A 72089-nucleotide genomic window follows, 5' to 3' on the forward strand; every position below is an offset into this window, starting at 1 on the left:
ATGTCACCTGCCACACATGACATCATAACTAACAAATCTATACATCATTATATTTTTTCTTAGTAAAATATTCTCTAAAAAATTATTCTATCCATCCCACTTAATTTGTCAACTATTTTTATTTTCGTTCATCCCATTTAAATTTGTCATTTATTTTATTTGGAAAATACAATTATACACTTTAATCACATTTTAAAACTATTTAGTTATCTTAATCTCAGAGGTGTATTCATTTAAGATTTTATAAGATTTTATTGGATTTTAAGAAGTTTATGGATTTGTGTGAATTTTCTAAATTTACAGAGTCCATGCATAATTTAGTGGATTTTATTAATTGATTTAGATGGATTTTCATTGATTTTCATTAATAACTTATGGATTTATATGAATTTGATAGGATTGTAAAATATTGTTTTTAATAATTTATATAATTATATAAATTTAGATAAAACACACTTGTAGATAATTTTTTTTATTCAAATTATTAAATAAAAATATAAATAAATATTTTTAATTTTAAAAAATTCATTATTATTATTATTATTATTATTATTATTATTATTATTTTCATTATATTACGGTCTCATTTTCCACATAGTAGTAGCAATATTCATTTTTCTTGCATTAGCTATCGTTGTTTGTGAATTTTCATATTTCTTGTAGAGATGTGAGAAATCTTAAGCTTCGTATTCGATTGAAAATTCATCTGATATTATTTAATAAATATTTTTTTTAAAATTATTAATGATGTAGAAATATTTTAACATGATACTATTTTTGTATATTAATATTATTATATTATTATAATTCAGTATATCAATTTATTTTAATTTATATTTGGTATTATGATTTATATATTTATTACATAAAATAAACATATATATAAAATCAAGATCCAAATTTACGATTTTTGCAGAAAATATTTGAAATTTAAAAAGTAAAATTATAAAAAAAAAAAGAGTAAACATAAATTAACGATTCAACGAAGAATGACACAATAATAATGTATTTGATAATTGAAAATATATGATAATTGTAATACATATTTATTATAATAAAATATTTTTATTTTTTAAATATTATATTTATAATATAAAAACACATATTTTAATAAAAAATGATAATAATTTGCTAGTATATTTTAATTTTAAATTATTATTTTTTATTAAAATATTTTAATAATATTATAATATTTATTACTCATACATTAATAATAATAATAATAATAATAATAATAATAATAATATATTTTCAAGAATCCATCAAAATCTCTACTTACCCGGAGAGATTTTGTACAATATAAATTTTTTATAATTATTCATTAAAATCCAATAAAATTCATAAATTTTAAAAGACTTTTAAAAATTTGGATTGAATATCTCCAGATTACTTTTAAAAGTTTACATTGAATACCTCAAGATTTTGAAAGACTTTTAAAAATTTGGATTGAATACATCCACATTTTAAAAGTTTGTCAAAATCCTATAAAATCTATGTTGAATACACCCCTTTAATTTAAAATTATTTTTATTAAATCATAATTATTTTTACTAATATATTTCTTAATTACTCACTAATTACACAATATCTAAAACTCTGTGCCTAATCTAAATGTGACAAATTAGTCAGGACTATTATCACGTTTAATCGGGGTGAAAAATCAAAATCAAAATTGATTTTATCATATAAGGCAATGGGTATCAAATTATATCAAAATTTAGAAGTATTGACTTACTAACAATTCATTCTTCTTTTCCCTTAAAACAGGAACAATATCCAAAATAAAAAAAAAAAAAAAAAATTGGAGAATTGATACGGGTTTTAAATAAAATCATATTCCACTTATTTTTTTATTATTTTAGTATCAAAATATCGTATAGAATAAATTAGTATTTACTTACACAATATTTATGCTGAAGTGACATCATACTCTCGTATTACATAAAGCAATTTATAGTACCATATGTAGCATAATTTATAAAGTAATGCATCATTTACTTCTCCAGGAGGCGGCGTAGCTGGGATTGGCACGGAGAGATTTCTCATCGACGGGATTAGGGCTAGGGTGATTTGAATGGATGACGGGAGGCAAACGACAGCGGCGAGTGTGTGGTCGACAGAGGGAAAGGAAAGACGACGGCGGCGTGGTTGGGAATCATGCGGGAAGAGATCGCTCTGACGAGATTAGGGCTGAGTGATTTTTTTGCAGTGGGGGAAACTTACTGCATTGAGAGTTAATTAAATTAACCTTTGTATATTGCTACCTTAATAAAAATATTGCTGCAACATCATATTCTAACATTGTAAATATTATATCATATATTTATATTTAATAAATGGTTTATGGCAGCAATGTAAAAAGACGATGACTTGTTGTGAGCTCGTTTGACAAGATAGAATATTTTGAATTTATATTTGTAGGTCATGATGAAGCATATATTATGAAAAACAAATGCATCAACAAAAGAATAAGAATATAAGTCTTATTGTGCAATTGATTGCAATTTTGAAAAATGAATTACAAGAATTCAACGCCAGTGGCTGTGGGGAATTTTTTGAACAAATAACTAAGTTTTGTTCGGATCGTGAAATTATTGTCCCCAATATGAATGATGTCATCTTTGGACGATTGATCATACTTGTTGATGCCCAAAGAAAAAAAAAATGCATTTTTATTATTTTCGAGTAGATATTTTTTATACAAATATTGTATTTTATTTTTCTTAATTTATTATGAATATTATTGGGGTATTAGTTTAAATTATGAAATATCATTATTTTTTACAATGTTAGATTATCGATATTATTTTTAAAGATATAAATATTCGGTTTATTAAATCAAATTCGGAGATTTTGGTGAGACTAACATGTCTTAAATCTAGAAATTTATTTGTCACTTTTGATTAAGAACTGATTATTCATCTTGTTGAGTTATATTCAAATAATTATGATCAATCAGATTTATTACAATTTTAAACATTCTTTCGTTATGTGAGATCAGAACCAACTTTTAGTGACTTTTGTGATATTGAAGATCTTGTACAGAAAATTGCTCAAATGAATTGTAATAGTACTTCTATTTGATTTATGGACAAATTGAGTTGACATTGATTTCACCTCCGATAATAGCCACATTTAAAAGATTTTTCACAGTAACGAAGATTAACAAAAATAATTTGCGAAATAAAGATGAATATCTTAATGATTGTTTAGTATATTACATTAACAAAGAAATATTTGTAACTTTCTATTTAGTTTAATACATATTCCGTTTTAAAATCAAATATATTTTAATTAATGTATTTTTTATACTATCTTCGTCCCGCAAAAAGGGCAACATTCGTTTTTTGCACGTAAATTTTTCAATATTAGTATTATATTGATTTATAGTGAAAATGATAAAAAAAAAAAATCTCTATTAGATTGTATGATATAAAAGTAACGATATTTATATATTGTATTAGAAGTTTTAAGGGTATTAATTATATTGATAGATAGTACAATTATTAAATTAAAAAATTGTATCTTTTTTTTTGGATGACAAAAATGAATGGAATCATTCTCATGGGATTGAGGTAGTATTTAAATTATTTTTTTATACTATAATCTTTTATTTTATTTTTTTATCATTTTAGTCTTCCATTCCGCGAGGCAATAGTTCTCGTTTTACCATTGAATGTATATTGAACAATTATTTTTTTTTTGGTATACTTAGAGTGTGTTTATTGGGAGGATTCTCTCCAAATTTCAATATTGATCATTTTTTTTTTAAAAAAAAAATATCAAATTAAACATATAATTTTTATTTTTTATATTATATTAAAACTATATTTTATATTTAAAGTATCACATCATATAACTATTCAAATTTAAAATTTTTCATGTTCAAATATCAATTCAAACCCTAAACAAACACACCCACCCATATATGTATATTGAACTATTTTTTTTTTTTTGGATTAATTATGTCATTTTGTTGCACATGAAAACTAAATAAATAATGATATTTTAATATAATATATGGTAAATAAAAAGTAAAGTATAATATTATAAAAAATTAATTAAAATGATATGATAAATAGAAAAAATAGTGATAAATTTAATAATTTGTTAATGAATGAATAATATAATTATGAGTGAATAAAATTATTTATTATAAATAAATTATGTATAAATTTAACTAATAAAAAATACTATAACATAATTATAACTAATCGAAAAAGTTTTCTTTGAAAATAATATTAACTAAAAAATATATTTGTTCGTTCTAAGTTAAAATATTATTTTTACTATTTTCATTTGTCTACTCAAAAGTACCCACTTTTTATTTTAAAAAAAAGTAATTATATACTACTATCATCAAAGTACCATTTAATTTTTACTTAAATTATAAATATACTATTACAATTATTTTATACTTTCTCCGTCTAAAATAAAAGGGGTCCAATAATAATATTTATTTAATAAAAGTGTGTAAAATCTTTTGATATTTTTACCCTTAAAATGAGATATGCAAAAATAATAAAATAAATATTTTAAATTGAAATGAAGAAAGTAAATCAAATAAAAATATTATCAAAACTTCTCGAGTCACATTAATTAATAACATATTACTTTTTTTTCATACGCCAAATTTAAACATGTTTCCATCTTATCATATACTTCCTCGATCTCTTAACAATATATCTATATATTTATTTTGGTCTGTCTAGACCTGTCAAAACTTATTAACGGGGCGGATTGACCCACAATCCACCATAACCCGCAAATAGGCAGGTTGTTTGCGGGTCAACCCGTGGCGGGGTGAATCAAAATTTCATCAACCCAACCCAACCCACCGGCGGGTGGTAAGCTAAGTGGGCTAGCCCACAAACTTTTTTTTAAAAAATAATATTATAAATATTTTCGTAATTAATATTTAAAAATATCTAAAAATAGTTTTATTGTAAAATCTAAATAATAAATATTTTAAAATAAAAAAAATATAAAAAAAATTCAATTTCTAAATAGTACTCCCTTCGTCCCTTAACAATCTATCAATTTTTTTTCATTTTGGTCCGTCCCATAACAAAGTATTCATTTACTTTTTTAGTAATTGTATTGTCTACCTAACATTACAAATATCCTTCAAATTTACAATATATTACACAAATTTATTATCTTTATATCATACAATTAATTTAGTCTTTTTACATTTATTTCTACTTATCCTAATATAATACTAATATTTCTAAAACTCCGTGCAAAAAACAAATGAATATATACATATGAAACGGAGGGAGTATTAGTTAGTGAGTTTTAAAAAATTAATAATAAGAAATATTTTACAAATAAATCATAATTAATTTTATGAAACTGTATATTCTAAAATAAAAAATATTATAAAACAATAAAATGGAAGACGAACAAAACAAATGATAAAAAATCGAAATAAATAAAAGTGACATTGAGAGTTAGAAAATAAAAGCAACGTGTAGACAATATTGATTAATTTATTTAAGCTAATTTTATTCATCTTAATTAAAAATATATCTTTTTAGTAGATTAAAAATAATAATATATTATTTATTAAATAAAATGTACATGATGATTTTGATATTTTTTTCTCTTTGTAGGTTATTTATAAATTAATTGTATTTATAATGGTATATTTATAATTTACATAAAATTAAAATATATTCTGATATTAATATTTGATTACTTTTATTATAATTTTTTAATACGAAAGTAATTAAAAAATATTTAGTTGATACAGGTGAGTACTAATAATTGTATTTACTTAGCTCACGGATTAATCCCATTGCGGGCTAACCCACTTTCAACCTAAGAACCACGTGGGTTGGGCTGTTTAGGCCTGCATTTTAACGGGCTTACAAAATTACAATTCAACTCTCTTAAAAAGTGAGGCGGGATGGGCCAACCATACGGGCTCTCAGCCCATTTTGATGGCTCTGTAATAAAATATATATTTTTTTAGTAACGGTGCTATTTGTTATTGTTATAAATACTTTTCAAATTTATAATATATTACACAAATAATGTTAATTTTATATCATATCATATTAATAAATATATTTTAATATTTTTATCTTTATTTTTACTATATTTTAATAAATATTAATATTTTTAAAATTTTCATAAAAAATAAATTGATTGATAGATACGAGTACGAGAGGGAGAGGGAGAGGGAGAGAGAGAAATATTTTAAAATGTTAAATTAAAAACGGGGAATTCTTTGAGCAGAGGATTTAGGTCAGTACCATGAAGTGAGGTGAAGCTTTCTTTCAATGCCGCCTTGTCCGCAGCAATCTCTGCAATTCTCAGCTGACTCATCTGCCTCCACATGGCCGACGCACTACCCTACGCTTTTCCCCCAATTTATTGCTCCTTATTCAGTTACTCTAACGGCTAAATTAAAACCCTAATTTCACCCTCCCTCACCTCTCATCAATGGCGTCTCCCCCTTTTCTGTTCCTGCTGCTCCTCCTATGGATCCCCCTCTTTGCAGCCGCTCCCGATCCGACGGCTAAAACCTACATCATCAGAATCGACGCCTCATCCAAGCCATCCATTTTCCCCACCCACTACCACTGGTACACTTCCGAATTCGCTCAACCCACCGCCATTCTCCACGTCTACGACACCGTCTTCCATGGCTTCTCCGCCTTATTAACGCCGGACGCCGCCGCGTCCCTGGCCGGCCACCCCGCCGTCCTCGCCACATTCGAGGACCGCCGCCGGCGCCTCCACACCACGCGCTCGCCGCAGTTCATCGGCCTCCGGAATCAGCACGGCCTCTGGTCGGAATCCGACTACGGCTCCGACGTCATAGTCGGAGTCTTCGATACCGGGATTTGGCCTGAGCGCCGGAGCTTTTCCGATCTGAATCTCGGTCCCGTCCCGGCGCGGTGGCGAGGAATTTGCCAGACCGGCGTCCGGTTCACGGCGAATAACTGTAACCGGAAAGTCATCGGCGCCAGGTTTTTCTCGAAAGGTCACGAAGCCGGCGCCGGCGCCGGATTCGGAGCCATTTTTGGGGGAATTAACGAGACGATTGAGTTCAAATCGCCGCGAGACGCCGACGGGCACGGCACGCACACGGCGTCGACCGCCGCCGGAAGACACGTGTTCAAGGCGAGCCTCGGCGGCTACGCCGCCGGAATCGCGAAAGGCGTCGCGCCGAAGGCGCGACTCGCGATTTACAAAGTTTGCTGGAGAATCGCCGGCTGCTTCGATTCCGATATTCTGGCGGCGTTCGACGCCGCCGTGAACGACGGCGTTGACGTCATCTCCATCTCCATCGGCGGCGGCGAGGGCGTCTCGTCCCCTTACTACCTCGACCCCATCGCCATCGGAGCATACGGCGCCGTTTCGAGGGGCATTTTCGTCTCTTCATCTGCTGGAAACGAGGGCCCTAACGGAATGTCGGTAACCAATCTCGCTCCATGGATCACCACCGTCGGCGCCGCCACAATTGACCGGAATTTCCCGGCGGAAGTGGTCCTCGGCGACGGGACTAAACTTTCCGGCGTGTCGCTGTACTCCGGCCCGCCGCTGAACGGCAAAATGTACCCTTTAGTTTACCCGGGGAAATCCGGCGTCCTCTCCGTCTCCCTGTGTATGGAAAACTCGCTTGATCCAGCCACGGTGAGGGGCAAAATCGTAATTTGCGATCGCGGAAGCAATCCACGTGTTGCAAAAGGATTGGTCGTCAAGAAAGCCGGCGGCGTCGGGATGATCCTCGCCAATGGCGTATCAAACGGTGCCGGTTTGGTCGGGGACGCACATTTGCTTCCGGCTTGCGCCGTTGGATCCGACGAAGGAGATCGTATCAAGGCCTATTCGGCGGCAAATCCAACGGCCGCCACGGCAACGTTGAATTTCCATGGCACCGTCATCGGAACGAAGCCGGCTCCGGTGGTCGCTTCGTTTTCCGCAAGGGGCCCGAACAGCTTGAACCCGGAAATTCCGAAGCCCGATTTGATCGCCCCGGGAGTGAACATCCTCGCGGCGTGGTCCGACGCAGTTGGCCCGTCCAGCCTCGAGTCGGACACCCGAAAAACCGAGTTCAATATATTATCCGGGACGTCAATGGCGTGCCCGCACGTTAGCGGCGCAGCCGCCTTGCTTAAGTCGGCGCACCCCGACTGGAGCCCGGCGGCGATCCGGTCGGCGATGATGACGACCGCAAGTTTAGTCGACAACACAATGAATCCAATTCTCGACGAGTCGAACGAAAATCGCGCGACATCGTACGACTACGGCGCCGGCAATTTAAAGCTCGACTTAGCCATGGATCCGGGGCTCGTTTACGACGTAACCGACGCAGACTACATTAACTTCCTATGCGCAATCGGGTACGGCCCAAAGCCAATCGAGGTTATTACAAGATCCCCGGTGAACTGCCCGACGAAAAAGGCGTCGCCGGAGAATTTCAACTACCCATCGATCGCTGCCCTATTCCCAACCCGGGGCGGGGTCACGACAAAGACATTTATTAGGGTGGCGACGAATGTAGGCGAGGAGGCGAGCGCCGTGTATAGAGCGACGATCGAGGGGCCAAAGGGGGTCGCAATTACGGTGATGCCGGGAAAGCTGATGTTCTCGGAGGGTGTAAGAAAGCAACCGTACTATGTAACGGTAAGAATCGACGAGAAGAATGCGACGATCGGCGAGTCGGGGTCGGCGTTCGGAGCGGTGACGTGGACGGACGGGAAACATGTGGTAAGAAGCCCCGTTGTGATAACGCAAATAAACCAGATGTGATTGTGAAGTGAAAATCGAATTGTCTTAAGGAAATAAATAATTTGATATCATGTAAGTTTTTTTTTTTTTTTATATATTTATTTATTTAATTTGATGATGATCGTCGTCTTCGTCTTCGTCTTCGTCTTCGTCTTCTTTAAAGCTTGTTCTTGAAATGGAAGAAGTTGTTGGTTGTTAGCACTTAGCAGATGTAGTAGTAGTAGTAGAGTATGTATGTCTGTATTATCCTGGGATATGAGATGGCTATATTATATTTCTGCAGCTACTTGTGATATAATATTAATTAATTAATTAATTAATTAATTAATTAATATTTAGTTTGAAATAAATAAATAAGTGCAGTAGTGTGTGGTTGGTGGTTGTCTGGTGAGAACAACAGTCTACGGACTGGTGTGATTACAGATTTTTTGTCCTATATTTTCTTTCGAGGAGTAACGGTAACCCCTACAGTATAGTACTTGTATTTTTTTATTTACTCTCATTCAAAAAAATATATATACATATTCCCTCTTCCATCAAGGATGTTTTATTCGAAGTTGACGCCGAAATTAAAGAGTAATATTCCTTTCGTTTTAATACAATCGTCTTATTTACTATTTTTATTCATCCTAAAACAATAATTTTATTTCCATAAATAACCATATCACTATATAACTATCCTTACTTTTTCATTATTATTACACAATTGCCACTACTTTTTACACTAATACACTCACAATGGACAAAAATGTCTTTTAAATATACATTTTGCATATTATTAATATAATATCAATATTTCTTAAATCTCATGTCCAACACAGCCGAGACTATAATTCTGGGACGAAGGAAGTAGTATTTAAATGACAGTAGATATAAAGTATAAGATAAAAGACTAAAATACCTTACTTTTTGAATGATTTTAAAAAGTATGTTAGAGTAATAATTATAGATAATTTGAAAAAGTAGAAATAATTTTGTTATAAAGTGGGGACTGGTTACTAAATAAAGAAACAAGACAATTATTTTGGAACAGACGAAAATGGGAATGGAGGGAGTATATTCTTTTTATACTCCCTCGGTCTTGCAAATGTGTGTTCATTTGATCGGATATTGATTTTAATAAAAGTGAATAATAATTGTTATTTTTTTATAGTAAAAAAAATATAAAAGTGAATAATAATTGTTAATTTTTTATAGTAAAAAAATATAAAAGTGTAATAATTTTTTACTTAAAAATGAAACATAAATATTTTTTTATAATAATCCAAAAAGGAAAGTGAACATAGATATTTCAATGACCGAGGAAATATAAGTAATAATACATTAATATCAAAATACATTTCCTTTTTATTTAAATTGCATATATATTATATACATACAATTATGTTTTACATAAAGTTAAAAAAAGACAAAAATAATATCTTATACATTTTTACTACCAATAAATTAATATTATTTTTAATTTACTGCAAAACTCCAAAGAGAATGATTATGAGACGGAGGGAGTATTATTTTACCTATTTCTTATAAAAGTGTTCAGATTTATGTAAATACAAAATTTTATAAAAATTATAATTAAAAAGTAATTAAAGAGTATATCAATAAAAATAATATAATATAATAATAATTATTATAAATTAAATTAAAATAATTTAATAATTTAATTAATATTAAAAATTTTAAAATGTGATTAGAATTTATAATAATTTTTTTAAAAAAAAACAATTATGTGAAACAAACCAAAATAAAAATATTGAATATTTTATGAGGAACGGAAAGAGTAAAATATAAGTATAAAATTATTTCAGTTTATTATATTAAAAAAATAATATTTTCTCCATTCCAATACAATATTCTTGTTTCTCATTTGTATCCGTCTTAAAACAGTAATGTTATTTTTATAAATAATCATATCTTCATAAATATATTTTTATTTTATTTTATTATTTTTACAAACTATCAATATTTTTAAAATCTCGTATCCAATGCAAACAAGTCTATTATTTTGAAATGAAGAAAATGTGTTTTTTTTAATTTGAGAACTATTTAATTAATTTTTAAGATAAAATTATTTATAATCAATATATGATTGAAAAGGTTTGCATCATATTGTCTTAAAAAATAAAAATCATTAAATACATATATTAATATAAATTCATACTATTATTAATTTTAAAAATTTAAATTTAATATATAAATATTACTTCCTCTGTCCCAAACAAGGTGCAATATTTGTTTTTGGCACAGATTTTTAGGTGGGTAATATTAAGTAGAATAATTTAGAAATTAGGTGATGTGATGGAGAGAAAAATATATATTTTATTATTTTATTTGGATAATGTGAGGGGATAAAGTGTGTGGTAGAAATTATGTATAATTAATTATTTCCTATTTTAGAAATGTTGTATGGTGTTTGGGACATACCAAAAAGAAAATATTGCAGAGTGTTTGGGACGGAGGAAATATTATATTTACTATCCATCAAATTAAAAATATCAAAACTCCTCAAACTTAAATCAAACTTATACAAAATAACATATAAATTCATTCAAATGCACATAAAAATTCAAATAAAACCTAAAGTCAAATCCAATTTTTCCCGAACCACATAAACACACCCTAAAAATACATTGCTTCCTCCGTCCATTGAAAGTTTACCATTTTCTATTTTCATCCGTCCCAAAACAAGGTTACTATTCCTTAATTTAGTAATTGTACTACCTACCTAATATAATAAATACTCTTTCAATTTATAATATATTACACAAATACTATTACTTTTATATTACACCGTACTAATAGAAGTATTTTTATTTTTTTTACTTTAATTTAATATAATACTAATATTAGAAAATTTATGTGAAAAAAATAAATGTGACTAGGACAGGGGAGTATATAATGCACATGTTGTGGGTTCAGGAGCTTTAAAAAATATTAAATGCACAGGCCCCATATAAAAATGAAATGATAGGAGAAATAGCTTTTTGTTTGGATTATTATTTGGATTTGGTTTGAAAGTTTGATAATAATAAAAGTTAGATTGATTTTTCCTTTTTTTAATATAATGTGTGCTTGTTTTTGTAGTTCTACTATTAGATTATATATATATATATATATACACACACGTATATATAAAAGAATTGATATAAAAATAATATTGTATTTTACATTATTAATTTTTCAAATATGTAATGTATATATTTTATGTTAATATCTACATATGTAGGGAAAAAATCAACTCTGATTCCAATATAATTAAAATTATTAATTTTGGTTTTAATATAAAAAACTTCATTAATTTTGGTCTTAATATAACCAAAACTCATCAATTTTGGTCTCAATATAAAAAACTCATTAATTTTGGTCCCAATATAACCAAAACTCATCAATTTTGGCCTCAATATAAAAAAATTCATCAATTTTAGTCCCAATATAAAGAATTTCAATCAATTTTAGTCCCATTATAAACAATTTTAATCAATTTTGGTCCCACCGTTAAAAAACTAACGGAAATTGCTGACGTGGACATGACGGAGGTGACGTGGTAGTTGACCTCGAAAGTACACGGCCATGTTGTTACATGGCCATGTATATTTCAGTGTATAATTATACATGGCCATGTTGTTACACGACCATGTACAATTATACACAGCCATGTTGTTACAGGGCCATGCATATTTCAGTGTATAATTATACATTGTCATGTTGTTACACGGTCATATACAATTATACACGGCCGTGTACCTTTCTGTTTCGGTCTAAAAGTTTAATTTTTTGTTATATTTTTTAATTTTTTTTTTAAATTTAGAATAGTTGATATAGTTAAAATGGAAAAAAAAATCAAGAATAATCATAATATAATTAAAATATATCAATTTTAGTTCAAGTACAGGTATTTATCGAGTATGTTCTTTTGGAAGATTTTGTCTAAAATTCTACTATTTAGCAAAAAAATTTCTCTTACAAACATTCAATTAATGTATTGAAATAATAAATTAATTTTGAATACTACTATAATATATAAAATTAAAAAATAGTTGTGTAATTGGATGTTTGTAAGAGAATTTTTTTTTTTTTTTTTTTTTTATGAATAATAAAATTTTAGACAAAACCTTTCAAAAAAAATATATTTTATAAATTTTTATATTTGAATTAAAGTTGATAAATTTTAATTATATTATAGTCACTATTGATTTGTCCATTTTAACTATATCAACTATTTTAAATTCAAAATAAATTTTTTTAAAAAAAAATATATAAAAAAACAAAATTTTAAACTAAAATAGAAATGTACATGGCCATGTATAATTGTACATGGTCGTGTAACAACATGACCATGTATAATTATACACTGAAATATACATGGCCCTGTAACAACATGACCGTGTATAATTGTACATGGTCGTGTAACAACATGGCCATGTATAATTATACACTGAAATATACATAGCCATGTAACAACATGGCCGTGTATAATTGTACATGGCCGTGTACTTTCCAGGTCAACTGCCACGTCACCTCCGTCATGTCCACGTCAGCAATTTCCGTTAGTTTTTTAATGGTGGGACTAAAATTGATTAAAATTGTTTATAATGAGACCAAAATTGATTGAAATTGTTTATATTGGGACTAAAATTGATGAGTTTTTTTTATATTTGAACTAAAATTGATGAGTTTTGGTTATATTGGGACCAAAATTGATGAGTTTTTTATATTGGGACCAAAATTGATAAATTTTGGTTATATTGGGACCAAAATTGATTTTTTCTCTTATATGGATTATATTTTAGGGTAAACTGTTTTTTTAGTCCCGTAACTGGACCCCTTTATCATTTTAGTCCCGTAAGTGGAGCCTATCGCAAACTAGTCCCATAAGTGAGAAATTTTCGCTATTTTAGCCCTCCGGCGCCGAAGACGCCCACGTGGCTCGCTGGAGGTGACGTGCCTGCTAGGTGTCCCGTTAGGTTAACGACACCTGGCGGACATGTGGATTTATTTATTTTTTCATTTTTTTAATTTGTTTTTAATTGGACCAAATAAAAAAATAAAAAAATACAAATAAAAATAAAAATAAGTTTTTAAAAAAAATTAAAAAAATAAAAAAATCCACGTGTCCGCTGATTCAGCGAGACCTGGCGGACACGTCACCTCCGGCGAGCCACGCGGGCATCTCTGGCGCCGGAGGACTAAAACAGCGAAATTTTTTCAGTTATGGAACTAGTTTGCGACAGGCTCCACTTACGAGACTAAAATGATAAGGGGGTCCAGTTACGGGACTAAAAAAAACAGTTTACCCTATATTATATTCGTTCTAATTCAATGTATTTTTTTACTATTTTTTTTTGTCTCACTTAAAAATATTATTTTTTATTATACTAAAAATAATTTATATATAAACATCAAATATTTCTAATTTTTATAAAAATATTTATTTTCTTTGTACTTTTTTTTTTTGTTTGAAACAAAACGAATTTTATTTATCGTAAATTTTTCAAGCCAACGCATGACTTAAGCCTGATTTATTACCAGTAGTGATCAAATTATGCTCACATTTTACTACTGAAACAATATTATGATCCCTAACTTGCTATTATATCCATACTTCAAAGTCTGAGATTCCTTTTGTGTCGCGTTTTGCTAGATAATTCGCCATATAATTGCCTTCTCTAACAATATGTTTAACCTCAAATGCCTTGACATGGTTCAAAATCTCCCATGCCTATTGAAACTCTCGGTGTTTAGTCTCCAAGGATGCGTCGATTTTCCAGAACACCAAGTCACGACCGATAATGAATCACTCTCTATCACCGATTTTGGAAAAGAATATCAAATATGAATTTTCAGCCACACCAGCATTTTTCCGTAAGACTTCTAACTCTTCCGAGCAAGAGTCAATCACTCCTATGAATTTTGAGAGCATAAAGAAGATAATTCCTTTACCATCTCCGATGACTGCACCAACCCCAAAATTACCGGGACACCCAAACATTTAATTATCAATATTAATCTTCCAACATCCCTTTTCATAAGATTCCCAATAAACATTTCTGCATTAGGGATTTTTGTTTCTCCAATTAGATAAATTAATTAGAGATGGATTCCCGTAAAGCACAACTGACGCTGATCCAACTGAAGATTTTTTTCACCTTGACCCATTTTCATATGTTTCATTTGCTTCGCTCCAGCATACCAATTGTCGATGCCAATTTTCCTTGAAATATTAACTCATTGCAAGATGTTCAAATACTCCAAATTGTTGACACCATGACCAACTCCCAAACATCTAGAGCATTCTTTTAAAGGAATCTACATGGGAAAATTAGCTTTTAAATATTTTTTGGTATCACTCAATGCACTTCATATTATTGTATGATTTCAGGCCAAATATTTGACGCCATGACACAGTGTAAGAACAAATGATCAATAGTTTCAACTGAAGAATTACCGAAAGGATAGCTAGTTTGACTTGCGTCTAAAATCTCTTTTCTTCTTAAGGCTTCCCAAACCGGTATTCCTCCATGCATAATCCTCCACACCATGCATATAAATTTAGAAGAAGCATCGATTTTCCATCATTTTTCATAAACAGGATCAGTTGTTGCAACCCCCGCTGGAATTTTGAAAATAGATAGAAAATATAAAGGGATCATATTCATCACTGATCAGATTAAGCATAGCTCTCTACTTGCGAAAGAGATCTTTTTTTCAAGTGGCACAATTGACTATCAATTTTTTCAAGTATCGGCCTCCAAATCAGTTTATCATTATTTCTTCCTCCAATTAGAACTCCTAAGTATGAACACAACCACCTTCTTCCAAAACATCCCAATAGCTCTTTAGTACTATCAAGTTTTACTTTTGTCACCCCAATGCCAAATACTTGGGATTTAGAAAAGTTTACTTTGAGACCAGTGCAAACCCAAAAAATCCGAAGTATTCTCTTCAAAGCTAACAAATTGCCAATACGAAAAAAAATAGAAGCATCGGAATATTGAAGGTGACTTACTTGGACCCCAAGACGTCCTACTAAGAAGCTCTTTAATCAATCACTAGAACAAGTTTTTTTTATTAAAGCATTCAATACTTCTGCCACCAGTAAGAAAAGATACGGAGATAAAGAGTATCAGTGGCGAATACCTCTATGAAATGGGAAGATCCGTTGGAAAGCCATTGATGAGCACTACATCCGTTGAGGATGTGATACATTTCATACTCTAATATCTTCAATTATTGCCAAAATTCATGGCTGACATAATATTTTCCAGTGCCTTCTAAGAAACACTATCATATGCTTTAGATACGTCCACCTTTATGACAAAACCCTTTATTTATGCCGTCTTGTTGCTTGAATAGTTTCTGATGCTATTAAAATCTCACCTAAAATTTGTCGTCATTTAAAGAATGCGGATTGTTCTTGACCGATGACATCTTCCAAAACTTGTTGAATCCGGATACTCATCAACTTTTCTATTATTTTATATCCACACAAAAGTAAAACTAATAGGACGAAAGTCCTCAAAAGACTCCGACCTATTTTTTTTGGAGTTGAAGTAATGAAAGCTGCCCCAAAACCATTTGACAAATTCAGAAGTTGAAAGTTCTTGATAAGGTCAAACACATCGTCTTTCACCACATGCCAACACTCTGGGATTTATTTCACTTAACAAGAGGCGAATTACTCCTACTTGTGGATCACTTGGTTGCTCATCTATTTTTTGCTGTAACCGAAGAGTTTTTCTTGTGCTTATGCCTTTATTCGACGGTTTTGGATTCATTGACAAATTTTTTACAACTCCAAGGATAGCAAAGTTCATACTTGAATGCATGGTAATTCCGGGCCTCATCTACCTTTTTATTCCACTTGAGCATGCAAAAATAAAATTCATCCATCTCATGCTTCAGTTTGTATATGTGATAATGACTTCAAATATGAGCATATTCTTCGCTTGACAAAACTATGTATTACTTGAATTTCTGTATAACAACCATCACAATATTTGATTTATGGCATACTTTATTGATATATCTCGCTTGGCATGATCCAGAATAGTTTGTTGAGATTATTAACAATTTTTGCCCTTTTTAAACGGTGATATGGGTCCAGAAAAGCTAAGGCAGATGAGACAAGCAATATTTCCGGTCACAAACGATGACTCCATCACTTAGAAAAGCTAAGGTAAGAAAGGCAAGCGATAGCTCCTACCGCTCGCAAGCGATAGCCGCCTCCGCTCGCAAGCGATGCTCCATCGCTCAGGCCTGCGACCAGACACCCACCGCAGCGAAGCGACGGCAACTCAGTGCAAATATCGCCTAAGTGTCCAACCCGCAGCGGTACAACCATTCCACTACCAGCCAGCACAGACAAACCTGCTCAATTACGCTGATGCCCTCCAGTCATTCGGCAAGCGAAGAAGATCTGCGCCCTTACAAGCCCAAGCAAGCGGAGCGAACACAATGGGAGTTATGGCCAACAACTGCTTCAACAGAATAACCGCCACCAACTGCCTAACTACCTAGTGGTTGGAACTACTTTGTAACTACTTGCAACTGCTACGTCCACTAGCTATAAATAAGGCCATATATTTGTATGTAAAGATATACTTCAAGGGCAGGGTTCCTTTTGGGTTTATCTTAATTAATAACAAACAGGCTTAAGATTTATGATGTTTTGGGGTACTTATAAATAGATAGCTATGGTTCATAGTCGTATGACATGGCTGTAACTCTGAATCAGTATAATAAAATCTCTCCGGTTCCTGCCCGTGGACGTTGGTTGACACACCGTCACGAACCACGTAAAACATCTGTGTTTTTTTTTTCTTTCTTTCTCGTTTTCTCATAACAATTTTCTTTTTTAGTAACATTGTTATCTACCTAATATTAAAAATATTTTTATAACTTACAGTATATTATACAAATTATCATTATATTCATATCATACGATATTAATAAAATTATTTTGATCACTTTCTTTTAATTTTTACATATCAATATTATACTAATATTTAAGAATTTATGTGCAAAAAGTAACAAGATATTTAAGGGACGGAGGAAAAGAGTATAATTAAAATATATAATTTTTTTCTAAAAAAATGAGACATGAGATGTTAGACCGATTAAACGACAACATGGACATGAGATGTAAAAGTGATGTAGTGTTAAAATTTTAAAAATAATACCTTTTCTAAAAATATGGCTATTTTCTATTTTTTTTATCTTAAAATATTTTTATTTTTTTAAAAAACGTATAACTATTTTTTATATTTTTCTTATTACAATAGACAAAAAAAAATCTCATATATTAAAAACTGGTCAAAAGTTTTTAAGCATATTTTCCTAAGGCAAAAATAGAAAATATATTTGATAGGATATTTATCTAAACAATATCAAAATGCTTAAAATATTGTATTAACATTTAATAGAGCCACTATGTTATTTATACACAAAATAATTTATGAAGCTTGACCAGGGCAATACAAATATTCAATACAAATTACTCTACGGTTACCTTTTCTGCAGTTCGTACAGTCCACGGCGTCTACGCGGCCTCTCCACCAATTGCTTCGTGGCGCCGATATACGCCGCCACCGCTGCTGCTCTTTCATCTTCATCTTCATCCACCGACACGCCTGCCCACCGTTTCCTTCTTCCCTAAGTTTCTTCCAATAAAAATCATCTGATCGAACAATCCTGCAAATTTAAGGGAAGAAATCAGATCTCAATCAATCGAATCGACCATGGCTTCCAAAACCCCCAATTCTCTGTATCCAGAAGTCGTGCAGACCAATCCTGATTCGAATTCGCCATTTCTGTCAAACCCTAGAAAAAGCCCCTCCCAATCTTCGGCGCTCTATCCGACGATTGAAATGAACGAATTGGCGAAGAATCTGTTCCCAGACGCCGAAGAAGAAGCGGAGACGACGAAAGGCGGTGGAGGAAATGGCCAGAAGTCGACGTTCGAGTCGTCGGAGGAAGTGATTGTGAGAATCTCCGGCGCGATTGTGCATCTGATCGACAAAGAGCAGAGCGTCGAGCTCGCGCACGGCGAGTTAATGGTGGTTCAATTGAAGCAGGGGGATAACATCGTGGCGGCTCTGGTTCGGATCGGGGATGAAATCCAGTGGCCATTGGCGAAGGACGAGGCCGCCGTGAAACTCGACGATTCGCACTATTTCTTCACTCTTAGGGTTCCGGCGGAAGGTTCCGGCGAAATTAACAGCGACAGTATTTTGAATTACGGATTGACGGTCGCCGCGAAGGGGCAGGAAGGATTGGTGGAGAAATTGGATGCGGCGCTGGAGAAATTCAGTGCGTTTAGGGTTGAGAAGGCGTCGGCGGCGGCGGCGGCGGCGGAGTGGGGAGAAGTATCTCCGGCGGAGATGGATGCGAAGAAGGAGGTGGTGGAGAAAGGCGCGGCGGCGTACTGGACGACGCTGGCGCCGAACGTGGAGGAGTACAGCAGCGGAATTGCGAAGATGATTGCGGCGGGGTCGGGGCAGATGATCAGAGGGATTCTGTGGTGCGGCGACGTGACGGTGGATCGCCTGAACTGGGGACATGAATTCTTCAGGAGCAGGTTGGGGAAGACGACCAAACCTTCACAACTTAGTCCCCAGGCACTGCGCCGGATGCGAAGGTATGATTAATTATATTTAATATAAATAAATAATAATATTGGGATTTAGTATATACAGTATATATACATTTATTTTTATTTTTATTATTTAGATTTTTTCGTGCAAATTTAATTTATGATATTTAGCTCATTTGTGTAGCAGATTAGGGTGGGTTTGTTTGAAGAATTTTGGTGGACTGCAACTATTCATTCCATTTTTTTTTTCAATAAAAATCAAATTAAAAATCTATTTTTTATTTTTTATATTATATTAAAAATTAATTTTACATTCAAAATATCACATCAACTCTATTTATATCACATTATACAACTATTTAAATTTAAAATTTTTACTATTCAAATCCCAACTCAAAATCCAAACCCGCAGACAAACACACCCAATTTGATGCTTAAAACTTTGAACTTAAGAATATTTTTGTTAATACAATTGAAATCTAGGAATGTAGACATTTAGGAAAATATATAAAACATCACTTACAGAATTTTTATTTTTATGTTTTCAAAATTTATATATGTAAATAGAGCCATCTTTTTATTTTTGTTTTGAGCCTGGGTTTTCTGTTTGTGTTTTTAGTTAATTGTATTTTAATTTGATATTTTAATTAAATATTTTGTTTCATTAAAAATATAGAAGTTGTGTAATAAAAATTTAATTCAAAGTACAAACCTAACAAGTTCGTGTTCTAAAATAAATTTATGTGAACTAAACTATTTTAATGCATGTGTACGTAGCTAAGTAAAATAACGAAGAACTACATTGCTAAAACCAAATTTTAAAAAATTTATATATATATAGTTGATGTTCTAATGCAAATATTATTTATTTATTTTTTCAGTGGAAGAATTATTATGTGATTTTAAATTTTGTGCACATATGGATAAATTTTATAAGCTGCATTTATTGGCACTAAAATGAACTAATCAGTAAAATTTTCAATTAAAAATCTTAGGATGTATTTGGTAAAAACTGTAATTAGATATGTGTTTTGAGGATTTGATCTTTATATTTTTGTATAAAATATTAATTTTAAAATTGTTCAAATTTGATAGGGTAAAGAGGTTGACAAAGATGTCCGAGAATGTTGCAACTGGGATACTCTCCGGTGTGGTGAAAGTATCCGGATTCTTCACAAGTTCGGTTGCTAATTCTAAAGTAGGACAAAAGTTCTTCAACCTTTTGCCGGGAGAGATCATTCTTGCCTCGCTCGATGGATTTAGTGCGTACTTATCACTTCTACTAAAACACAATCCATTCAATCTCAAACGTCATTTTTATAGTGTCAAATAAAATTTCTAACCCGATTAATACTTATATGTGTTTAATTTGTAGACAAGGTTTGTGATGCAGTGGAAGTCTCCGGAAAGAATGTGATGACGACAACTTCAGTCGTGACAACGGGGCTCGTGTCCCACAGGTATGCACCATATATAAGTTTTGGAATTTTGTAAAATTATTGGTATAAATTTGATATTACTTCGGTCCGGCTCTAAAAATCTCATTTACTTTTTGCATGTTGATATTTGAATATTAATTATTATATCAAAAGGTAGTACAAATTAAGAAAAAATTCTAAAGATACTTCAATAGAAGGACATTAAGTACAATGACACAAAATGTAAATGTGACCTTAGAGGTGCTCGGGGAGTATTTGATATGAGGTGTGTGTTTGTAGATTCGAATTTTAATTTTGAATTTTTAATAGCAGAAGTTTGAATTTTAATAGTTGTTTGATGTCATATTTTAAATTTTAAATTTATTTTTGAAATAATATAAAAAATAAAAGAAGTGTTTGATCGGGGATATTTGGCGTGGCGGCGGTTGCAGATATGGAGAAGATGCGGGCAAAGCGACGGAGGACGGGCTGGGGGCAGCCGGGCACGCGATCGGGACGGCGTGGGCAGTTTTCAAGATAAGGAAAGCGTTGAATCCGAAAGGGGTGCTGAAGCCGACAACGCTAGTGAAAGCAGCTGCTGCACAGTCGAGCAAGGGTAAATCCAAATAGAAGAGTGTTAATTTGATTTACTGTTGTATTTTTATTACACAAAAGATGCGAATATGAATGTGTAGTAATTTTGTTGTGCGAGTTTTAGTTGAGAGTGTTGCAAGGGTCATGTTCATTCTGGGAAACCCAAAAAATACTATGCTGAACTGAAGTTCTGTTTGGTTGTGGTGGCTCATGTGGATTTGATTTCAATCTAGAAGATATTCAGGTGTGTTTGTTTTGGAGGATTGAATTTTAAATATATTATTTATTATATTTTTTTTTAAAAAAAATATCAAATAGAATATTTATTTTTTATTTTTTATATTATATTAAAAATTAATTATATTTAAAATATTATATCAACACTTATTTATATCACATCATACAACTATTCAAATTTAAAATTTTTATTGTTTAAATCTCCCCTCAAAATTGGAACCTTCAAACAAACACACCCTCAGGGTGTATTTTTGGAATTTTGAGTTGAAATTTGAATAGTAAAATTTTTGAATTAAAATAATTGTATGGTGTGATATATATATAGGTTTTGATGTGATATTTTAAATGTAAAATTGATTTGTATGATAAAATAAAAGAATAAATAGTTTCTTTGATGTTTTGAATGAAATTTTTTTTAGTGAAATAGTAGAAATTCTAACAAATTTGCCGCACACACACTAACAATTCAACAAACAAGGATCATAAACTATTTTTTTTTATTTTTTTCTACAATTTTGGATGACAATCCATAAAATTTAAGGATAACAAACCATTTTTCCTCCATAAAAAATTAGGGATTAAATTACCGTTTAAATTTTAGCAAATCATCAGTTTAAGTGAGAGTAAATAGATATAAATTAATCTTAAATTTGGGTGTGTTGTTTATGTGCCAATTGCACCACCTCAACTCACGAAAATGGAACCTCAAAGAAGGTTGGGTATATATGTCGGGTATGAATCACCCTCGATTGCGAAATATCTTGAACCAACAACGGGTGATTTATTTACCGCAAGGTTTGAAGACTGTCATTTTGATGAATCTCATTTCCCGACATTAGGGGGAGACAGTAATCAACTGAAAAAAGAAATTTCGTGGAAAATACCACTTGAATTTGATCATCGTACGAAACATAGTGAACTTGAAGTTCAAAAAATTGTGCATTTGCATAAAATTACAAATCAATTACCTGATGCTTTTAATGATGCTGCCAAGAGTTACCAAATCATATATTGCAGCAGCAAATGCACCAGCTAAAATAAATATCCCAGAAGGGAAGGTGCCGAGTGCTAATGAGCATACTACCCGCGTAAAACGTGGCAGACCGTTGGGTTCCAAGGATAAGAATCCACGAAAGAAGAAATTATTAAATACTGGTGAAGATATCAACAATGATCAAATAACTGAAAAGGTCAGTACAACCCCTGAAGAGGTTGATACTAAAAATTCTGATAAAAATGATGATGAAGTTATTGAAAATTCTGTTAATTATACCACCAGTGGAAAATATTGAAACATAAAGAAAACAAATATTGATAATGTATTTGTATATTCTGTAGCACTCGATATAATGAAAGATGACGAGGATTATGAACCAAAATCAGTTGATGAATGTCGGAAAAGAGATGATTGGGAAAAATGGAAATACGCAATTAAGTCTGAATTGGACTCATTGAAAAAACGGCAAATATTCGGCTCTATAGTCCAAACACCGAAAAATGTGAAACCTGTTGGTTATAGATGGGTGTTTGTGAGAAAAAGAAATGAAAATAATGATATCATAAGATATAAAGCAAGGCTTGTAGCCCAGGGTTTTTCCCAGAGACCGGGTATTAATTTTGAAGAAACATATTCGCCGGTCATGCATGGAATAACATTCAGGTATCTGGTGAGCCTGGCAGTACACAATAATTTTGATATCCGATTAATGGATGTGGTGACTGCCTATCTTTACGGCTCTTTAGACAATGACGTCTACATGAAAATTCCAGAAGGGATCAACATACCTGAATCATTCAAATCAAAGCCAAAAGAATTATATTCCATCAAATTGCAAAAATCTTTGTATGGGCTCAAGCAATCGGGCCGAATGTGGTACAATCGTCTCAGCGAAAGCTTAACAAAGGAAGGTTACATAAATGACCATATATGTCCATGTGTTTTCATAAAGAAAAATGGGTCAAGATTCGCAATCATCATTGTATATGTCGATAATCTCAATTTAATTGGAACTCCTGATGAAATTCATAAAGCTGTTGAATATCTGAAAAATGGAGTTTGAGATCAAAGATTTTGGAAAAATCAAGATTTGTCTTGGTTTGCAAATTGAGCACTTGGAAAGTGGAATCTTTATCCACCAATCAAATTATACCAAAAGGGTACTGAAACAATTCCTGATGGATAAATCACATCCGTTAAGTACCTCAATGATCGTCAGAGGACTCAATCCAACAAAGAATCCATTTAGACCAAAATAAGAAAATGAAGAAACACTTGGCCCAGAAGTGCCATATATAAGTGCTATAGGCGCATTAATGTATCTTGCCAACAGCACCCGACCTAATATATCATTTACTGTAAATTTATTGGCAAGATTCAGTACATCGCCTACTCGACGACATTGGAACGGGATTGAGCACATTTTTCGCTATCTCCAAGGAACAATTGATCTCGGGTTATTTTACTCGAAAGATTCTCGACATGAATTGATTGGTTTTGCCGATACAGGATATTTATCGGATCCCCATAAAGCCAAGTTGCAAACTGGCTATATATTTACTTGTGGCGAAACAGTGATCTCTTGGAGATCGATGAAACAAACTTTAACTGCCACTTCTTCAAATCATGCTGAAATATTGGCAATATATGAAGCTAGTCGAGAATGTGTTTGGTTGAGGTCAATGACTAAACATATTCTGAAAAATTGTGGGTTAATACCTGACGATAAAATTCCCCCAACTACATTGTATGAAGATAATACGGTTTGTATAGCCCAATTGAAAGGGGGTTACATTAAAAGAGATAGAACGAAACATATTTCACCAAAATTCTTTTTTACTCATGATCTGCAACAAAATGGTGAAATTAATGTGCAACAAATTCGATCAGATAATAATTTGGCGGATATATTAACCAAGGCATTGCCGACGGCAACATTTGAAAAACTGGTGAAGAAAATTGGGATGCGTCGGTTAAGGGATCTCAAATAATGCTCAGATCAGGGAGAGCGAATCTGATACAAGAATGTTGTACTATTTTTCCTTCACTAGAATTTTTTGTCCTACAGGGTTTCTTCCTAGTAAGATTTTAACGAGGCACATTCTCTGTATAAAAGCATCCAAGGGGGAGTGTTATATACGTAGCACCCACGAATGTGCTACGTAATCGATATGTATGTTTTACTTTCCTTCATGTTGGGGTTTGTTTGCCTATAAATATGTCCGTGAATAAAATCGAATGAATACACTTTCATTTACTCCACCAAATGAACAACCCCTTCGTTCTCCTCATATCTCTCTCGTCAACAATATCATACATACATAAATTTATATATATATACATACATACATTATATAATATAATATATATACAGTAGCCTACATACTACATACATATATATACACACTCACGCACACACATCTATTTATATATTTACTTATATATATTATATACAATATATAATATAATACAAAACATAAAATAGTGATTAGCGGTAGAAGTAATTAATATTTCTATTGTCTAATCCTATAATAATATTACAACACCGTTTAAATTTTAGCAAATTATCAATTTAAGTGAGAGTAAACAAGTATAATTTGATCTTATTTTCATATTGAAACTTCATTTCCTCTTTTTTTATGAGTTTCAAATTGTTTCAATATTTTCTTTAAAGCATATAATCCTCCATCCATCCCATATAATATGGGCATATTACTGTAGATACAAAAATTTAGGTAAAGTGTAATTAGTAAATAACTAAGAAGTGTATTAGTAAAAATAATTATCATATAATAAAAATAATTGTAGATTAAGATTAAGATAACTAAATAGTTTAATTAAACTTAAAGAAATTATAAAATTTAAGTTTTAAAATGGAATTAAAATGTATAATTATATTTCCAAAAACTGAAATGACAGATTATGTGGAAACAAGTCGGAGTAAGCAGCAGACCTGGTCCAGAAGTAATGGAAGAAGTTCAGAACAAATGGAACCCGGTCCAAAGGCAATGTAAGCGGTTGGGAGCTGATGGAAGGAGGTTACCAGATGGTTAGGAGCTTATGGAATGAGGTTACCAGGGAGCTGATGGAAGGAGGTTATCAGGGAGCTTGTGGAAGAAGGTTACCAGGTGGTTAGGAGGTAGTGGAATGAGGTTACCAGGAAGTTGGAGGTAGTAGTGGAAGGTTACAAGGAAGTTGGAGGTAGTAGTGGGAGGTTATCAGGCGGTTGAGAGTGGTGGAGGAATAATTGTAACCGCCCATTTTAGTGGGAGAGGTGGTTATCCTAGCTTAGGTTTAAAATTAGGGAAAAAACACAACACACACGCACAAGAAGATCAACTCGTATTTCTCTCTATTTTCTTTTGATGTTCTAGTTTCGTTTTTAGGTATTTTAATTCGAATTAGATGGTTTTATGTTTCTAGCATATTTTTATCCGCTTTCCAGTAGATTAATCCGAGTTTTAGTAGATGTTAGTTTAAATCCATCGAAATTGGTCGTTTAGGCTCGAAGCCTCGTGTTAGAGCGAAGCTGTGCAGGCTCCATCGTAGGAGTCGCATCCAATCCGACGACGAACATGCTCTTTGGAGTACTTCTAGAACCTACACCGACAAATCGACGAACATTCTTGGAACCTCCGAATTTTAGAATCCAACAGTTTAATTTAAAAAAATTAGAATATGTATTTTAAATATTTTAAATCCTCTCAGTAAATCTATATACAATATGGATATTGATAGAGAATAAATTTTTATATAATATAATTAAATAAAAATATTATTGTTTATTTTTAATTAAATAAACTAATTTTCTTAAATATATACAAAAAAATTAAATATAAATAAAAATATTCCGTCCCTACCCAAAAAAGGGTGTCATTTTTTTTTTTTTTCATTTATGTCAGTCCCAAGAAATAAGAGTATATTTTTTTAATTTAGTAATTGTACTACTTATTTTACATAATAATTATTTTTACAATTTATAATATATTACACAAATATCATTATTTTTAATTACACAAATATCATTATTTTTAATTACACAAATGCTCTAATATTTAAAATTCTACGTGCAAAAAATAAATAATATTCTTCTTCCAGGACAGATGGAGTATTTGTTTATTGAAGAAAAAAAAATAAAAACATTTTAAGTGGATTTTATGTGTAAGAAGTTGAAATTTTAATTAAATTGACTGAAGAGAGATACCAATAATAGAAATTTATGTGGATCCTGCATGGTAGGATTTTAATAAATTGATTTATATTTGTTAAATATGTTTAATATTGATAAATTTATTAAAAATAGGAAAATGTTAAATTAAGTGAGATGAAAAAAAGAAAATATGTCAATTAAAATGAAATGGAATGAATAATATTTTGTGTTAAATTATTGATTTTTCGTGAATTACTAAAGTATATATATTATATACTCTCATATTGTATTAATATATATATATATGTATATTATAATTTTTTACTTATATTTATAAAATATTATTTCATTTAAAAATAATTAATGAAAAAACACTTTGTTCAATATGGGAAGGTCTAAAAAAAGCTTATATGTATGAGATCAAAGAGTGAAATAATTGAATAGGATCATACAAGATTATAAAGTAAAATTATTTAGAGCAACTCCTAAAGTATAATCTAAAAAACTAAACTTAGGTTTGTATTTTAAATTTGTGTAATAAATAATTTAATTTGGTATTTTATATCTATTTTTTTTTCATTTTTTATTTATGCAAAATCAATTAATCTATTTTATTTTTTAATAGTTGTAATTTCACATAATTTTTTTGTAAAAAAAAAAAAAAAAAAACTCTTATAACCAGCATATTATTAAAATATATATCATTTTCATTATATAACTAAGGATCCGCTTATATTAGCTCACAAATAAGTCAAAGAAGCAGCAGTTTGATTTTATGTTTGAATAATATTTTCAAAAGCAACTTTAAAAAAAAAAAAATGGTTTGGATGTATTTGAAAAATTTTATAAACTGTTAAATATTCAAAAAGATATATTTTTAATATAATTGTATTTTTATAAAAAAAATATTTTTAAAATTTTAATTATTTATATTTTAAACTTTTAATTTAAGGATATTATTAAACTAAAAATAAAATTACAATCAAATATTAAATTATTTATATTTTACAATCTATTTTAAAATCTTATAAATCATATTTAATAATTTTAATCTAATTTTAAAGATTAAAAATTTAAATTTAATATTTTAATTATAATTTAAAATTTTAATTAAATATAACATATAAATTAAAATAATAAATACAATTATATTTTGTATTTTTTCTCAAAAATATAATATATATAGATTATTTATTATTATTATTATTATTATTATTATTATTATTATTATTAAGAATTAAATCATTATAGTTGAAAAGTATTTAAAAAATATTTATGCTTATTTCAAAAGCCACCGTCTTTTAAAAAATATATTTTTCAATTTCAAAAGTTATTTTTATTTTTGAATAAAAATCAATACAAACATGTACAAAACAATTTTTTTTTTTTTAAAATAAAAACCAAAAGTTAAAGGTAGCAATTCAAACTGGCTCATTTTTTTGTGTCGGGCTGACCCGACCCAGTTTGGAAGCGGGCCGGATAGGCATGGCCCAATTTCAAATTGGGCCTGGACAACTCGGCCGGAGCACGACCCACAACTATATCTACACAACATAGGAATTTTATCATCAAATCATTGTCTAATTTGTGTTATTATTTTATTAGTTAATATATATATATATATATTAAGTACTTCATTCATCCCAATTAATTTGTCCACTGTAGCACGGAGTTTTCGGTATTATCTACTTAGTAAGTAGTTAAAAAAATGTATTAGTAAAAATAATTATAATATAATAAAAAGAATTATAAATTAAGATTAAGATGACTAAATAATTTAATTAAAATAAAAAATTATAAATTATGAATTTTAAAATGTAATTAAAGTGTATAATTATATTTTTTTTTAAAAAAAAAAATTATGTTGGAACGAAAAAAAATAGAAATAGTGGACAAATTACATGAGACATATGAAGTATTATATATTATTTGTAATAGATCGGGTCGGGCCAAGCATGACCCCTTTATTAGTGTGTCGAGCTAGACACGGTTCGAAAATTTTCAGGGCTATTTTTTTAGGTCCAAGCACTTTTTTTTTTTTTTTTTTTTGTGTCAAGTTCGAATCAAATTTTCGGACCGTGTCTATTTTTGACAATTCTATCAAAAAGTCACTCTCAAAGTCAATCCAAATAGATATAATTATTTTTTTAAAAAATAAATACATTTCGAGCGAAGGACTAATATTAAAATTATGAATTTGTTTAATTTTGATTTAAAATTAAATTTTAATTTAAATAATATTTAAATTTAATATTTTAAAAATGAAATAATATTTTTTGTCTTCGGGCTAAATTGTCCACGTTATTATAGATATGAGTGTTTAGCTCAATATAATTAGTAATTAATTTAAAAATATATTAATAAAAATAATTATAAATGAAGTTAAAATTAAATAATTTAATTAAAATTAAAAAATATAAATTATATTTTCATTAAAAAAATAAATTATGTAAGGTGACCAAAATTAAAAAAAATTAAACATTTTAAATGAAATAAAAATAATTATTAAAAAACGTACGAAGTAAGGGTGTTTCAGAGTTTGAATTTTAATTTCAAATTTAAATAATAAAAATTTTAAATTTAAATAATTGTATATTATAATATTTAATTATAAAATTAATTTTTAATATAATATATAAATTAAAATATAAATATTTAATTTGATATTTTTTTAAAATAAAAGAAAATTGATAAACAATAAGAAAGTGACAAAATTCTTTTGAAAAGAACACACTCTAAATAAGTAATGTACTCGGACCAAACACTAGTTTTACAACTTATTGAATATAATCCTCCATCTATTTTAATACAATAGTTTTATTTATTATTTTTGTCCGTCCCAAGATAATAGTCTTATTTTCATAAATAATCATATCACTATAAAACTATTCCTATTTTTTATTATTATTACACAATTGTCACTACTTTTTACACTAATATACTCACAAGAACAAAAAAGTCATTTATATTTACTTTCTATCAATTATTAATATAATACCAATATTTCTTAAATATCGTGCCAAACACAATTTTGTTTGGGAGATTGGATTTTGAGTTGGGATTTGAATAGTAAAAATTTTGAATTTGAAGAGTTGTATGATGTGATATAAATAGGTGTTGATGTGATATTTTGAATGTAAAATTGATTTTTGGTATAATATAAAAAATAAAGAATAGGTGTTTTGATTTGACGTTTTTTAAGGAAAAAAAATACTCCATCTGTCCCGAAACTAAATATCTATTTGCTTTTTACAAGTAGTTTTAGAAATATTAGTATTATATTGGAATATAGTATGAATAAAATAGAAATGACTAAAATACCCTTATTAGTATGTATGATATAAAGGTAATGACATTTGTGTAATATATTGTAAGTTGTAAGGATATTTCTAATGTTAGATAGATAATACAGTTACTAAAAAAAATAAATACTTTATTATGGGAGAAATTAAAATAAAAAAATAAATACTTTATTATGAGACGAAAAAAGTAGGATGAATAGTGGATTGAAAATCCAATCTCCCAAATAAACACACCCTAAGAATATACTTTTGTAACGGAGGAAATATATATTTATAATAGTATTAATAAGGGTGGCGGGAGGTGGAGTCCCACATGAATAAATGCAGGCGTAGGGGTAGGGGAGTTTGGTTGAGATGATATGAATTACGGTTAGGTAATTTAATTGAGGGTGGGGCCCGGGGAGAGTAGGGGCAGTTCAGTCATTTTAGGATTGGGCGGGAATGGATTCTTCTTATCCATCCAGTGGGGCCCACCTAAAAAACTTTTCAATCATATCTCTTACCAAATTCGTTAACCAATTTCACCTGCCCTGCTTTTGCTATCGTGCGCCTCTACCTTTCTCTCTCTCTCTCTAACTTTCACTCTCTCTCACTCATCCCCAACTGCCTGCCTGCATCCTCTCCACAACTTCGTCCTTATCTACTTCTGTGGAATTAAAATAATTATGTAAGTGCGTTTGCCTATAAAAAAAATTAAAAATAATGATATAAAATAATATATATATATATATATATTTTTGGTTTCATTTTAGGGTGTGTTTATTTGGGGGTTTGAATTTTGAGTTGGAATTTTGAATAGTAAAAATTTTGAATTTGAATAGTTGTATGATGTGATATAAATAGATGTTGATGTAATGTTTTGAATGTAAAATTGATTTTTAGTATAATATAAAAAATAAAAAATAGATGTTTGATTTGATGTTTTTAGGGAAAAAAAATAGGATGAATAGTGAATTTAAAATCCAATCCCCCAAACAAACACACCCTAATTGATTTTGTTTTTCTTTTTTTTTTTTCTATGTATTTGTTTGGGGGGTTTAGATTTTGAGTTGCGATTTGAATAATAAAAATTTTGAAGTTAAATAGTTGTATAGTGTGATATAAATAGGTGTTGATACAGTATCTGCAGTTCCACATCTAATGTCATTTTTTTTTTTAAAAAAAATAATATACACTTTAATCTTATTTAAAAATTTTAATTTTAATTATTAATTATTTTAATTTTAATTTAATTTATAATTATTTATATTATAAAATAATTATTTTTACTAATATATTTATAATTATTTATTAATTATATTTATCATAAATTTTCGTGTTTATAGTAATTTAGACATGCAAAGTGTTATTGAGGAAGTAGCTTCTAATAAAGCTAAATAGATAATGTATTGCTAATGCCAAGAAAAAAAAAAGAAATGTAATTGATAAATAAGAAGAAAATAATGGCTTGTATAAAAGAAAATTTTGGTGAAATAAAAATAAAAAAAAATATTACTCCCTTTGTCTCAAATAAAGGTGCAATATTTGTTTTTGACACAGATTTTTAGGTGAGTAGTATTAAATATGATAATTTAGAAATTATGTGATATGATCGAGAGATAAATATATATTTTATTTTTTTATTTGGATGATATGATGAGATAAAGTTTGGGGTGGAGATTAAATATAATTAATTATTTCCTATTTTGAAAATGTTGCAGGGTGTTTGGGATATACTAAAAAGATAAAATTGCAGGATATTTGGGACGGAGAGAATACCATATTTAGTTAGTAGTTTTAAAATATTTTAATAATTTACGTTCTATCCTAGATGATTTTTTTTTTCAATGTGTCTTTTTTTTTATTTTTAATAAATTTATTTATTTTAAATATATTTAATAATTATAAATGAATTTAATAACTTTTTAACTTTTATAAGTTTGGTCCACTTGTAAATCTTTTATTTTTATCTCTCTTTATCTTCGGTAAACAAATATTTTTATCTATATTTAAAATGTTTCATCTTTTATAAAATTAGTTTTAAATTAATTATAAATATATATTCTTTATTTATTTGTATTATATAAAATTTAATTATTTATAAAAAAAAATATTCATATTGTATATGTATTATTGAAGTATAATCCAAAAAATAATTAAAACACCAATAATACTATTCATATAAAAATAATAAAATAATATCATAAATAATTATTTATAACTTACTAATCTACAGTACCTAAAATACCGTGTCCTTAACTAAAGAGGTCATCCTTGCTGGAACGGAGAGACTATAGTAATATTTTATAATATTTAAATAGGGGTGGGATTGCATGCTGAAAATTAAACATAAGCATTATGCTGATTGTATATTAGCCATTGGATTAAATTTTTTAATCCAATGGCTAATATTAGATTAAGGGTGTAATTGTAATTTTAATAACCCTAATTTATGTAACTACATCAAATATCACCCTCCTTCATTCTTTCACGCAGCAATCGGTGGGGAGAAACGTCATTATTCATTCTTCACGCTCCTTTATTCTTCAATGGCTGATATCAACGAAGGGGAGCAGAATCAATTATCCATTATTCCAACCTCATTCAACCGCTCAACAAGGAATGGAAACATCGAAGAGATTGCAATTTCGGATGATCCAGCGCCTTCGCCAGTACCAGACGTGTTGGAACGGGAAATCGCTCAATCTCGTAAGTTACGCATCGAAAATTGACTTGAAATCGTGAACATCGTATCTTCTGTGATCAATTTCATTGAAATTATATTATGCTGTTCAGCGGATTGGAATTTCGTAAATATATTTTAGCATTCACAATTTAATAAGAGCATTAGTTACCAACATGATATGTGATTGTATTTGATACAGATATCAGCATCTTGCCATTTATCTGAAAGCATATTGAAATATAGTGGTCAACATTTTGATTAACAGAATTTAGCATTCCATGTGTGCAGAGTCCATAGATTGGCATGCAATAGAATTTACAAAATCGGATGATGCATACAATTTCTATTGTGAATATGCACACAATAGGGATTTTTCAGTAAGGATAAAAATTCAAAAAAAATTCAAAAAAGATTGCACCAGATACAATACATGGAGTATTGTTGCAACAAAGCAGAGTTCAAAGAGAGTAGCAATGTGAAACCAAACAATCTTGAGATTCATCCAAAACAATGCAACGAGTTAAGAAGGATCAAAACCATGCATCATAGTCATGAAACGGGAACAGACTGTAATTCAAAGATACAACTTCAATTTGACAAGAAGAATGCAAAGTACAAGTGACATACTTTAAAGACAACCACAATCATGATCTACATCCTACAAAACACAAGCACATGTTTGTATCCAATCATAGGATTAATACATCACATTTAATCATTGTGAATACAAATCAAGAAGTCGGACTACCAATCAGATCATCGTATGATTTGTGAAAATAGTTGTCGGAGGAAAGAAAAATGTGAATATGCTTCTTTACTTGGCTCATCTGCTCAAATTAATAGATTAGTATGCTGAGTGTATTCTTCATATTATATGTTGAATGAACGTGAATATGCTGAGTAGGTTTTTACAACCAGACAGTAATATTGTTCAATTTCTTTATCAATTTCTGAATATGCTGAGCAGGTTTTTACAGTCAGACAGTAATATTGCTTTATTTTTTTTATTCTTTTTTATCAATTTCAAAGAGTGGTGGAGAATCATAGAGAAAAAAAAGGAACAATAAGATTTTTTCGCACGAGATAGACGACTGGTTGCAAATCATATGTTTAACTCATTGACGAAATCTGCAGCTATATTTTACACACCGAATGTCTTTCAATGATTTCAGGAGCAACACCAAAGATCCTTTGAATTCATAACACAATACTTAGATGAAAAGACAACATATCTTATTTATAACATGGAGAAGACATGCGATCAACATCTTGTGCGCGTAAATATTCAAGAATCTTCAATTGAGTGCACGTGCAATATATAGAAAAACTCTAGAATGTTGTGTTGTCATTCAATACACACGATGGATGTATTAGCAGAAACAGGGTGTGCACAGTTCAAAAACATCCCAAACAAATACATATTGAATCGATGGAGAAAAGATGCTAGGAAGATGTTACAGTAGCACCACACAAGCTTAACATCTAGTCGAGAGGAAATAGATTTTTCAGGAAGATACATATCATTGTGCCACTTTTTCATGAATTCTGCAAAGTTAATAGCATCTGAGCCGAAGAATTACAGTTCATTTTTACATAAATTCAATGAATTGCTTCACAACATAGTTACATGCCCAAATCTCTATGGAGGAATGCCGACGGATGAAAATAACATTTACGTTTTGTATATATTTTATATTCATTGAAATATATATGATATTAAATTAATCGATTTTTCATGCTACAGGAGAAGTACAAAATATAACCACTGTTGACCATTTCATATTGAAGCCAAGTGACAATCCAAAAGGAAAAATTAAAAGAAAAATGTCAATCAGCAACTCTAAGAGACAAAAGAAACATCAAATGATGAATAAGAAAGATAACCAGCAGGATAAATCCAAAAAAAAAAATGATTTTCTGTCAATTCATATATGATATAGCTGCAAAGTATTGTGAATAATTGATATTAAGCACTTACATATACAAGACCAAACATTTTGTCGAATACCAATAAACATCTTATTGAGTATCAATAAGCATTTTCTACAATTATGTTTAGGATGTCAATGAACTATCAAATGATATGAATGTTAATCGAGAAAATGCTGCAAAATTAATTGTCAATTTAAAAAATTATTCTTGAAATCATGCAACTTTTTTTTTAAAAAAAAACTTGTTTCTGCGAGCTCATGGAAACCAAGCTTGTTTCCGCGGAAAGTAGCCAACTTTTACAAAAAAAATCTGTTTCTAGCGAAAACAAGGTTTGTTTCTGCTAGCTCGCTGAAATAGACCTTGTTTCCGCTAGAAACCTGCCAACATTTATATATACTAAGTCAAGCATTTTACTATGTATCGGTCAACATCTTGTGTTTTAACAAGAAGCATGAGTATTAAGCAGTAATTGTTGCCAACATACAGTCAATAGATCAATCACCAATTAAAATTCAATCCATCGATCAACACCAACAATCTATTCAAGTTAAATCGATCGATCAATACCAACAATCTCTTCAAATTCAATTCATCAAAATCAACAAATCAATCAACACACTTAATTTTTGTCTTGTCCACGACCTCGTCTTCGCCCTAAACATTTACCCTAAACTGCACAATGGAAAAAACAAAACTCAAAATAGGTAACATGGAAGAAGATGAACATTTATCCTAAACTGGACAATGGAAAAAACAGTACTTACCAAAAATCGCCTCCATGGACGCGCCTAGTGTCGTTGATTTGAAGGACGGTACAGAGAGTTGAAGAAGACAAATTGGAGACGACGCGCGAGGGAAGGGTTTTGTTGAAGAAGGCGATTTGAAGACGAAATGGAGAAAAAACGAACGTGATGGAGGATTTCCGTTGAAGAAGACGATTTGAAGACGGAATAGAGAATAAGCTAGCGCGATGGAGGATTTTTGTTGAAGAAAACGATTTGAAGGGGGAAGATTAACGATTTGAAGACGAAGAGTTCATATACACCTATAAGTCTTTAAAATAAAATTACTATATTACCCCTGCGTGATCTAAACCATTCATCATAATCTAATTATGATGAACGGTTCTGATTGGATCAGCACCAGATCCGCTTCCATTTAAATAACATATTTTTTTAAAAAAAATTATAAAGTTTATAATAGAAAATGATGAAAAAGATCAAATAAATTGTTATTTTTTATTTTTTTGCACATGTTTTCATTTTATTTTTTTTAATTTGCATATTGAAGATACATTAAAATAAGAAATGTTTGAATTCTCTTACTCAAATAAATAAGAAAGGTAAATAATATATATATATTTTTTTATGTGATAGTCTGAACAAAAAATAATATTTTTTATTGAAAATTATATAAAGCGAATATTATTAGTTTTAGTTTGAAATGAAAGAAAACAAACTTTTGGTGTGTTTGTTTTGTATTTTGGTTTAAGGAAAATTTTGTAATGTGATGTATAGAAAAGTGTGTATGTAATAAAAATAAGGTAAAATTGCTTGTAACTCCCATGTGGTTTTAAAATTTAGCATAAAATCTCCCTGTACTTTAAAAATTGCATGGTACCCCCTTATACTTTTAAAAACGTTGCATGAAACCCCACCACCATGAAACTTTCCTCGTGTGATAAGAAAATGATTTCCTATCTATATGTTTTGCATGGCAGGGGGTTTTATGCAATATTTTTGAAAGTATAAGTGAGTGTTATGCAATTTTTTAAAAGTAAATGGGGATTTATGCTGAGTTTCGAAACCACAAAAGTGGTTTCATGCACATTGTTTAAAGTATAAGGGGACGTCATGCAATTTTTAAAGTAGAGGAGAAATTTACGCTGAGTTTCGAAACCACAAGGGAGTTATGGACAATTTTGCCTAAAAATAATGGTTGTGTTCTTTTGTAAGTTTATCACAAGTTTTTATTATTCAAATTTTTTGTTCTCTAAAAATATCACATCAAACAATTACTTTTTTCTTATATTATACTACAAATTTATTTTACATTCAAAATATCATATCAACTTCTATTTATATCACATCAAACAATTATTTTTTTCTTATATTATACTACAAATTTATTTTATATTCAAAATATCGTATCAACCTCTATTTATATTACATCAAACAACTATTCAAATTCGATTCTTTACTATTAAAAAATTCAAACCCAAAAATTAAAACCCACGGACAAACACACTCAATGAGTGTGTGTAGTATATTATTTTTTTGGAGAAATGTGTTGATTTGTTTAAAGAAAAGACTAGTATTAATTTATATTGGCTAAAAATACATCTTTTGTTCCTTTTATTTACTAACATACCAATTTTATTCTCTCTATCTTTTTAAAATAACAAATTTGGTGTTTTATTTGTTAAATTAATTCACTTTTAGTCCTTAATCATTGTTTCAATAAAAAATAAAAAATATAATTATTAATACTTTTGTCTCATAGAAATATAAAAAACTTTGTCTTTAATAAAAAATCATAAGTAAAAAAAATACACACAATATTAAAATTCATCCTGATTATTATTTATAACGGAGGTGATGTATAATTTTCATCGGAAAATGCCATTCTTATTTATTATTTATATTAATTTATATTATTATTATTTTTTAAATATCTCACGCAAATATTTTATTTTAAATAAGTCCTTCAAAATAAATTTGAACACCCAATTTAAAAATAATTTGTTTAAAACAGTATAGTTGCTAACTAGTAGCTACTTGTTTGTCTTAATTAAATTGTTGGTATAAAAAAGCGAAATATATATATAATTTTCTTTTTGTGGATATGAGCATTGTATTAAATATAGTGACATATATATTTTTGATTAATAGATACCGTAAGGAGAATAATTTCTGTGAAAACGATTTTTTAAGGATATTCTATTTGTATGACAATGCATATAACTAGTATATCTATTATTTTTTCGAGAAAATAATAATTAAAGACTAAATCTAACAATATTAATTGATAATTGATCAAAATTGTCATTTGAAAAATTGAGGGCTAAAATTGATGCAAATATAAATAAAAAAATCAAAATCATCATTTTAATAATATATAAACTAAAATTGTTATAGATATAAATAAAAATAAACCAAAAATGTATTTTACCCATTTATATTTTACCAAAAACGGAATTAAAGATGAAATTACTTTAGCTACGTGAACTTTAAGAATAAAATTCCGTTACAAATATACTATTTTTTGTAGTGATAGAATACTAGTATTATATTTTGAGAGTACAATTATTAAAGTAATATTATATTTATGAAAAAATAATAGCGATATTGTAATATAATACGTAAAATATAATAATTTTAAAAATTATATAAAAAATATAACTACTAAAAAAAGATAGAATAATTTTCGAAGAATTATTTGATTTTGTTCACAAAATATATATATTTTTTTATCACAACAATGTCTAATATCAATAATATATATTCTATTTTCTCATATAAAGTAAATATTAAAAAAATATTAGGGTTTGTTCTTTCACCATTTTTCTTCAATACTATTTAATATATATATATATATACTATATTGTTATTTAAAAAAAAAATCCATCTTTTAACATAAAATATTTTTTTATATTATTTATACAACTATCTATATATCATATAAAAATAATATACATCAAACTAAAACACTAAACAAACAAACAATTTTTCATATTTCACATAAAATAACATAAAACTAAAAACTAAACAATTTTTGCAATTTACTCGTTTATCTCTCATATGCAAAAAAATAGAGAACAATAAAATTTTTTGAAGTGCAAGTATGTTTATTTATTTATTTAACTTTTACAATATAGTCTGTATTTATTTGCTATATTTTTTTTTTCATATTATTTAGTAATTTTTTATATTATTTCAATATCATAAAATATCACATTTTATCACATTTAATTGTTTTTAAAATAAATTATCAAATTAAATGATTAAATAAATATAATAATAATTCTTTTATCCAATTTATTATTTTCTAGTGATCGATTCAGTTTTATCAACCAGCAATGTCCTCTATTTATACATATAGTTAGTTGTATTTCTTTTATATTTTTCAACTGATTAATTTGTTTTACTAAATAAAATAATTAATTTTTTTTTCTACTAAATTCTTTTTTCCTACAATTTTTATTTTGTACTATTATTATTTTTTTAAATTTTATTCTTTGTATCAAGTGCACCCATACAGATAAACGAAAGTAAAAAAATAAAAATATTTTGTTTAAGATAAGAAATAAAAATGTCTCTATTATCTTCTTTGTTTGAATCATATAATAAAACTTAAAAAATAAATTATTTTTATTATTTTGCTTTCATTTTTCTTTCATATATATAGAGAAATTGAGTAATTGAATACCGACAAATTATGAAATGTGTTTACTAATTTGTAAATTTTTTTTTGGTACTATTTAATTTTTATAATATTCTTTATAAAAAGTACATTATTTTGATTTTACAAAACATCACATCTAATTTTTATTCAAATATTTATTATTTTTTATATATTTTCTTTAAAAAAATTACACGAATCCGATCTGATATCATATCTAATTTATTATTCAAATGCTCGCTCACTAAAATATTTTTTTACCTGATTGGTCGTTTTTTTCTTGTTTGATTCATCCATATATATCACTATATTTTTTTACAATTTTCAAATGAATTCTATGTTATACCAAACTGTAACACCCCAGATCGCAAGTCACGCTGACCGGGCATGTCGGGATTAGACTGATTCCACAAGTCAACACGAGTCTTTCCAACACACTTTGTTCTCATTTATCCGCGCTTTGGAAGACTTCCAAAACTTTAGAGTTTCTTCAAGTGGGCTCCCGAAAATGAATGTATACATTGTTAATTGACATGAGTAATATATTCAATCCGCCCATCCATTTACGGGAATCGGCTTAGCACCGGCCCAACTCTGGGGTATCATATCCTTCATCACTTAGGAATGCAACGTCCACGTTGCAACTCAATGATCCATCAACTACTAAGCCCTTCAATAATCCAGTCAACGACTATAGGCTGTCGTATGTTGGATTTGATACCAACTGTAACACTGCGGCCCGCAAGCCATGCTGGCCGGACGTGTTGGGATTAGATTAGCCTCGCAGGTCAACACAAGTCATTTCGGCGATCTTTCTCCTTCCTCCTTCCAATGCGCTTTGTTCTCACTCACGCGCACCCTCGGAGACTTCACAGCTGTGATTCATCTATCCTAAAATTACCTTAGAGCAAATATATTTAACTTTAGAGTTTTTCCAAATGGATTCTCGAAAGAGAATATGCATATTGTTGACATGAATAGTCTATTCAATTTCGAATGGCCTAGCACTGGCTCATCCACATACAGGAGTTGGCTTAGTACCAATCCAAATTCCGGGGTATCACACAATTACAAAGAAAATAATTCTAATTCTCTACTGAATTCATCTTCGATTGAATTCTATCATCTGATATTATTTATCTGCAATTTCATTATGGGTACGAAACACATCCTAAGAGTTTTTTTTATTTCAAATTAAAGTTAATATTATTCATTCTATATCATTTTAATAAAAATATATTATTTTATTTCACAAAATATTGCATTAAAATATTATTTAAATAAAAATTCAAATCAACGTACTATTTCAAATTAATTTCAAATCACAATCAAACAAACTCTAATATTTCAAAATCCATTTGCAAAAAATAATTGGATAGATAGATAGGAGTATAAAAAATAGGCGAATATGTTATTTTACTTTTTACATTATTTTTAATAAAAAATCAATAAAAATATATTAATTTATCTGATAAAATAATTTAAAACAGATAAAAACTAATTTATTCAAACAACATTACAATATGCAAAATACTTTACAATTTCTAGTAACTAACAAAAAAAAATCCTACAAATTTTAGAAGGGTAAATTTTTTTTTAGATCCGTAATTGGACCCCCTTATCATTTTAGTCTTGTAAGTGGAGCATGTCGCAAACTAGTTTCATAAGTGAAAATTTTTCGCAATTTTAATCCTTCGGCACCGGAGACGCCCGCGTGGCTCGCCGGAGGCCACATGTCCGTCAGGTCAATGACACCTGGCGGATACGTCGATTTTATTTTATTTTTTTAATTTTTTAATTTTTTAATTTTTTAATTTTTTTTTAATTTAATTTAATTTTCTTTTTTTAATTTTTTTATTTGGTCCAAAAAAAATAAAAATAAAAATAAAATAAAATTCACGTGTCCGCCAGGTATCGCTGACCTGGTGGGACACCTGGCGGACACGTGGCTTCCGATAAGTTACGCGGGCGTCTTCGACGTCGGAGGACTAAAACAATGAAAATTTTCTACTTATGGAATTAGTTTGCGACATGCTCTACTTACGGGATTAAAATGATAGGGGATCCAGTTACGAGACTAAAAACACATTTACCCATTTTAAAATATGAGTGTGTTTCTTTTTTATTTCTAATTTAAAAGAATTTCTAGCTTAAAAAATACTATATATTAAATATTATTTAAATAAAAAATTCAAAATTTTAAATTCAATTCAAATAAAGATAATACTAATATTTTTTTATTAAAAATAATATTTTTTCTTTTTTTTTTTTTAAAAAAAGACCAAAAAGTGATTGTAATACAATATTAATATCGAGGCCTTAAATAAACACGCTTTAAAGTTTGGTTGACACTGTACACGCACACTCACATTTCACTATCAAATTTTGTTGGTCGTTAATTGAAATTAATGCCATAAATAAATACTCCTCCGTCCCATATATTTTGAGTGTATTATTGTAGATATAGAAATTTAAATAAAGTATAATTAATAAATAATTAAAAAGTATATTAGTAGAAATAATTATTATTTAATAAAAATAATTATAAATAAAAATATAAATAAATAAATATTTTAATTAAAATTTAAAATGTAATTAAAGTGGGCCAGACAATTCAATGCAAATTCAAGACTTACGCAAAGTCACAAAAGTGGACAAATAATTCTAATTTTGTTTAATTTAAGTCTCTCACAGACATATAATAATAATAATAATAATAATAATAATAATAGTAATAATAATAAAAAAGAAGTGTGCTAGACGTCCAAATTGATGGGCAACTATTTTCATTGTGAAAAAACAGGATACTTAGAGAAAGACTGTTTGTTGTGTAAAAATAATAAGATAAATCAAAGTTTTCATTTCATCGAAATGTATCACAAAAGTGATTATGACATCAAAAATGATGAGTTGATTGTTGTCGCATACAAGACTAATCATATTGAGAGCTCAAATACATAGTTCATTGATATTGGAGTCATCTGTCATGTTTGTTTCGACAAGACAAGTTTCTAACATATAGTGAGACTGAAGGAATAAAGTTGTACAAAGGAAACCATGTGAACTGAAGTCAAAAGTGTGGGAAATATGGTGCTAAAGATGATCTCTAGAAAAAAAAAAAAAAAAACTAACTTTGAATGATGTTACGCACGTACCTGACATCCAGAGAAATCTCTTATCTGGTTAGCTACTTGTAAGAGATGACTTTAAACTAGTCATTGTAGCTAATAAATTTATTTTATCAAAAAATAAAATGTTATTAGCTAGAGGCTATCTTAAAAAGATAATGAATATCACACGTTGTTGAATGCAAAAAATGAATACTTAAAGAGATAATGAATGTCAAACGCAGACACCTAAACAAAAACACATACGGACGTACCGTGTCTCGATGCCAAGGTTAATACATAAAAAAGTAAGTAAAAACATTTTGTCTTGCAGAAGTCATAAAAAATTTTAGTTACCAACAATCACAATTACTTTAAAATGTGTGTAATTGTAGAAGGTCATGCATACTTGATAATAGTCCATCCCTATAATGCAACAATTCAATAAAGGTCTACATTTCAACTCTGCATGGAATAAAATAGTGTTAATATGTATATATTGTAATATATATATATCTAAATTTATGGTAATATATCAATGTGTATATATATGATGATGTAACCCTAATTTTAGTTAAGAAATCAAGTTATTCCGTTTATTCCAACATGGTATCAGAGCTTCGATTTTTTCCCAAAATAATACAAAAACATTGCCCGTCCATTCCTCCACCTTCTGGACACCTTTGATCGTCACCACCACCACCATCGGCGATCGGCGGCGCATGGAGGGCTCACACACCTGACAAAGTTTTCCGGCGAACGTCCCGCCGGTGCGTGGAGGCGCGTGCGGCGGTGGTTGCCGGAGTTTTTTGGACCGTCGTGTTCGGTTTTTAATTTTCTTTACGATGGTATTTTTAGATTTTCGGTTTGAGTATTTTTTCATAATCGTCTGATTTTTCTTGTTCCGGGTTCAATTCGGACTCGATTCCTTCTTATGTATGTGTTTCTGTCGATCTGATTTCGGTTTGAGATATTGCCTTTTTTGGTATGGAAATGATGGATATTCATGTTCTGATAAATATTATTCTGTCCGGGGATAATTATAGTTTGTGGGCGCAGTCAATGAAAAGTTTTCTAATAGGCAGGAAACTGTGGCGGATTGTTATTGGAGATATAATTGCTCTCATTGCTCTTATTTATATTGGAGAAGCTGCGCCTACAACTAAAACTGTTGAATCATATATTGAGAAATTGAAAGATTAGGACAGTAAGAATCATGAAATCCTTACATGGATGCGTAATACATCTACTCCGTTGATGCAGGTTCAACCTGCCCAATTTGAAACTGCTAGGGCAACTTAGGATTTCTTGGCAGTCTGCTTCCGTGCTACTGGTTTGGCACATTATTATCAGCTTTGGAGCACACACATGATCTAAAACAAGAACCGGGACAATCTGTCAATGACTTTCTTGCTCATGTGTAACCCATTTGGCATCGGTTGGATCAGGCTGATATCAGTCCTGATCATCTCTATCTTATTCAGGTTTTGATGGCTTTGCATCCAGAGTATGAGGCAGTTTGTGCCTCATTGTTACATCGGCACCCGCTTCCTACACTGGATACGGCTATTCATGAGATTCTTTTTGAAGAAACTCATCTTCACCTCATCAAGGCTCCTATACCTGACTCTACTCTTGCAATCATCGCCCGAATTCCTACTCAGAGCCGTCAACTCCGTTGCAAACGATTCCAGTCCTTTGATCACGACTTCGGTCACTGCCCCAAGGTAGAGTGCCATTACTTTCATGTTTTAGGCCATATTGTACAATAATGCACTACCAGGCCGTCCCGCTCTGGCAGCAGTAATTCTAAGCCTCGGCATGTTCGTGGACCTCCTCAGTCTAGTACTTCATTTTTCACAGCCTCTGTCACGCCTGCGCCTGCGCCTCCTACGATCCAAGACTTGGAGGCTTTTCTTAAACGAGTTCTATCTTCCAATACCGTCATATCTACCACCTCAGGTAACTCTCCTTGGTACTTTGATTCTACCTATAGTAATCATATGACCTCTGATATATGTCTTATAATCTCTAAATCCACCTCATTATCTCTACCCCTCTATCCTTACTGCAAATGGTACCCATACTGGACATGCATTCACCTCGTCATTATCTCTCCTTAACACTTATTGCATTTCCCAATTAAACTTAAATCTGATCTCAGTTGATCAAGGCCTCACAATGATTTTCTCTTCTTCTGGTGTGCAAGTTCAGGATGCGCAAACCGGGATAACCCTAGGGAAGGGCCGAAAGACGGGCTGCTTATTTGAGCTCGAGTCATTTCAGCTCCCTCGTCCCTCTATTTCTGCTGCCACCACCTCTCCACCATCCTCCCTTTAGTGGCATCAATGTCTCAGTCATGCGTCCTCAAATAAACTCAGGTCTTTGATTAGTCAGGGTCTTTTGGATTATGTTAGTTTTAAGTCTTTTAATTGTGTGGATTGTTCATTGGGGAAACAACATGTTTTGTCATTCCCTCATAGTACTTCTGTTGTGGATACACCATTTTCATTAGTTCAATTTGATATTTGGGGACCCTCACCCGCTGTCTCTGTGAATGGTTATCGTTATTTTGTGCTTTTTATCGATGACTATTCTAGTTTTACATGGATTTAATTCATGCGACAACGTTCTAAACTTTCCTCTATATATATAGACTTGGCTAAAATGATACATACCCAATTTTCTTCCACCATACAAACTTTCCGCACAGATAATGCTTTTGACTATATACAGATTCTTTCTTTCTTCGTTTCCTACATGATCAGGGTACTGTTGTCCAGCGTTCATGCCCATACACCTCTCCACAAAACAGTCGTGCCGAATGTAAACACCATTATATCCTCGATACAATCCACATCCTTCTCTTATCTGCCTCATGTCCGGATCGCTTTTGGGGGGAAGCCGCGCTTACTGCTGTCTACATTATAAATCGTCTTTCTTCCTCTGTCATGGGTAATGTTAGTCCATTTGAAAGATTATTTAATCGCGCTCTTGATTATAATCTTCTCCCGCCCTTTTGGTTGTGTCAGCTTTGTTCTCCTACCTCCTCATCAGCGCACTAAGTTAGAACCTCGCGCGCATCTGTGTTGCTTCATGGGATACGGGGTAGAGCATAAGGGTTATCATTGTTGGGATCTTATTTTCAATAGGTTACACATTTCTTGTCATGTCACCTTTTGGGAAAATACTAAATTTTCACCTTGTTCCATTTTTTAGTTCCCTTTGATCATTCATCTCCATTCTTTACCTTTTCCTATCCATCTCTATTCCCTTCCGACGATGCAGCACTGTCCCATGCTCCTGACGTTTTCCCGGTTGTGCCTCCTGAACCGACGCTGACCCTCGAGCCTGCTACAACTCCCGACTCTGATCCCTCACCACTACCAGAGCCTAACACTACCTCAACCTCGGACCCTCGGACCCTGATCCTGGCACTCGTCGTTCCACTCGGGTTAGTCATCTCCCTCCTCACTTACTCGATTATCATTGCTTCTCTGCCACCTTGTCCCACCATGACCCCAAGTCATTTCGTGTGGCGTATGCAGACCCGTTGTGGCGGCAGACTATGTCTAAGGAGTTACAGGCTTTGGATAAAACTCATACGTGGGATATGGTTGATCTTCCTCTAGGCAAGAAACCTATCGGCTGTAAGTGGGTATTCCAGATCAAAACACACTCTGATGGATTCATAAAGCGCTACAAAGCTCGTTTGGTAGCTAAAGGTTACAACCAGCAGTATGGTATCGACTATGAGGAGACCTTTGCTCCAATTGCTTGTCTCACCTCCGTCCGCTGTCTTATAGCTATAGCTGTCGCTCGTCAGTGGCCCTTACATCAGCTCGATGTCAACAATGCGTTATTGCATGGTGATCTATTCGAAGACATTTACATGTCTCATCCTCTTGGTTTTCCCACATCCTCCAAAGTGTGTAAACTTTGTCGTGCTTTGTACGGTTTGAAATAGGCACCCAGAGCTTGGTTTTCAAATTTTAGCTCTGTTCTGCTCTGCTCCAGCTTGGATTCACTTCTAGCTATCATGACTCTGTTTTATTCATTCGTCGCGGGTCTGCTGGTATTACTATTCTGTTACTTTATGTAGATGACATGATCATCACAAGCGATGATCAGTCCGGTATCTCTGAGCTACAAGATCGTTTCTACAACCACTTTGAAATGAAGAGCTTGGGGTCCCTTCGGTACTTTCTCGGTCTTGAGATCTCCAACACCTCTGACGGGTACTACCTCTCTCAATCAAAGTATGCCTCCGACCTTCTGTCTCGAGCAGGTCTCACTGACTTCAAGACCGCGCCTATACCTCTTGAATCTAACCGTCGCTTTACTTCGATGAATGGCACCCCTATTGACGATCCTACCTTATATCGTTAGGTGGTGGGAAGCCTGATATATTTGACTGTTACTTGGCCTGATATTGACTATGTTGTTCATATCGCCAGTCACTTTATGTCCGCTCCTCGGACGACTCATTATTCTGTTATTTTACGGATTCTTCGGTACGTCAAAGGCACTCTCCTCCATGGCCTTCATTATTCAGCTCGTTCATCTTTAGTTTTGATTGGGTATTATGATGCTGATTGGGGAGGTGATCCCACTGATCGCCGTTCGACCACTGGTTTTTGTTTCTTCCTTGGCGACTCGCTTATTTCTTGGCGCAGCAAGAAACAGATAGTTGTTCCTGGTTCAAGTCACAATAATAACCATGTTTATACAAAAGAACCCAGTGCAGAGTCCGAGTATAGAGCTCTTGCAGATACCACTGCCAAGCTTTTATGGCTTCGTTGGCTCCTAGCTGATCTCGGTGTGCCTCAATCCTCTGCTACTATTATTCATTGCAACAGTCGGAGCGCTATGAAGATTTCGACGAATGATATTTTTTATGAGCGTACGAAACACATTGAAATCGACTACCACCTTGTACATCACCACATTGCTCACACCAACGTCTCCTTGTCACCCACTTCTTTTGCGGATCAAGCCGCTGACGGCTTCACCAAGCCTCATTTTTTCGGCCGCTTTCAGTCGTTCATGAGCAAAATCTAGCCGGTTTCCACAACCCCACCTTGTGTTTGAGGGAGAATATTGATATATATATTGTAATATATATCTATACTTATGGTAATATATCAATGTGTATATATATGACAATGTAACCATAATTTTAGTTAAAAAATCAAGTTATTCTGTTTATTCCAACAAATGTAACATCAACATGAGCTGAATAATAAATTAAATATACAATGCATGAAATAGATTGCCAACAATAAGTATTAGCCAAACAACAACTACAACTATCCAAAATATACGGCTCACTCAATTGATCAACCGACTTCCCAAGTAACCGTTAATTCTAACAAAATCTACGGCTCACACAATTATTACTTCTTGCCAAAACGGATAAACTTGGCTAAGTCCATGATAACTCCAAATATGAGCATATTATATACTTAACAAAACTATGTATTACTTGAATTTCGGTATGAAAACCATCACAATATCTGATTTATGGCATACTTTATTGACCTATTCCGCTTGGCATAATCAAGAATTGGTTTGTTGAGATTATTAACGATTTTGGCCTTTTTAAGCGGTGATTGTGGTCCAGAAAAGCTAAGGCATGAGAAGCAAGCGATGGCCATGTCCGCTCAACAAGCGACGCTTTCATCGCTCATGCCAGCGATTCAGACACCTGCCGCAGCAAAGCAACAACAACTCACTGCAGATAATGCCTAAGTGTCCAACTCGCAGCGGAACAGCCATTCCACTACCAGCCAACACAAATGATTCCGCTTAGCTGCGCTAATGCCCTCCAGCCATCTAGGCAAGCGAAGAAGATCTGCGCCCCTACAAGCCAAAGAAAACGAAGCAAGCACCCTGGGAGTTATGGCCAGCAACTGCTTCAACGGAATAACCGCCATCAACTACCTAACTGTTCAGCGGTTGGAACTACTTCTTAACTGCTCGCAACTGCCACTTCAATTAGCTATAAATAGGGCCAGATGTTTATTTGTAAATATACTTCGAAAGGAGTATACAAGCACACTTTACGCAAATTCATAGCTGCCTTCTTGCCTTCCGAGAGCTCCAACCTTGTAAGGGAGTTTTCAGCAGGAATGGCCAGAAAAGTTGGAGATTTTTCTCCTCCCTTGGCCGCTACTTTACTGTTTCCTTAGTCTTAGTTTACCGCTTTGATTTACAGTTTTTGTAGCCATAAAACTTTAATGCTTTGATAGTGAGTAATGAAATATCACTTGTTTCATTGTCACTCCTTCCTCATTCTCACATTGATATAAATCTGAGTTATAAAGAACTCCAAATCGCTGAGAAAGGACATAGAAAAATTGATTATCCAAGCCTTGTTTTGCGTCACAAACAGATTCATGGTAGTTCAATGTAGGTAAGTACGCGGGAGCCTTGTCGACCTGCTTAATTACTAATTTGAATTCAATTTTGATTAAAAAGAGGTAATAGAAGGGTAAAGCCACTAATGAGACGAAATTTAGAATAATTAATGGAATATAGGCGGTGGTCTATTGGGTCACAAAAACTCCTAGTGACAGTAGGGTTTCTTTCTTATAATATTCTAATTATAGGCGTCATTGAAGCCTTGTTGTAACTCGCTTAAGGTCGAGTATCAACGATTTAAGTTATCTATGATTCTGTTTATATGATTACCTTACTTCCTCCTGCCGTCTTCGTATTACACATATATTTTTCGACTAAGCACCAACATCATTCGCTCATTTCATCCAAGATAATCTAGCCATTAAGGAACGCACAAACCAGACACAACGCCTCTTTATCACCCTCCTCAGCTCAATACATATATAAATATATAGTGCTCCTTCGCTCATGTTCCCTACCGCTCACCCACCGCTGGCACCACCTATGCTCATCATCCCACCGGTCATGTTCGCTTCCTTTACCGTTTTCTTTAGTTTTTCTAATTATTTCTAATTCAACAATTCAGACTCGCTCTTGAGCGGGTCTCTTTACCGTTTTACCACCGTTTTCACCAGATCAGTGCTCGATTTAACTTCATGACTTAAAATCCCTATGTTCGATCAGGAAAATCACCAGCTAAAGAGTATAAACAATTATGATAAACGATTCAGGGTCTACAACTACACACTTTTCTTTATATTTGATCGCTCACAATAGTTCATTACACCTTATTTTTTGACCAAAATTCCCTGTACTTGAATATATAAAATCGTGTATGTCAGTCGATGGCTATCATAATTTATCAATTGACTTGTCAATTAATTGCTAAGTTTAGTCAAATCCACGGCTTACACAATCAACTACTAAGTATAGTCAAATTCATGACTTACACCATTTATCAATCGACTTGCCAATCAACAGCTAAGTCTAGTCAAATCCACGGCTTACACAATTTACTACTAATCAACGAATAAGTCTAGCCAAATCTACGACTAATATAATTTACCAATCGACTTGCCAATCAACGGCTAAGTCTAGTCAAATTCACAGCTTATACAATTTATCAATTGACTTGTCAATCAACGGCTAAGTCTAGCCAAATCCACAGCTTATACAATTTACCAATCGACTTGCCAATCAGCGGCTAAGTCTAGCCAAATCCACGGCTTACACAATTTACCAATTAACTTTCCAATCAACGACTAAGTCTAGCCAAATCCACGGCTAATGTAATTTACCAATCGACTTGCCAATCAACGGTTAAGTCTAGCTAAATCCACGGATTATACAATTTATCAATCGACTTGCCAATCAATGGCTAAGTCTAGCAAAATCCACAGCTTATACAATTTACCAATCGACTTGCCAATCGACGGATAAGTCTAGCCAAATTCATGGCTTATAAAATTTATTAATCAACTTGTCAATTAACAGCTAAGTATAACCAAATCCACGACTATCACAATTTCTCTATCGAATTTCCAATCAATGACTAAGTCTAGCCAAATATACGGTTTACATAAATTACCAATCGACTTGCCAATCAACGACTAAGTCTAGCCAAATCCATCGCTTATACAATTTACCAATCAATTTTTCAATCAACGGCTAAGTCTAGCCAAATCCACGACTTATACAATTTATCAATTGATTTACCAATCAACGGCTAAGTTTAACCAAATCCACGGCTATCACAATTTATTAATCACTTGTCAATCAATTGCTAAATCTAGTCATATTTACGGCTTACATAATTTAGCAATAATTATTTGCCCGCCAAAAATATCAATAACCTAACACCTAATTTATCATATCAATTATATTTATCGATTAGTATTATCATATTACAAAAAATTCCCCATATATCATGAAGACATAATCATAACGGTCCATTCATTTCAAGCATGCATAATTTAACCCCTTACCTTAACTGTAGACTTATCTTGCCTAATAGAAATATTGCACAACCCGAAGCCGACCAGGACCTCTGAACAATCGTAAACTACAAAGTTAAACCAAAATTAAGACATGAACATCAAACAAAAATAATGCACAAAGCTTGGTAGCTCGAACAAAAAATTACACACGGCTCCCAAATGATCCCAACTCAATACAAAAACTATCAAAATCATTCAGAAGGCTTTAGAATACCTTTATAAATTATTTTCAAGTTAAAAGTCATTCAAACAAGCTGAAAAATCAGGGCGCGGGTCTAACGACGTCGATTTTACAATTTCAAAATTTCAAATCGTATAATTAATGTAATTGCAATAATATGTGAAAAACCTCATCAATTAACACTCCCACATGCTAAATTAAGTTTGAAACCCTAATTTAGAAATTACTTTAGGAAAAATTGCACTTACACTCAATTTCCGAAAATTGATATCAAATTCAATTGGTAAACGGAAAAAGATGTTCAAATACACCATTTACAAACCAAAAGCAATCCAAACTTGACATGGAATCAAAATATCCATTCCCAAATTGAAATTACACTATTGAAAGAGGAACAAAGCTCGGATGATACTTTAGAATGAAAAGAAGATCCAAAAATATGAATTACTTGAAAGGTTTACATATTAATATACTTGGAAAATAATGAAGTGATTACCTAACCTCCTATGAATCTTATCCATTGTTGGATGATGAAGTGGAGGAGAAATGAGGGTTGAAGGTGTTTTTAATCCGTCAAAATATACAAAATACATTTTATATATAATTTGACTGTACAGTGACCGTACGACCTAGACATTAACACACAGTTTGAGTTGTAACTCACTCGTTCGACCTCTGATTGATTTCTCGTTTGGGGAAATGGATAGCTAACTCAGATTACTATCTATCATTAAATTTCATATCAATTGGATCTATAAAATATTTATGGTAAAGTTTGGAAGTTAACAATTGTGACATGAACTCTTAACATAAAATTTTTTACTAAATTGAACATATATTTTTTGTCCAACATTCAATAGACTCTCTGTCGGTGGCATTGAAAGTATAACTTGAAGGCATATCTAATGAGATCAAATTAACTCAAAATAAATAAAAACTAAAAAATATGTATCTGATCAACATGAACATATCGAAAAGGGTTAAAACAATCAAATTCATTAAACATCTAATGAGATGATTTTGTTATAGGTCGGGATTACACTTGTTGATAAGTTCAGAGTTACTTCAAAACTTGTGGGGGGAGGCAATACTTTTTGTGAATTATATTTCTAACAAAATTCACTTAAGGGAAAGGATATTACTTCTTACAAATCATGGAAAGGCAAGAAACCCACATAAAAATATTTTAAAGTGTGGAGGTATCTGAAAAAAGTGGAAGTTCCGTCTTCAAAATAAGTTGTTGTTAGGCCTAAGATGGTAGATTAAATCTTTATTTGATAAGCTCAAAATAGTAATACATATCGCTTCATAGTTCACAAATCAGACATATCTGAGATGATTGAAGGAACTATTATAGAATCAAGGATTACAATATTCTTTGATAATATCAATCCTTATAATGAAAGAATCTAGCTAAACCCAAAACCCGTAGATATAAACAACAATGAGGTAAAAAATAGGCAAATGGCTAATATTCCTGATCAAGAGGTTTTAGAATCTTGACGTAGCAAAATGACAAGAATTGAGAAAATTTCTGGTCTAGACTTTGTTACACACATAATGATCCATCATCGATTAAGGAAGCATTGTCGAGTTCTTATGCTTCTTTCTGGAATGAAACAATAGGCAAAAAAATCGACTCAATAATGCAGAATAATACTTGGTGGTTATCTGATCTATCTGAAGATTGTAAATATTGAGAGTGTAAATGGGTCTTGAAAAGAAAATTCAAGATTGATAGGTCTATAGTTAGATATAAAGTTTGTATTTTAGTGAAAGACTATAGACAAATTAAAGGATTTTATTTCTTCAATACTTTTTACTAGTGACCAGGATAACATCTATCCGAGTGTTTCTCTTGATTGCATTTTTGGGCAATTTTGAGATTCACCAAATGGATGTGAAGACCTCATTCCTGAATGATGAATTAAAATAAAAACACTATATGTAGAACAACCGAAAGAAATTGTTGTTCAAGGCCAATAAAATAGGGTGTATAAACTGATAAATTCCCTTTATGGACTAAAACAAACACTTTTACAATGACATTTAAGCTTTGATAATGTTTTGTTATCAAATGGTTTTCAAAATCAATGAATGTGACAAGTGTGTCTACATTAAAGAAACACCTTTCAAATTTGTAGTAGTTTTTTTTTTATATATGTAGACGATTTACTGATCATGGTTAGAGATGATAGCTTAATTGATGATGTCAAACGCATGTTGAGTCAAAATTTCGATATGAAAGATATGAGAGTAGCCGATGTTATTCTCGAAATGAAAATTCTAAAACATGACCATAACATTGTTTTTACTCAGTCTCACTATATAAAAAAATGTTGAAAAAGTTTAATATCTTTGATAACACTCCGGTAAAGACTCCAATAGGCCTTAGTGTATCTATAAGCAAGAATAAGGCAGTATAGCTCAAAAAGAGAGCCATAAAAATTGGAAGTTTGATGTACTTAACAAATTGTACAAGGCTTGATCTATTTTGCTTGTAAACAAACTAAGTTGATATACTAGCAATCCTAATCATGAATAGTGGAAAACGCTAGTTATAGTTTAGAGTTATTTGAAATTTCCTCTTGATTTTGGCATACATTATGGGAGATATCCCCAAGTACTTGAATGGTATTATGATGCTAATTGGATATCTGATATGAAAGATTTGTTGTCTACGAACGGATATGTATTTACTATCGAAGATGGAGTTGTTTTGTGAAAAATTCACAAAATAAATGTCTATTGCACGATTCACAATGAAATTGCAGTTTTATCATTTTGGATAAAGTTAATGAAGAAGCCGAGTGTCTTCGGAACTCCTTAGATGACATTCCATATTTGACCAAACTAGTACCTCTAGTGATGATTTGTTGTAATAGCCAAGTTGCGATAGCAATGACTAAGAATGAAATTTACAATGATAAATCCTGAAATATCTGGCATAGACATAACACTGTGAGATATTTGATCACAAGTGGGGTTTTGACCATTGATTATGTGAAGTCAATGAAAAACCTAGCAGATCCGCTTACCAAACGGCTATAAAGGGATCAAATTGCTAAAGGGGCTAAACTTAAAATTTACAAGTTAAATACAATTACAGTGGTAACCCAATCAAATTATTTAAAGATCTCAAAACTTGGTTCAATGAGAAAACTAATTGTAAAAATACGGGCACAAATACAAAATCGATATTCCTTGGAAAAAACGAGTGTTAAGAAGTGGAAAAGTAGTGAGGTTGAATGAATAAATCTTAATAATCCTAAAAGTATAATTGGATACTTTAAAATAGGATTACTTATATATGTGTGAAGTGTGACCGCTTCAAAAGAAACACTTATGAGAATCCAAGGATGTAATCCATGGCCAAAAGAAATCAAAACATGATAACAATATGAGGCTGAGATAGCAACACACCAATATTATTGACTTAGTGTCAGTTAAGGTAAAATTGTTCAATCTATCATGTCAATTGGGTCACCAGTATACTCTGTAATAGTGACTATGGAATATTTAAAACCACAAACTACATGTCCTTATGTGTCAATATTTCATTAGAACTGAGTTGCGTATATATTCTTTTATGGAGATTTCTACTCATGTGAGCCATTGTTGGATAATCAGTTAATAATTTAGGCTTTGTTCTTTCGTCTAGAGCCGTCAAAATGGGCTGAGCGCGTCGGGTTGGCCCGCCTCGCCTCACTTTTTAGGAGGGTTGGATTGTGATTTTTTAAGCCTGTTAAAATGCGGGCCTAAACGAGCCAACCCACATGGGCCGTGGGTTGATAGTGAGTTAGCCCACAGTGGGGCGGATTAACCCGCGGGCCAAGTAAATATAATATTAGTACTCACCCGTATCAACTAAATGTATTTTTTTTATAATTTTTTACTGTCACATTAAAAAATTATAAAAAAAGTAATAAAATATTAATATCATAATATATTTTAATTTTATATAAATTACAAATATACCATTATAAATACAATTAATTTATAAATAATGTACAAAGAGAAAAAAAATATTAAAATCATCTTGTACATTTTATTTAATAAATAATATATTATTATTTTTAATCTATTAAAAGGATATATTTTCAGTGAAGACGAATAAAATTAGCTTAAATAAATTAATAATATTATCTACACATTGCTTTTATTTTCTAACTATGTTATCAATGTCACTCTTATTTATTTCGATTTTTCATCATTTGTATTGTTCGTCTTCAATTCCATTTTATTGTTTTATAATATTGTTTTATTCTAAAATCTACAGATTCATAAAATTAATTATGATTTATTTGTAAAATATTTCTTATTATTAATTTTTCTAAAATATTTATTATTTAAATTCTATAATAAAACTTTTTTTTAGCTATTTTTAAATATTAATTGCAAAAATATTTATAATATTAATATTTTTAAAAAGCCCGTGGGCTAGCCCGCTTAGCTCGCCACCCGCCGGTGGGTTGGGTTGGGTTGGGTTGATGAAATTTTGATCTGCCTTTATTTGCATCAATTATTTCGATATTTAAGGTCGTAATTATGATCGTAATTAATCTACTACTATTGTAGTCGAGTGGAGATGCATATATAAAAGGTCTCCCTCTTCCTCTACTCTTCTCCCTCAATAGCATTTGCTACAAGTTTTTCAGCTATATTTCGGGAAGCCTTTTTAGCCATCCGGAAAAGCTCAGTTCCTTTTTTATTTTTGTTCGCCAGAGCTTTAACTTATTGAGGTGCCATCTATGCCGGAGACGAAAATTATATTACCTTTGAGGACAAACCTCATCACCTGAGGTACTACCGGATCATAATTTGTCTTGCGGATAAAGGATATCATCGATTCAGCTTTATTCAGCTTGCATCATTTTACGCGGTTGTTGATTTTATTGTATTATTTAATAATATTTAATTATTTGCTAGCATAACAATATAATTATTATTATTATTTTCCAACAATATACATTTTATCTACTCACAAAAATTAAATAATTTAATATAAAATATTGTTTTTATATTATTAATACAATTTTTATATTTTAACAATATAAAATACATAAAAAAAACACAAAGCGATTTAAAAAACAAATCAAGTACAATTATTTTTTAAAAATTCAAAATATAGGTGTGTTTGTTTTTTGAGGGATTGAATTTTGAATTTAGATTTTAAATGGTAAAAATTAAAATTTGGATAGTTATTTGATATAATATAAATGATGAGCTAATATTTTGAACGTACAAAATAAATACTATGTGTCCGTAAATGATGAGATATTATTATTTTTTAGTAAAAATATTTTTATTAAATCTAAATAATAAAAATAAAAATAAAAATTTAATAATATTTTTATAATTTTCAATAATTAATAAAAAAATTCATAAATTTCAAACCAAAATGAATAAAATTAAATATTTTAAAAATAATATATCAATGTTTTTAATAGTCATTTTATGTATAAACAGCTAATGTCAAACAATTGTTTTACCAAACACTTGAATACAAACCGTTAATTGAATCAGCTAGTCAAACCAGCTAATTAAATCAGCTATCAACTAACAACTAATTGAATTAACTAACAGTTAAAAAGTATCATTTAATTGATAAACACACCTTAACTGTCACTCCTTCAATATTAACTATCACTATTTTTTATAATATTTATTTTTTACAACAGATATCCCTATATATTTTTATCACTAGATATCACTCATAACTATTTTTTTTATTATTTTTTTAATAAAATATTTATTTTTTTAAATTTTTGTGGCAAATCCAAATAGCTAATTTTAATGGACCGGAGAATATTTAATTTAATACTCTCTTTATTTTTTAATAATTTATCTATTTTTTTATTTTAATTTGTCTCATAATAAAATATTTATTTTTTATTTTTAATAATTATACTATCTACCTAACATTACAAATATTCTTCCAATTTACAATATATTACACAAATATCATTATTTTTATATCATATAATAATAATAAGGTTATTTTAGTTTCTACTACATCCCAATATAATACTAATATTTATAAAACACAATGCAAAAAAAAATGGATAGATAGATATGGGACGGACGGAATATTTTCTTAAAAAAATAATAAGTTGTTTTGTTGTGATTTTAAATTGATTTAAAAAATAGTGTGTTTGAGTTTTTGTTTAAAGACTTCTTCCGTCCAATTTTTATTGTCCTAAAGTATATTTGCAGGATTTTTTAGGTGATTGTCTTTTTATTATGAATGGATAAATTTGTCCTGAGTGTATAGTAAAGATTAAAAATAATAAATGAATGAAGGATAAAAATGTAAAATTTGTGTTTAAAAAAGGAAATAGGACAATAGTGGTTGGACATTCTAAATAGGAAAGTAAGATATTAATTTGTGGACGGAGGGAGTATAATTTTGATACAATGTGTTGTAAGAAAAAATAATATATATTTATTGAAAATCATACAAAATAAATAATACTTCCTTCGTCCGGTGGTAAACTTTTCATTTGACTTTTGCGCGTGGATTAAGGTCGCATGGATTACGGTAAATTAGTATTTATATATATTTGTAGTGTAATAAAGTAGCGTAATATCTATTTTGTTCTTGATATTAAAATAAAAATAATGTGAAAAATAAAAAGTAAGAATATTTTAGTGCGTAGTTAATAGTTACTTTTTTTTCTAAGAAATAAATAAGAAAGTTTAATTGAGAAAAATTAAAATAACAAAATAAAAAAAAAATTACTATTAAAAAGAGGGAGTAGTAATTTTAATTATTTAAAAAATAAACAAATCCAAAAAATTATTGTAAAAAACTCCAAACAATTTCATACGTCAACACTCCCTTAGTTTAATGAGAGGCAATCTTACACGATAAAATTATGTTAGTTTGACAGGTACTTCTACTGTCCAAAATTCAATGCATCGCATATATAATAATAATAATAATAATAATAATAATAATAATATATTTCTTTCAACTTTTTATTTTATTTTATTTTATTTATATATAAGTTTTTTTTTTCTTTCTTTTTTAAATATAATTAATAAGTTCTGTAAGGATGTTTTAGTGGTGTAAAGTAAATTTATGACAATATATAGTTTGTCTAATGTGATTTGTCTTTATCTTATTGTATGTGCATGATTTATTTTGCTATGATTTTTTTGGATGATAGTATAATTGTAATAATATTTTAATATTTTTTTATTTTTATTTGGTATGTTTTTATAAATTTTTATAAATTACTTATTTTTAAAAAATAAAGATAAAAGAGAAATAAATTGTGTAATTTTAAAATATTTCAAATTAAAAATAATATTAAAAAATTTAAAAATGAGATAATAATAAGTAAAATTAAAAGATAAATGAAGAAGTTATGTAGGACCCTGGTGAACGTAAAGAAAAGCGTTGAACTTTTAAGATGGGCCCATGGGCCTACAGCCGCAATGAAGTTTTGTAGCTGATAAGTCCCTTCACTTCTACAATTTACAAATTTTACCCAGCAATGGTAACTTACTCATCCTAGGGTTTTTTTTGGATTTAATTTGAAAAAAAAAATTAAATTTAAATAGTATTTTAATATCATAATTTAAAAAATAAGATAATATATTTTTATAAAAAAGCGAGTTGAATAATATTAATTTTTATTTGTAACACAAATAAGACGTCCCCAGATTTAAGGGGGGTTTCCTTTAATATTTATTTGAAATAAATTTTATATAATATTTTATTAATTTGAAATTAAATCAAAAACAATTCTTATAATATGGCGTAAAATATCAATATTCCGTTGCACTTCAATTTATATATTTGTCATTGTTATGGATTTGTTCATTTTTTATTTTTTAATAAATATATTTTTTAAATAAAAAAATTATATCAATAATATAAAAAATAATATTTTATATTAAATAATTTTTTTTAAAAAAAATAGAAAATATATTTATTATATATATTATGTTAAAATATATATTATATTTTTTAATAATATTTAAGTAAAGAATTATACCACTAAAAAATAGATTGATTGAACAAACTGGTATGTTTTAAACAAAATTATATACTTTTTAATATAACAAAAATAATCCTATCTTAATATTAAAATATTATTAATTTTTACGTAAATCACAAATATATATATAATTTAATAAAAATTCTTATTACAAGTGGGTCATTGCACTTTCAAGTGACAAATTTGTCAAATAAATTTTACACACCTTTGTATTTCAATAAAATATTCTCTTTCTTCAAAAAAAAAAACATTTCAATAAAATATTCTTTTCCTCCAAAAAAAAAAAAAGATAAATAAATAAATAATAGGCTGATTTGCGTTAAACATGAGATTTTAAAAATATTTATATTATATTTGTAGTTGATAGAAAATACGAGTAATTGATTTTTCTACTCTTATGAATATTAGTGTAAAAAATAAAAATATTTGTGTAATAATAACAAAAAAGTAAAAATAACTTTAATATAATTATTTATAAAAATTAAACTATTATTTTTAAAATAGATAAAAATAATAAAATATAATTATTGAATTAAGACCGCTGAGAGTATTATTATTTCTTAATTAATTACAAGAATGATAAAATTATATCATATCTTTAAAAAATTTAATGTTATTCATCAATATTATTTTTTTATGTTTGAATTTTTTTTCACTATTTTCAAAATTCCAAAATTATAAAATAGCCTCCATGTAAATAGAGATTAAATAAAATACATATATTTATATGAGACAAAATAAGTATATTTTATCAGGAATGACAACAAGCGGGTTCGGAATAATTTTGTAGGACTTAAAATCCGTCCCATTAAAAAGTTATAGACCCTAAAACTTATTTCATCCCGTCTCACCTTAACCTATCGAGCTCAAAGCCAACTCAAAAAAATTTGTCTTATTTTATAAAAAAATATATGTATGTATATTTTACTTTATATACTATTATATAATAAAATATATTTTTTTTAATATTAAATATTAAGCATTTTAAATTTTAAAAATATCATTCACTTGAGCGATAAGATGTTTTCAACCGCAATAATAGTGACTTAGAAAGATGATAAATATAGTTGAAAATTGTACAAAAATTAAAAAATAAGTAATGATGATGATAAAAATATAAAACTAAAAATTTAGATAATAAATTTAAATATATTCGGGAAGTGGCCAAGTTCCAAACAAGTTTTTGATCAAATCAATAATTCGATCGAATCTAAAATCTTAAAATTCATAACCCGTCCTGCATATAAAACGTTGAACACGGACAGGCGAGACCCTTCTATTGCCACCCCTATAATTTATACAAAATTTTAAAAGTTTAAATATTATCAAGGAAAATAAGGTTTTGTTTAAATAAAAAAACCTTATTTTCCTTGATAATATTTTATTTCTCATTTAAATTTATATTATTTTTTAGGTTATTATTAAAAATATTTTTTTTTCTTTTTAGCAAAAAAATACATTATTTTTTATACTATAAAAAGTAAATCAATAATTATTATTAATTTTTATTAAAATAAATAATTTTATATTTGCAGACCTAATTGAATAACTAAAGAAATATAAGTGAATATTATGTGTCATATTTAATATTTTTTTTAGTATAATATGTTAAGTAAAAATTAAATATTTAATATATATGTTAAATTACTGTACATATTTCATTAAAAAAAAAACCCTTTAACAAATATATATATATATATGTATATATATAAAAAACAAAAGGCTTAAAATTTGTGAATGTAATTTTCAAAATCCTTTTGTGGGAATTATTTGAATATTTTGTATTTCATGGAGTCAATTTACAATTAACCTAAAGGATACTCTCACTCAATCACAAGTACTAAAAAGTGCAGTCAAGTTGCTGAAATTTATTAAAATTACTCCCTCCGTCCCGGATACCATGTCTACGTTGCCGTTTCTATCCGTCCCACATACCATGTCACTTTCCGTTTTTGGAAAATGATTACATATTTTAATCTCATTTTAAATTTTTTAATTTAATTTTTTTTATTTTAATTAAACTAATTAGTTATCTTAATTTTAATTTATAATTATTTATATTATAGGATAATTATTTTCACTAATACATTCTTAATTATCTACTAATTACACCGCTTCTAAAATACCGTGTCTACAGTGTAGCAGACACGGTATCTGGGATGGAGGGAGTATTTATTTGTGGAAATTAATAAAATAAATAAATAATAAATAGCATGGTAGATTGAAACGGCCGGCGTTTGACAATCTCATAATTGATTTAGGTAAACTTTAAATCAAGTTATTTCAAAATCAAACATTTTCTTTTTTTTAATTTTTCATTTCTTTTTCTATTTTTTTAAGGTAAATCATACTCCCTCGTCCCATATCTATCTATAATTTTTTTTTTTTCACAAAATTTTAAAAATATTAGTATTATATTGGGATAACTAATTCTATTAATATGATATGATACAAAGGTAATGATATTTATATAATATATTGTAAATTGAAAAGATATTTGTAATGTTAGGTAGATAGTATAGTTACTATATAAAAAAAAATATTTTGTTATGAGACAGATCAAAATAAAAAAATAAATAGGTTATTAATGGACAAAAGAATATATATATATATATATATATTTTGCATGGATTCTATGAATTATCTATATTTCAACGAGAAGTTGTTAGCATTTTTTTTAATAAAAATATTATTTTGCATTTATATTTTAATTTAATAATACATGTAAATCTGAATGTACTTGCAATTTGTATTAAAATCTATTATACGTAAGAAATAATAAATATATAACTTAATATTAGACCGTGGAAATATTTATTATACTATAAATAATATATTTTTTTTTTCAAAATATCATATTAAAATTTATTTTAATTTAAAGTCTTACATCTAAAATTGTATATTTAAAGTTTTAAAAAACATACATTTGTTATATTTTCCAGACGACTAAATAAATATGTATGTAAAGATTTGCTGACTTGTGGATATCAATAGTGTTTTTCTTTGCTTTTTTTTTTCCCCTTAATTATTTATAAATAAAACAGTAATATTTTCGTTCTCAAATAATTAATATTTCTGGTTTGTAGTGTAAAGATGTGACCTCGTGTCACTTATTAATTAATAGTTTAATAAAATATTTAATAATAATAATAATAATAATATAATTGGTTTAGTCAAATTAATAGTGGTTTAAAACCACTTTATCATTATCCCACGTTGATAGAACGTAGGATAATGATTTTTAACGTAAAGGATTCTGGTCCTCCGGCATTTAGGCTAAGGGGGATAAATCAGATGATCGAACTCATCGTCTCAACCAAGAAGATCCAAGTCATCGTCCTAACTAGAAGACCCAACTCATCGTTCGTTCTATATGAGAGAATGATTTCCGACCAAAGTCAGTATGTAGTATATACATATTTCATTGATTTTGTGAGAATTATAAAGTTCAAGGTCTGCAAATTAAAATCGATTATATAATAGTGATTTATAATTATTAATTTTTTATTTTTTATACAAATAGTATTTATATTATTAAAAGAAGAATTAATATATATATAATCAAAAGAAATCTAAAATATGTATTTAAATATTTTAAAAATTATATTTCAATAAAACATATGTAATCTGAATATAATTATGCAAAAAATAAAATTTTATATTCATTACGTCTACGGATTAATGTTATACTTTCTTATCTGGTACGTCTAACAATTATTGTTCTGTCTTTTTTGTTTATATATACATAAAATTTATTTTTTTGTCTTTCCTTAATTTACTCTTTCATTTTTTATACATAAAAATAAAAGGCTAATTTGACAACTCATAAAAAAAACTAATTGCTTAAAATGCTTGTAAATATCAATTGGAGTAATAGAAAATAGACTAAAGGAGTATAATACAAATAAATAAAATATATTTATTTATTTATAATTAATAAAATCAAATTTTAATAAAAAGATAATGAATTTTAAATATAAATAAAAATATTTATATTTTTGAGAAGAAGAATATAAATAAAGAGTTATATTATAAATTTAATTAAATTATTTATTTTGTTAATTATATTTTGAATCAGTAAATTTTTAGTAAATATAGAATGTGTCAAATAAAATTAAATAGATTAAAATGAAAAAAAGTTACTTCATCCGTCCAGCTAGAAAGTATACATATTTTTATTTTGAGACGTCCAATTACAAAGTAAAATTTTATTAAATACTTCACTTTTTCCAGAAATACATTTACTTTACATCACATTATTACTTTTACACAAAAAAATAAGGGCAAAAATGTCATTACACTACTCTTAACTACCTACTATAATTAAAATACTATTATTTCTTAAACACCGCACAAAAAATAAATATTTACTTTTTATATGGACGAAGAGAATATTATTTTGGGATAGAAGGAGTACTTAGCTTACTTCTATATATATAGTGAAAAAAGGAAGATATTTTATAGTATTATATTTGGAAGAAAAATTATAGTAGTATAAAAAAAAACACTTATTTCTTAAGGGTTTTAGTATGTTGTGTATATTTTTTTTTATCTTTTATACTAAAAAAATGATAAAAATTATATTTTTTACTTTCGACTCTAAGGGTTATATTTACTTTTTGCGTGTTGATCTTTAAATATTTATTATTATATCAAAATGTAATATATATTAAGCAAAAATGACAAATACTTGTATTAGTATCTTATAATACTAATATAAGAATATTTGTTTAAAACATTATACAAATATATAAATCATTTTAATGTTAAGTACAAGGAGGTAAATGTAATCCTAAGAGGCAGATGGAGGAAGTACTATTTTCATTATCGAAATTTATACTCATTTGACCGGATACGAATTTTAAAAAAAAATAAAGTGAAGAAAAATATTTTTTATAGTAAAAGACTAGGAGTAGTATTTTTTAATTAATAAAAAAAACAAAAATATTTTTATTAATAAATTTGAATAAGTAAGTGAATATGACATTTTATTAAAATGTAAAACAAATAGTATATTTTTAATAATAAACAAATAAAAAAAAAGCATTTTTATGACAGATTAATATGGTGTGTATTTTTCTATAATAAAAAAAGTTAGAAAAATGATTAAAAATAGAACAAAAATTATTTCTAGTCTCATTCAAATTCAATTTTTTTTTTTAATTTTTGTTTTACTTAAAAATATTTATCAAAACTAGTCCCATACAAAACAAAACTCATTATATAAATTTAACGGACTGTGCTGACATGGCTGTTATAGACGCTGATTTGATAGTTAAATCGGATCGAACATGGCCGTATTACATAAAATTCGGCTGTGTTCGAACTTATCGTTTAACCACCGTCCTGACTGATTCAAATACGGTCGTATTAAAACTAAATACACCCGTTTTTATCCTCAAAACACACTACTCGTTTCAATGGGCGTGTTCCATCAAGCTAGTTCCATTGGAGAAAGCCTGGGCGCGAACTTAAGCCCTAGCTTTCTGCGAACGGAGAACGATCACCGGAGGGTTCCACATCACACCAGCGAGGAACGACCTGCAACCTGAAGAAGAATATGAGAGAATTGGATAACTAGAATGCCTAACAATCGACGAAAGGGGGAGGATCCACCAGACGTCCATTGGATGGTGACACCCCCTTGCCTCAAACGGAGGATTCTGGCTATGCTTAGCCTCGACGGGCATTGAGGGAGAAATTCAAAATCGCCTTTGAATCGACCGCTGCTTAGAGAGAAAATTGACCAAGAGCTCTTTTTTTTTTAACTGAATATGGGCTTTTTGTATAAATGCGACTATGTTTAAACACACCCATTGAAACTGGTGTATTTTAAGGATAAACACAGGTGTGTTTAGTTTCAACATGGCCGTATTTAAATAAGTCAGGACGGTGGCTGAGCTGTATATTCGAACACGGCCGTGTTTTACGTAATACGATCGTGTTCGATCCCACTCAACTACCAAATCAGCGTTTGTAACAGCCACGTCAGCACAGTCCGTTAAAATGAACGGTTGGATTAAAAATGATATGTTTTGTTTTGTATGAAACTAATTTTTATAAATATTTTTGAATGTGATCAAAAATGAAAAATTTTGGTTTGAATAGGATTAGAAATGATTTTTGCTCTTAAAAATAATTAAAATAGAATTATTTTTTACTAAAAAAAATTAAAACACACTTATTTTTATAACAAAAAGTAAAAGAAAAATAAGCAATTTTTTTTTATGACAAATAATTATACTCTGTGTAGTGCCTAATAAAGAGTATTACTGTCTTTGTTCCAAGATGGATGATTTTATTTTCTTTTTTTAGTCCCGCCGTAAACACTTGTTTATATTTTTAATAAAGTTATTTATCTTATATATAATTAATAAATATAAATTAATTTAATTAAATTCTTAATATCTTTCATGTACGATCACTCAAAACTCTTTTATTTTTATTTTTTTTCTCAACAAATAAATATTTTTATTTATATTTAAAATTTTTCATATTTTATATGACTAGTTTAAGTTAATTATATAAAATTTTACTAGCGTTTGAACTCGTGCTATGTACGGGTGTATACATAATTAAAATATTTAAAAAATAATAAATGAAGTATAAATGATAAATATTTTAAATAATGTTACAATATACATGTATGTTTAAAGGTTAGTTTTTATTTGAGAAAATTTTAAATAATTAACTATATTTATTATTAAAACTTATTTTTTACATTTAATTTTAATTTAGCAGAATAATAAATAACTATTTATTTTAATTTTATATTGTAGATATTGAAATAAATAAACTATCAATTTAAAATATATAAAATTATTAGTAGATAATCATATAAGATTGATTCAAAATTGTAAAAATTGCAAAATATATCAAATAATTATATCTATTATGAATGTTATATCTCTATTTCTATATATATTTCACAAATAACAAACTACATTTTATAAAATATAACATAAAATAGAATTATTTCAAATTATTGAAATAAAAGAACAAAAATAAAAAAATACAAATACAAATTTAATTTCAATTGAATCTATCATTAAAATTTATATTCAATTAATAAATATATAAATTTAATTTTAAATAATATATAATTAATTTATGTCAAATAAAATATTTGAATGATAAAAATAAATAAAGTATAATTAAGAAAATAAGAAAAATAAATAAAATAAAACAATCTTTATCAACTAAGTCGGAATAAGAGAGCACTCATCTTGGGGTGGGCTTACTACTTAGATGCTTTCAGCAGTTATCCGCTCCGCACTTGGCTACTCACCTATTTTCGCAATAATAGCTTGGATCACGCCGGGATTAACCGCATAAATATTGTTTATATTTTTTATTTAAAATAAAAAAGTAATTTATACTACCTCCGTCCCACAGTAGGTGTATTGATCACTGTAGACAAGATAATTTATGATAAGTATAATTAGTAGATAATTAAGAATGTATTAATAAAAATAGTTAACCTATAATATAAATAATTATACATTAAAATTAAGATAATTAATTGGTTTAATTAAAATTAAAAAATAAATAAATTAGAAAATTTAAAATAAGATTAAGATGGGTAATTATTTTTCAAAAAATGAAAATGACATTAGATGTGGAACAGACATAAACAACAATATGGACATGGTAAGTGGGACGAAGGGAGTATTAAATAAATAAAAAAATTAATATTTAGAAAATAATTAATATTATTTCATATGTTTATATATTTGTATTTTTATATAAATTTTTGTTTATCAATTTTAAAATTTATAATGATTAGTCATAATTAATACTAAAAATAAAATAAATAAATTTAATTTTAATTATAATTTTTAAAATTTGTAGAAATCAAAATATACCAAAAATAAAAAATAAAATAAAAATTAAAAAATTACATAAAACAATATTATATTATTCAATATCTTTATATAACATAACAAAATAAAAAATAAAATAAAATTTATATAGAAAAAATATAAAATATAATTATATTATTTAATAAAATATCTGCAAAATTTTATACTTATATAATATAATTATATAGAAAATAAATGAGGTAACATAACATATAAATTATGATAAAATGAGGTAACATATAAATGAATATTATATGTTACCTCATTTTTTCTTCAATAAATTATGATTTATCTGCAAAACAAATAAAATATAAAATATCTACCAAATATATTAAAAATATTAATAGATATTATATGTTTACCTTTTTCTTTTTAACATCGTAGTTTATTTGCAAAATAAATAGAAAAATATCTACAAAATATATCAAATGAATATTATGTGTTACTTTTTTTTCTTTTTCAATAGATCGTGATTTGTTGCAAAACAACTAAAATAGAAAATATCTACCTTTGGGTGTGTTTGTTTGGGAGTTTGGATTTTGAGTTGGGATTTGAATAGTAAAATTTTGAATTTGAATAGTTATATGATATGATATAAATAGGTGTTGATGTGATGTTTTGAATGTAAAATTGATTTTTAGTATAATATAAAAAATAAAAAATAGGTGTTTAATTTGGTATTTTTTAGGGGAAAAAATAGGATGAATAGTGTATTTAAAATCCAATCCCCTATATTAAAAATATTAATAGATATTATGTGTTTACCTTCTTTATTCTTTACATCGTAATTTATCGCAAATATACTAAAAAAAAATTTACCCTAAAAATAAAAGCAATTCTTTCAAAATAAATATAGTATGGGTAGAAGGGAGAGTCACCAAATCCTTGCCGAGCTTTTGTCGGACTTTCAACACACTTTTCCGAAATCTAACGCCGGAGGCTAATCGCCGATATTCTAATTTTGCTAAATTATTGAGAGAATACATATGTGCATTCGTATTACCCATATTTTTTCAAAGTATGATACACACTGAATTAAAAAAATAAATTAAGAAACTACACCACTGTCCCATTATTTCAAAAAAAATAAAAATTGTAATTGAATAACTGATATATATATATTTTGAAAAAAATCCATTAAAAAAATTTTAGAAACCCAAAAAAAATGAGAAGCCGGGAATCTGAGGGATGGGGTCCACACCCGTTATTATATAGGATTATCTACAAAATGATATTCATATTGTATATATTTTATTTAAATCTAATACTCCCTCCGTCCCATAAAGAAGTATCCATTTGCTTTTTGCACGTAGTTTTAGAAATATTAGTATTATATTGGAATATAGTAGGAATAAAGTAGAAATGACTAAAATAACCTTATTAGTATGTGTGATATAAAAGTAATGACATTTGAGTAATATATTGTAAGTTGTAAGGGTATTTGTAATGTTAAATAGACAGTACAATTATTTAAAAAGGAAATGAATACTTTGTTATGAGACGAATTAAAATGAAAAAAAAAAAATATTTTGTTATGGTACGGAGAGAGTATACTAAAAATATATAAATACATATTCTAAATTTCTTTTAATCATATTTAAAAAAATATCAACAATTATATAAAAATTAATAAAATATTCTCATAAGTTATTATTAATAATTTATTAATTTATAAGTATTATCTTAATAACTGTGTTAGGAGCAAATACTTTCTTGGTCCTAGATTACTCATTCTTTTTTAGGTTCCATAAAAGATGATAAATTGTTATTTTTAGTAAGATTATTCATCTTACATATACTCGTTCTCTCTCTTTTTTTTTTTTTGATAAAAAATAAATAAATATAAATTAATTTAATTGAATTTTGTCATTCCTTACGGATAAAAACCCATTTATTTTTATCTCTTTTCAATAAACAAATATTTATATATATATATTTAAAACTAGTCATTTTTTTTAAAATTGGTTTTTAAGTTAATTACGAATAAATAAATATTTACTTATTTGTATTATATAAATTTTATTATTTATAAAATAATAACTATATATTTTATTGAAATATAATGCTAAAAATATTTAAAATACTAGCAATATTACTTTCCTAACCAAAGGGTCATCTGACCTGTAGTAGGGAATAGATAATTTGTTCCGGAGACAAAAATAATACTTTTTTTATCCTAATTAATTTGTCAATTATTTTTATTTTTGTTCATCTTACATATTTTGTATTTTTTTTTAAAAAAAAATATAATTATGTACTTTAATTAAATTTTTTAATTATTTTAATTTATAATTATTTTTATTAAATCATAATTATTTTTACTAATATTAATTTATAATTATTTTTACTAATATTTTTAAATTATTTATTAATTATTTAATACCTAACCCTTTGTTTCTATCCTATAGTGAACAATTTAAATTAAAAAAAATAAAAAAATAATAGTAATAAATAATACTGCAAGGTTGGTAGATCACGGCTAAAAATAGCATATAGTAGATAAAGTAGGTAAAGAGATGATGGTACAATGAATGGACTGCAGTTAGTTTGTCTTCTGCCTATTTAATGTTTTTATATTCATACAATTATTTACTTACTCAAATAATAAAATAAAATAAAATAAAATAAAATAATACTCCATATTGGAAGGGATAGGTTACCCACCAGTTTGTCTTCCCATTCTCATCCTCTCACTGCTTATCCTATCCTCTCTTTCAATTCTCTAATAAAATAAATCATCTAATAATTATTTATTTATATATTATAAAGAATCCATTTTTGGAAAAAATTATTAAATAAATATATGAACAGAAAGTTCCAAATTCCTTCACCATCTCACATCACATGATTCATCATTCATCACCCTTTATAAAAAGTTACTATACATGACGATCCCATTTTTTTTTATTTTTTTATTTCTAATTTTAATTTTTAAATGGATTGCTAGAAATGTTGAGTAATGTGTAGAGGAGCTTGTATATATTTCTGATTAAATAATTTTGCTTTAATTGTTATTACACATTATATAAAAGAAAAAATTATAATTTAAAAAAAAAAAAAAAAAGACTGAAGCTTGATCCCAGAATCGCCGGCGCCGGCGCCGGCGAAGACTCCGGCTCCGGCCGATCACTTCATCTCCAAAGTTCTGTAATCCAAAACCCCGGTTTTGAGCCCCAGAAAATCATACCCGGAATTGCCTCTTCTGCCACTCCCATGGCGGCGGCCGGCGGCGGCGGCGCCGCCGCCGCAGCTGCAATCCTTGCTGTTCTGAATCCCGAGCCTGCAAGCGAAGCACGAATTTCCACCGTCCGATCTTCCACGTGCCTCAAACCTATCATCATCATCATCTTCTTCGTCTTCGTCTTCTTCGCCGCCGTCGCCGCCGTGGTGGTTCGGAAGGCTGATTCTGAGCTCTAGATTCAAATCAGGACACCGCTGATCGCCGCCGGCGTCGCTCCGATCGTCTTTACCCCCAAATTTCGCATCCATCTCCTTCGAATTGGCGCCGGAGAACGAAATCGTTGAAGCTTTCAGAGTTTCCGGCGGCTCATTGATCGGACGGTGAGTCGTCGGATCGATTCCCCGGCTCAACAATTTCCGGCGGATGTGCGTATTCCAGTAATTCTTAATCTCATTATCCGTCCTCCCCGGCAGCCTTCCCGCAATCAACGACCACCTGCAAAATCAAAATTCAAAATTCAAAATCAAAATTAGGGTTTCCAAAACCCTAAATCAAAAAATTGGGGATTTGAGGGTATCCATACTTATTGCCGAGGAGACTGTGGAGTTTGATAATGACCTCATCTTCCTCCTCCGTGAAGTTGCCGCGCTTGAGGTCAGGGCGGAGGTAATTGATCCAGCGGAGGCGGCAGCTCTTGCCGCAGCGGAGGAGTCCGGCGGCCTTAGGCAGCGACCGCCAGCAGCCTTCGCCGTGGGCGCGGATGTAGGCGACGAGGCGGTCGTCTTCTTCCTTGGTCCATGCGCCTTTGTTTGTGTGAGCTTTTTCACAACAAGGAGACCTTCCCATTACACCTTTAATTACACTCGCCCTTGCCCTTTTTTTCTTACACACTCACATAATAATATATATACATACATATATATATATGATATTTGACTCGGATATATATAATATTATTATATTATATATGTAAATGTGTGTGTGTGGGGGTGGGGGGGGGGGGGGGGGGGTGAGTTGGTGGGAGAGTGGAAATTGAATCAATTATGATAAAAGCCCCAATATTTATACCACAAGAATGGGACATATATATATATATATATGTATATATATGAGAGAGAGGGGAGAGAGAGAGAGAGAGGGTATTAAGGATAATAGGTATCATATTCATTAGTCTTAATTGATATACCACTGCAGTTACGATGCTGATTAAGTCAATTACTATCTTACGTTGAAAATCAATAATATTCTTTTTCTGCATCATATATTTTAACGTACCTTATCTTATTTTATTATTATTTTTTTTAAAAAAAAATTATATATTTTAATTATATTTCAAAAAAAAAAATTTTAATTTTTTTCAATTTTAGTAGAAGTCATATGTTAATATAACACAAATATATTAAATAAATGTGTTTGTTTGGGGGATTGGATTTTCAATCCACTATTCATCTCATTTTTTTCCTTCAAAAATATCAAATCAAACACTTATTTTTCATTTTTATATTACACTAAAAATCAATTTTACATTCAAAACATCACATCAACACCTAAAACAATCGCACCCTAATAGTACTTTCCGTCCAACTCAACCATTTTATTATGTCTCACTAAATAGTATTTATTTTTTATTTTAATAAAAGTAATAATACATTAATATAAAAATACAAAAATATTCTTAACTTTTACTTAAACCACAAACATACTATTATATATATATAATTACTTTGTACATAAAGTCAAAGGACAAAAATATCAAAATTTCTTACACATTTTCACTAATTAATACTCTATTTGTCTCACTTACCGTGTCTATTTTTTCATTTTCATATGTCAACTTATTTTGTTATTTTCCTTTTTTGGAAAAAAATGATATAGTTTAATCACATATTAATTTTTTTAATTTTAATTAGATTAATTGATTATATTAATCTTAATTCAAAATTATTTTGATTATACTATAATTATTTTCACAAATATATTATTAATTATTTATTAATTATATTTCTTCTAAATTATCGTATCTAAAGAGAGTATTAAGGATAATAGGTATCATATTCATTAGTCTTAAATGATATATGACTGCAGTTAGAATGCTGATTAAGTCAATTACTATATTACGTTGAAAATTAATAATATTTTTTCTCTGTCTCATGTCTTTTAAGGTTTCACATATTATGTTATTATTATTCTTTTTTTGAAAAAATTACATCCTTTAATTATATTTTTAAAAATTTAAATTTATTTTTTTCAATTTTAGTATAAGTCATACGTTAATATAATACAAATATTATTAAATAAACTAGTGTGTTTATTTGGGG

The 72089-nt window shown here is 29.3% G+C and overlaps 4 protein-coding genes across 4 annotated transcripts; 3 read left to right on the plus strand and 1 right to left on the minus strand.

Moving 5' to 3' along the window:
• The first annotated feature begins 6211 nt into the window (after positions 1-6211).
• Positions 6212-9027, plus strand: LOC127255734 (subtilisin-like protease SBT1.6). The gene has a single exon (XM_051281443.1). The coding sequence runs from the start codon at positions 6451-6453 to the stop codon at positions 8764-8766; it is 2316 nt and encodes a 771-aa protein (XP_051137400.1). The 5' UTR covers positions 6212-6450; the 3' UTR covers positions 8767-9027.
• A 9199-nt stretch (positions 9028-18226) lies between these two features.
• LOC127253406 (protein EARLY-RESPONSIVE TO DEHYDRATION 7, chloroplastic-like) lies at positions 18227-21599 on the plus strand. Its single transcript, XM_051277984.1, has 4 exons — positions 18227-19381; positions 20432-20598; positions 20712-20796; positions 21207-21599. The coding sequence occupies exons 1-4, from the start codon at positions 18483-18485 to the stop codon at positions 21382-21384; spliced, it is 1329 nt and encodes a 442-aa protein (XP_051133941.1). The 5' UTR covers positions 18227-18482; the 3' UTR covers positions 21385-21599.
• A 10963-nt stretch (positions 21600-32562) lies between these two features.
• LOC127252806 (uncharacterized) lies at positions 32563-47890 on the plus strand. The gene is made up of 12 exons (XM_051277134.1): positions 32563-32722; positions 32988-33076; positions 33667-33683; positions 43403-43472; positions 43588-43866; positions 44003-44101; positions 44908-45094; positions 45359-45679; positions 45772-46067; positions 46157-46398; positions 46597-46958; positions 47763-47890. Exons 1-12 carry the CDS (start codon positions 32563-32565, stop codon positions 47888-47890), a joined length of 2250 nt encoding a protein of 749 aa, XP_051133091.1.
• A 21673-nt stretch (positions 47891-69563) lies between these two features.
• On the minus strand, positions 69564-70753 carry LOC127256514 (myb-related protein 308-like). Its single transcript, XM_051282568.1, has 2 exons — positions 70355-70753; positions 69564-70266 (listed from the first exon to the last, which is right to left on the minus strand). The coding sequence occupies exons 1-2, from the start codon at positions 70615-70617 to the stop codon at positions 69717-69719; spliced, it is 813 nt and encodes a 270-aa protein (XP_051138525.1). The 5' UTR covers positions 70618-70753; the 3' UTR covers positions 69564-69716.
• Between the last annotated feature and the right edge of the window lie 1336 nt (positions 70754-72089).

The sequence above is a fragment of the Andrographis paniculata genome, unplaced genomic scaffold (assembly GCF_009805555.1).
Source record: "Andrographis paniculata isolate CXL003 unplaced genomic scaffold, ASM980555v1 Contig12END, whole genome shotgun sequence".
Classification (NCBI taxonomy): domain Eukaryota; kingdom Viridiplantae; phylum Streptophyta; class Magnoliopsida; order Lamiales; family Acanthaceae; genus Andrographis; species Andrographis paniculata.

What these genes read in the sequence shown, in the direction of transcription:
- LOC127255734 (XM_051281443.1), top strand. Translation starts at nt 6,451, where the DNA reads ATGGCGTCTCCCCCTTTTCTGTTCCTGCTGCTCCTCCTATGGATCCCC.
- LOC127253406 (XM_051277984.1), top strand. Translation starts at nt 18,483, where the DNA reads ATGGCTTCCAAAACCCCCAATTCTCTGTATCCAGAAGTCGTGCAGACC. An exon ending in GCACTGCGCCGGATGCGAAG is followed by an intron (nt 19,382 to 20,431) that starts GTATGATTAATT and finishes CAAATTTGATAG; the next exon opens with GGTAAAGAGGTTGACAAAGA. An exon ending in ACGGGGCTCGTGTCCCACAG is followed by an intron (nt 20,797 to 21,206) that starts GTATGCACCATA and finishes CGGCGGTTGCAG; the next exon opens with ATATGGAGAAGATGCGGGCA.
- LOC127252806 (XM_051277134.1), top strand. Translation starts at nt 32,563, where the DNA reads ATGGCTGATATCAACGAAGGGGAGCAGAATCAATTATCCATTATTCCA. An exon ending in AGTCTGCTTCCGTGCTACTG is followed by an intron (nt 43,473 to 43,587) that starts GTTTGGCACATT and finishes CGGTTGGATCAG; the next exon opens with GCTGATATCAGTCCTGATCA. An exon ending in TTGGCTCCTAGCTGATCTCG is followed by an intron (nt 46,959 to 47,762) that starts GTGTGCCTCAAT and finishes ATTGTGGTCCAG; the next exon opens with AAAAGCTAAGGCATGAGAAG.
- LOC127256514 (XM_051282568.1), bottom strand. Translation starts at nt 70,617, where the DNA reads ATGGGAAGGTCTCCTTGTTGTGAAAAAGCTCACACAAACAAAGGCGCA. An exon ending in CACAGTCTCCTCGGCAATAA is followed by an intron (nt 70,267 to 70,354) that starts GTATGGATACCC and finishes TTGATTTTGCAG; the next exon opens with GTGGTCGTTGATTGCGGGAA.